The sequence below is a fragment of the Haliotis cracherodii genome, unplaced genomic scaffold, assembly GCF_022045235.1.
Source record: "Haliotis cracherodii isolate W230 unplaced genomic scaffold, xgHalCrac1.p SCAF_5, whole genome shotgun sequence".
NCBI classification, from domain to species: Eukaryota; Metazoa; Mollusca; class Gastropoda; order Lepetellida; family Haliotidae; genus Haliotis; species Haliotis cracherodii.
Window position 1 is genome coordinate 48743 of NW_027266308.1, and position 72089 is coordinate 120831.

Sequence of the window (72089 nt, forward strand, 5' to 3'; positions counted from 1 at the left end):
TTCACTATTTTCTCCAGGCCTTAGGGGCGATCGTAGAGTCAAAGCATGACTGGTCCGGATGGGCATGGATGTCAAAATTTCAAAAAAGGAGTAACATCTTGAAACTCGGCAGGCGGGTCGGCCAGGACCCTCCGACCACGTTGGCACTCAAACTTTGGATTTTTCACTATTTTCTCCAGGCCTTAGGGGCGATCGTAGAGTCAAAGCATGACTGGTCCGGATGGGCATGGATGTCAAAATTTCAAAAAAGGAGTAACATCTTGAAACTCGGCAGGCGGGTCGGCCAGGACCCTCCGACCACGTTGGCACTCAAACTTTGGATTTTTCACTATTTTCTCCAGGCCTTAGGGGCGATCGTAGAGCCAAAGCATGACTGGTCCGGATGGGCATGGATGTCAAAATTTCAAAAAAGGAGTAACATCTTGAAACTCGGCAGGCGGGTCGGCCAGGACCCTCCGACCACGTTGGCACTCAAACTTTGGATTTTTCACTATTTTCTCCAGGCCTTAGGGGCGATCGTAGAGTCAAAGCATGACTGGTCCGGATGGGCATGGATGTCAAAATTTCAAAAAAGGAGTAACATCTTGAAACTCGGCAGGCGGGTCGGCCAGGACCCTCCGACCACGTTGGCACTCAAACTTTGGATTTTTCACTATTTTCTCCAGGCCTTAGGGGCGATCGTAGAGTCAAAGCATGACTGGTCCGGATGGGCATGGATGTCAAAATTTCAAAAAAGGAGTAACATCTTGAAACTCGGCAGGCGGGTCGGCCAGGACCCTCCGACCACGTTGGCACTCAAACTTTGGATTTTTCACTCTTTTCTCCAGGCCTTAGGGGCGATCGTAGAGTCAAAGCATGACTGGTCCGGATGGGCATGGATGTCAAAATTTCAAAAAAGGAGTAACATCTTGAAACTCGGCAGGCGGGTCGGCCAGGACCCTCCGACCACGTTGGCACTCAAACTTTGGATTTTTCACTATTGTCTCCAGGCCTTAGGGGCGATCGTAGAGTCAGAGCATGACTGGTCAGAATGGGCATGGATGCTAAAATTTCAAATAAGGAGTAACGTCTTGAAACTAGTCAGGCGGGTCGGCTTGGACCCTCCGACCACGTTAATGCAATCATACTCAATCAGTGCTTGTAAGCGGGGTTCTCTCCAAGCCAAGGATTTTGAAGGCTGGCACTCAACAGGGGTTGGTGTTAGGTCCCTTTTTATTCATTGTATTTGTTAACGGCATTGCTGATGAATTAGATTGCATAACAAGACTCTTTGCTGACGATACAGCACTCGGCTTTTCTTCACCAGAGAATCAACTTGTTGAATCAACTCTAAATTTAAATCCGAGCAAGCTGTGTAACTTGGCAAAACGCTGATTTATTAAATGCATACCAGATAAAACAGAAGCCGTTATTTTTTCCTTAATAGATGAATAAGACCTTATTACACTGCACCTTGTACTTTGATGAATGTAAAGTTAAGAATGTTCAAAATCATAAAATTTTGTGTATAACGTTTGCATCAAATGGAAAATGGTCCTTTCACATAGATAACATAATTAAATCAACATCAAAAATGATAAATTCAATGAGAAAATTAAAATTCATAAGGAACAGAAATACATTAAATAAAGTATATACAATCTTCATAAGACCCCATTTCGAATATGAGTGTGAAGTGTGGGATGGGTGTAATATAGAATTATCAACTCAGTTAGGAAATCTCCAACTAGAAGATGCCAGAGTAGTTACTGGGCTATCAAAGTATACTTCGCACACACATCTGTATTATGAAACAGGATGGGAAACGTTAATAGAACGAAGGAGGAAACGTAAGCTATGTTTGTTCTACAAAATACAGAGTTATATTGCCCCAGCGTATCTTAAAGACATTGTATCAACCACTGTAGGTTCAAATGTACCATGTAATTTAAGAAATTCAGACAATATTGAGATTCCATATACTAGATTAAAACACTCAACGTGTCCTTTTTTTCCATCAACTGTAAGGTTATGGAACACTATTCCTGCAGTAAGTAGAAATGGTACACCTATATCCCAATTCAAGACATACATACAAAAAGAGCAAGTCATTGCACCTCCATATTTTCCTATGATGTTAGAAAGTTGAATAACTATCATACTCGATTAAGATACATGAAAAGCCAGTTAATTTATAGAATTATCATCATTTACACAAAGATAATTGTGGTCTGACCGTTGGAGCCAAACCTAAAGAAGAGCAAGTGTCAGTTGCAGGAGGCACTTGTGTGTTTGAGTCATCATTATGTACACATAGGTCATGATTGGAGATCAAATCCACAACTGTTTTATCTTTAGTATTAGTGCTTATTCCACCCGAAAGTTGGGTTTGACCATTGTGAGTCACCCATGATTACAAAGGGCTTAGGGAGTTAATCATATGCCTGGTATTTGAAGATTTGACTGTTGAAGAGCTGAAGCGGGGGGGGGGGGGGGGATATAAAGATATAAAATAAAGGAATATATAGTGCAAATGTAAAAGCAATGTGCAAAGTAAGTTTTACTTTATCGGCTTGGAGATTGGTGTTACGTAGATAGGAGCTGTGGATAACATTCTGCCTCACAACGATTGAAGATCGTTTCTTATGGACAGAATCCTGATGTCTAAAATATTGGACTTCCAGCTGCAATACATAATAATTAGTGTTTTGTCCTCTGCAATACCACTGTACAATGTCATTAAAATAATAACTATCTCCTCGATGGATTGATCAGGTATCTACCCCATACTTTCCCTGAAGGCGACAAGCTTTGGGGAATGCTCCAGAGGTCGTTCTGGTAATGGCTGCATATGTTTCATTAGGTTATGTGATTTGGACATGATATATTGGCATCAGCAAATCTAATGTTTCTTGTAAATTTAATATTATCTCCATTATTTGTTTCCAGACTCGACAGCCTTTAGGTTATGTTGAGTAACTTCCTTGGATAATCTAGAATGGTTGTTCTGTGGCGTTGATGTTTTACATTTATTTGACCAGGGCCGATGTTTCTGCTGGAGGTCCCCCAGTTTCATCATAAACTCAGTCGGATTTATCAATAAGGCTGACAACCACAACATATATATCCAATCTCAATGCAAGAGGATTACCAGTCTAGATTACCTACCGACACAGATTTCATTTGGTGTAAAGTGCATAATATCTGTGGGAATTATGTGAATGGACGATTGAAAATCAGTGACGACAGCAGGTCTTCATGAAAATGGTAAACATGTCCTACCCTATTGGTAGCATCCGCCATTCACACAATTTGCATAAACAACGTAAGTATCTATTGCCTGACGTCGCACAATAATACATCTGCCATGCGACGGGGGCCTAAAACAAACCAAATAATCAAGTGATCGGCGAACCAGAAAACCCAGTGACACGGTAGTACGTTTACTGATTTAGTTGAAATTAATAAAAACGATATATTAAATTTGAATTTCGTCTGCTGTGTTCAAGTGCAGAGATAGGCTCCTTATAAGAAAAGAAAAAATTAAACACCATATGCGTTTTGCATATGAATCGGGATTTCCATTCTGATTGGTATTTCAAAACAAGTTAATTTTTTAAATAATTATTTCATTTCTTTTGGGGGGTACACAAACAACAGGTACACGGAATATAGTTCACACACAATCTACATACAAGTTACAAAGCATATCTTTGGATAATAACAAACAAAACATTTCCAGTGTCAGGATGACAAGGAGTCGTTGTTGGAAACTTGCAGGTTCTAGGGTTTACAGGAATAGATGGTGACAGCGTGACCAAAATCTTATGAACTGTGTGTATTTACAATGTGAATATTAAATATTTCTGTCGATGCAGTATGAGTATATTATTTTATTTTCGATGTGTTGGAAATGTGGTAGGGAGTCGGAAATGTTTGATTTTAATATGTTTTGTTTTGTCACAGTTATAAAATGATTTAAAACGTCATTTCGTTTTTCTTGATATCCTAATAAAATTGTCAATTTTGGAGATTCTAGTTCTATTCCAGTTTTGTCTTTGATCCATTTTGCAAGGTTGTTCCAGATATGTTCTACAAGCTAAAACTCAAAGAACATGTGCATCACCAATTGTTTTTCTCGTTTACAAAAATTGCAATTAACGATTCTCTATATCCCATATTGTACAGCAACTAGTTTGTTGGTATAATTCTATGAATAATACTGTATTTGAATCATTTGTGTTTTGAAGACAAGTCATATCTGTGGGGGCATATATCATATTGTTGGGTACCTTATTTGATATATAATACAATATTCTCTACACACCTCCACACACCACCACCTCCACACAATGCACTGTCACGAACTGTCGTGGGTATAAAACTGTGGCCGATTCTTGGACCTACCACTCCTTGGTCAACAATACCACGTCTAGCTCAAATTCAGAGAAACCAGGCTATCGAACGTTTGGAAGCTGGAGAGTCTGTCCAAGATGTTGCCCGTCATTTCAACGTTAACATAACCACAATTTACCGTCTCCTGCATCGATACAATGCTACACAGACCACAGATGACCTTCCTCGGAGCGTTCGTCCTAGGGTCACCACACCTAGACAAGATCGGCAGATTACCCGTCAACACCAGCGACTTCCGTTCCTAACTGCAAGTGAAAGTGCTCGACAGACCACAGGAACACATAATCGACACATTAGCCTAAGATGTCGCCGACCAGTACTTCAGTTGGCACAGGGTCGTCGCAATTGGCGTCATCGTGAGTGGAGGCATATCATCTTCTCTGATGATTGTCGCTTGTGTGTCTCCCATGCAGACGGAAGAGTCAGAATTGGGCGGCCTCGAGGTGATCGTTTCGCTGACAGAAACGTTATGGAAAGGGATCCATGGGGTGGACCTAGCGTCATGATGGGCAGGGATTTGACTTAATGCGAGACATGGACCCATGTGCTTTCTGAATGTTGGTCAAGGTCGGGGACACGGCGTCACTGCTCAGCGGTATATCGACCACGTCCTCAGACCCCACGTTGTTCCATTTTTGCCCAACATCACCAACACATTTCCCAGCAGGACAACGCTCGTCCTCAAGTTGCCAGAGCTACCACGGTCTTTCTGCAACAACACAACATCCGTGTTCCACCGTGGCCAGCCCTCAGCCCCATCGAACACTTGTGGGATCAGGTTCAAAGGCGTCTGCACAATGTGCGCTCAATCCCTACAACTGCCGATGAACTACTCACAGCTGCTCTCGATGTGTGCAGGAGGATCCCTAGGGCCTTCACAAATCGTCTGATCCACTCAATGTACAAGAGATGTGTGGCAGTGATCAATGCTAATGGTAGCCACACAAGGTATTGACTGACATTTTGGGTATTTACCCGAAACTGTGTAAGCCCTTAACATTTGAAAAAAAAACAATTATGTCATTTGCCATTAAACTGTCTTCAGTCAAATTTTGTCAATCTTGCCCTATTAGTATTTCTTGTCTTTACTGTTGAAAATAAATAACATGTATACTGTATACTCGATATGCGTTCCCTTTGCGTTTGAGTATATATCTTTTTCCTCTTTGATAGAATTTCCTTTTTTCTACTAAGCTACCTCATGTATACACAATATCTTAACAGAATACATTGGTCCTATCATTTATAACCATTTCCGAAATGTAAAATCAATTTGTGTTGGAGTTCTATTAGTAATCAAAAGTATTGTAAGTTTAGAGTATGGATGTGAATGGAACAAACGTTATGTTTTAAAGAGGTTGCATACAAAAAACAAAAAAAATCAAGAAATGGGTATATTTGGTATTTTTTTGTAGGAAAATATGTTCTGAATCAAATAACGCAATAAAAAAACCAAGTCACCACTGCATTTTTTTAATAAGTGGCGCCATCTAGAGGCACCGGATGATAAAATCATTTTGCCAATAAAATGGTCATTTTAAAGTTTGATTATTAAATGAGTGTTTTTATATAGACATATTACGGTATTCCATCAATCAATCCATTATTTCGTACTCAAGAGGCCACAGGCCTTTAGTACATAATACAATTCAACATAATTATTCATTACAATAGAACATCAAATTGAAATAAATTATCTCCCACATATATAATGCTCATTTTATTCGGGTATAGATAGTATTTGATTAACAGTTAACAATTTCACTTCTATGGACAAAAGCATGGTAAATAAACATCGATAAATTCTTTACAACCTTTGTTCTCTCACATTTTAATAAACTTATCAATTTACATATGTTTGGTTCACTGTAATAGTATTTTGGTAAGTGTTTTATTCTTAGTTCTAAATATAATGGACATCTGATAAAGAAGTGATACTCGTCTTCTACTTCATTTAAGTTACACATGTTACGTTTTCTTTGTTCTCGTGGGGTATTTATATATCTGCCTGTTTCAATATGTAGATCATGCGACATGCAACGAAACCCTGCCAATGCTTTTCTATATTTTGGTATGGTAATATCAACGAGATAGCATTCTCTATAAATATAAGATTTAAGAAGTTTATGATAAAAGCGTTTATTTGATAATGCTAATGAAACATTCCATGATTGTAATTAAATATCTTTTAGTCTTTGTTTCGGTGACTGGATAAACAGTATTATTGACCCGTTGATCATACCAAACATTACCAAAACCAGATTCAAATAAGAGTTCTCTAACAAGGCCCAGTTTCTTTTACCATTTGAATCAAACAACAATAACATATCATACACTTTTTTGGAAATCTATACAAAGGCATATTTAAAATTCTGAACCAATATTTGGTATCTTTAATATATGCAAAAATATACAGTGGATAGCGACCACAATCACCATAAACCATAACCCCGGGTGTATTAACTTTTACACCTAAATATTTCTTACATGCATGCAAGTGAATCTTTTCTATAGCATCTACTTTTGAGAGTCCCTAAATCTCTGCACCATACAATAAAATTGGACTTATTTTTGCATCAAAAATTTAGAAAAGTGTATTATAATCAAAGTTTAGACTACATGCATTTCGTTGTATACCAATGAATACTTTTTGGGCTTGTAAGGATGCTTGGCTTACATGATATGTCCATGAAAGACGGTTAGTAAAATACACTCCTAAATATTTATAAAAACTTGTTATCTCCAATTGGTTACCTTTGTAGTACCATTTTTCATATTTTGATAAATTACCGCCGTTTTTAAATACAACAATTTTTGTTTTATTTCTATTTACATTCAATTTCCATTCATCACAATACTTTTCTAACTCATTAATTTGTGACTGTAGACCTTTAATAGTACTTGAAAATAGTGCAATATCGTCTGCAAGCAAAAGTAAAAACAATTGTATTTCTTCTGGGTGTAGTCGAATTCCATAGGAACAATTATTTTATATTTGCATTTCAAATTCATTAATGAAAAACGAAAACAGGAACGGGCTTAAGATACAACCCTGTCGTACTGCTAGATGACTTGAAAGTGTTGGGGAAATAACTTGGTTATTTGTAACACAGACTTTTATAATTTCATAAATGCTACATAACAATTTATTCATTTTAGAACGTAATCCATGAGTCTTAAAAAGATTCCAAAGTTTATTTCTTTGTACAGAGTCAAATGCTTTAGAAAAATCTACAAAAACTACATAAAACTTTCCACCCTTATTATTAAGGCATCTTTGTATTAAACAATGTAATATAAATATGTTATCCAGTACTGTACTATATCCTTCTCTGAATCCAGCTTGTGACTCATCAATTTTGTTCATTGTACTAGCCCAATACACTTATCTTTTTAAATAATAAAAGTGAATATCTTGCTAAAAATGCTCAAAAGAGTTATACCCCTATAATTATCAGTGTTGTTTATATCCCCGCTCTTATGGATAAGTACAATTATTCCCACCGACCATGAATTCGGAAAGGTTCCGTTTTCTAAAATGACATTAAATATTAGTTCAAGATATGGTACTAACAGGTCTGCTGAATGTTTGAAAAATTCAGGCATCAAATTATCAATGACAGATGATTTATTGCACTTAAGTTGTCGGATGCTTTCTAAAATGTCTTCTCTCGTAATTGGGGAATCAAGGATATCAGCTACAATTTCATCAGTTTCGTCGTTGTTATCTTCCTCATTTACATTATCATTACATTCTAAAAATGACGCTTTCTCATTCTGATGTGACATGTCATACATATTTTTGAAATGACAATACCAGTCATCAATACTTATGTTATTCGTGTTTTTTATTCATGCTTTATGATTCTGACCAAAACAGTTTTGAATTATTTATATTTTTCTCTAACCTTTGTTTCCTCTTCATTAAACATTTATTTTGTTTATATTTACAGATGGCAGTATATTTGTTTCTAGCGGCATGATATTCTTTTAGGTTACTTTCATTTTTGCAATTTCTAAATCTATTTAAATATTTACATCTTTCTTTTTTAGGCATTTCACACTCGTTATCAATCCATGGATTTCTTTTCATCCTTTCTCTAACTCGACTTACTTTTCGTTTCATATCATTAGCGGCTACACATATCTGCAATAGCATTAACACTTTTGTTTATATCAGAAAATACAAAATCGACACATTTATCCAGAAGCTTTTGGATATCGTCTGTAAGTAAATTCTATCTGAATGTGTTTAACATATTATCATCCCAAACAAACTTATAGTTATTATTTGCGCTTGCGCTATTATTAGGTGAAGTTCGGGTTCTATTATACCTCCTTAGCTTAATGCAAAGGGGTAAGTGGTCAGATTCGGTTCTAGACTGAATTTCAAAATCAACTATATAATCAAATATGCGAGGCGAAGCAATTACATAATCAATTACACTTGTACCGTTTGCTCCAGTGTATGTAAAGTCTCCAATATTTGTGTCTTTTCCACATCTTCCATTTAAAAAATGAATATCTAAGACTGAGCAAAGATCTAGTAGACTTTTACCGACGGTATTTATACACTTATCTAAAGAAAATCGCTCTTTGTTGAAAGAGTCAAACATAAAATCCCATGACGTATCTCCCTCGGTGTGTTCAATTATGTCGTCTGCATAGTCAGGTTTTATACCAGTTCTATAATTAAAATCACCAACAAGTAACTAATATTTACAATGATGTTTAGATAAAATATCACACAGTGTTTCACGTAACAAATCAATACCATTTTTACATTGTGTACAGACCTTGGCATACCAGGATGAGCCCTCTGGGTGTACATACACGCACGCGTAGAGTTTGTCAGAGTCTAAATCAAATATGTCTTTATCAAACAATATATAAATTGCATTGTCTAATACTTTTGTCTAAATGATATATTTACTCAAATCTCTTCTTACCAAAACTGCAATACCACCAGAGAGCATGCCAAACTTAGCAAGTTTATCAGCTGTCTTAGTAAATACATCAAAATCTCTAAATACATTGCATAATTCTATGTTATCTATCCAGGTTTCAGTTAAACCAATTATATCAAAAGATTTTATATGATCAAGAAAATCATTATCTGAAAGTTTCTCCGAAACACCAGCAATGTTCCAAAATATGCAACTGACAGTTATCCTCACTGACTGAATGTGCATCGTTATCTCGTAATTGACTAGGATTAGTCTTTCTATCACGGCCCTGGCCACACCGCTAGTATGACCCACGGCCCCTTTCTGATCCCCTAGATCCCCTAGATCCTCTTTGTCCACGAAGAGGTCGGGAACTAGATCTCAGTACCCTCTTTGGGTACTTATCGACAGCAAAAGAATCATTCTCACCGTCTTTTGGAACCTCTGTAAGTTAATTTACCGTTATAAATCTGGGTTCTCAGTTCTCAATTTATAAAGTTCATTACGTTGGAAATTCGTAAGATCATTAGCGATTCCATATCCCTTAAGTTTCAGCACTTCCCTTAACTTGACCGCGTGCCACTTATCCTCCCAATGATACATGCGTAATATGATGGATCGTGGTTTATTGGTAGATTTGGATGGCAGCCGATGTGCCCTCTTTATATCTCTGGCGACTAATGGGGGGAAATCCGTCGTCTCTCTAGCTGAGTTCAAAATCTCAAGGACCTTGTTCTTGCTCTGGGTATACGTCTCACCTTCTGTGTCGGGCACATTATACATAACTAGATTAATTCTCCTGCTGCGCCTCTCCTGATCTTCTATCTTGGCGTCCAAGTCATCCAACTAACTATCTACTCCATCTGATCTCTCGTGAATCTCATCTATCTCGAATCTGACCGAATCATGCATCTCTTTAACCTCTGTTACCTGTCTCTGCAACTCCGTAACATCTCCCCGGAGCGATGTGACCTCTGATTTAACTTAGAGCAGATCCTGTCAAACACTTTTCTCTAAATCATCAATGCGTTTGAGTATACTTTCCTTAAGATCCGACATGATGTCTTGATCTCTTGGCCCCGGATTCAGCTCAATATCTCCTGCGAGATATATAGCGTTAAATGCATGTTGAGTAGCAGGTATGTAATCAAAATAGTCCAGTTTTCGATATATAAACAAACCGGTCTTGCTGTGGTCAAATGTCTCAAACCTGACAGTGAGATCAAATAAGGGTAGATCAAAGTTTAAGGTGTTAGCATGCCTTGCTACAAGCATACTTGCAGTGTAGGTCCCAATCATGAGCACTGTGGTGATGGCGAGGTTGTAAGTTATGTCCATTGCCGCGTTCCATTTCGTGTCGGGTCGATAGGGGTGGATCTTCTCAATCTGACAGTGACCACTTGGTTGCTTAAATCGCCCTATTCTCGACCTCCAAACGTCAATTGGAATACCCATATTCAATCCACTTCCTTATAATACTTGATTATTTCTCAAATTGACTTAATTAACACAAATTGGTGAGAGAGAAATACGACTACAGCTTATCGTCAAGGGAGGTAATCTGGTCATTTCATATAACACAAAACAGAAAAACGAAAATTCAAGTCAAAACAGTTTTAATTTCACACATCATATGACTTTAAAAAAAGGATAATTCTCCTTTTTAAAACGATCAAGCCAGAATAGTTTTTGTAAAATTCTACAGTAAATACTTCAGGAGCAGCACTTTTTTCGTTAAAACGTCCTCATATTGTAACTCACCTTCAAGGACTAATTGTTGTGGTGTGCTTTTGCAATTATTCGATATGTCTTTGTAACTCGCTTTCGTTTCCTTTCAGAGCAGTATTTTATAGTTTTATCTGTTATCACCAACAGTAGTGTTTCGAAAAGAACTTGGTCATCTATATCTTAAATCTTGTTTCATTTTATTTTCTATGTTCTCAGTGAAATGGATGTCCTGCAGGCAATATATATTTGCTTAATTGTTTTCAAATTTTGTAAAACATCAATACGGTTTTTGTTGTTGTTCAGGCCTTGGCAGTTTGTGCTGATTATCTTTATCAGCCATTATCTGATCTTACATTAGTGTATCTGTGCATGTGAACTCGATAGGTGAGAGTATGTTGTGTACACGGTATACTCTGTGACAAGAAAGGAAGAAAAAAAGATTGGAAACAAAAAATACATTTACTCACAGGTTAATATAGTCAGCCATGATGCAGAGTTGGTTTCATTGGCATTTTTTCTAGAAATAAAGGAGACCAATGAGACCGTTTCATCTGTTTCATATTAACATTATGTATAAAGATTCAGAGTTATACGACACACCCCACAAGCCTGCATGACAAGTTGGATGACTTCAATTTTCCCAGAGTTAACTTTTGTTTTCCTTTTGTCGAGCAAACTCCCTGCAGCTTTAGCCTTTCGTGTCTCACAACTTTAGGGGACTACAATCGAGCATGCTCTTTAAACCCAGACGCTGTTTCATCAATGTTACAACTTACAACGACGCATGCATGTATTCAATGAAACGTCTCCAGAACCAACGTTCCGAAATCAAATTAGATATTAATTGAACATAATCACACAAGATTGCATCGTATGTTTAGCTCATCTGTCGGCGTCTTCTCCTCTGAAGCTGCAACTTCACATGCTTGTTCTCACCTTCGTGAGGTTCCAACCCGGTTCATAATATGACCCTATGGAAAGACTATGGCAGCTATATTGAAAACCATTTCTTATTATAAAGGAAATTTGGTAAATATTTATTTTGTTGTGGGGATTCCTGGTGGACTATGGGTTCCGATCAACCTCTGTTTATCGGAAGGGGTGACTGAATGGATAGGGTGGTCAGGTTCGGTGAGCTGGTATTCCGATTGTGTGGGTCGATGCTAATGATATCCATCACTGGACTCTCCGCGCAGGATTCGATTACTTACAGAGGGCTGTCTTTTGCTTGAGAATTGGTAAGCGTTGAGGAAAATAACAACCGAAACAAACCTGAACAAACATCAACACATATTTGTTTTCTGTTGTAGTTTGTTCAAGGTCTGAGTTGGTTGTTTACTAATTAGTTGGGATTGTGGTAAATCATTAGTTCCATTTATCATTATTTCCTTCAGAAGACTCGGAGCTATAGGCTTGATTAATTAGTCTCAAAACATCAATCAATCAATCCATCAATTGTGTTGGGTGTATGTGTTATTGTCTCCGGAAGTGGTCATAACTCCTGCAGTGGAAGGTAATGACAGTCTGGTCTGGTGAGGTTAAACGTAATCTTACAGTTTATTGTTTGTGATCCGAGTTTATTGTGACTTTTAAAAAAACAATCTAATTCCGCTACTTCACTGTATATCCACTGTATTACACAATACACTACATGCACCTTCTTGCTACTGGCTTCGACATATTGCCACACAACATTGATTCCCAAGCTTAACGCGAAGGTTAACCAGGAAATCGGTTTGTACAGAGATAAATTGTGAAAAGCAGTAAATAACGACAGCTCCATATAATTTTTGCCAATAACAGTGCTCAAATAAACTTGAAAACTAAGCTGCCTTATAGCAACACCAAGTCATTTTCAAGGTAAATAAATACAACAAAAAATAATGTAAATGCCATGGTAGTAAAGAAAAGTAATTTGAAAACTACCTCATCATAATGAATAAATAATATATATATATATACAGTAAATAAAGGCGACAAAATCCTTTCAATATAAACAAGAAACCTCTGCAAAAAACAGAGTTGATTGTAAAATTCCGACTATATTATGAGTACGTGTTCACGAATCACTATCCAATAATGATGATACCAGTTGTTCGTGAAAAGATGAGCGTATCTTGCTCCACCGGTAACACCTGTCACGTACACATGCATAGACAAGTCAAAATACAACAAAAGGGAATTGTCGTCACTGATCCGTCAAACATGGAAAAGACGTCCACATGTCTACCATCAAACGTTTTGAAAGCTTAACTGAGGCCTTGGATGTTGTAACCTTGGACGAACAAGGAGTAAGAGTATGAATCATATGACGCTCTTTGAAGGCTTGTTAGAACCTCAAAAATGACTATTGGAAAGTTGAAGTCATTCCTCACACAGTATTGTGGAGAGTGTTGCATAGATCTAAATATGAAACAGATGAAGCGGTCTCACTTGACTCTTTCATTTCTAGTTCAGATAGGTAAATAAATGGAAAGGAATAGGCTGTTTGATGGTTATTAAACGATATCGGATCATCAATATCCCTGAAGCTTAAGTTTAAGTTCTTGGACAAATTTCCTTGTTTTGACCAATCCGAGCAGACATTCTGATTCATATGCATAAAGAAACAGGTTAGCAAGAAGGAGAGTGCAATTGGTGCCCATGGGGATGTCTACTTCTGCCGAAATGTCTTACTCCAAAATTTTAGACAGACGTTATCAAGGAGGAAGTCCAGATATTATCTTTCAGTAAACGTCAGATTGCATTTGCTGTTATTTTTGACAAATTGACCTGAACCCCTGAAGATAGATATGTAACTATATCTATGGTACCCCACGCTTTGAAACAAGAGACCCATGGACGAAGGAATGAAGCTTTACCTTCAGTACGTCATGTGAATAAATGAATGTTCAAGAAAAATGAATGTTCAAGTCTGTTAATCTTCAAAGTCGATACCTCATAGTATGTCAATGCTCAAAAGACATACAGTGAACAATATTAACCAGTAAAGGGAAGACATCAAACAAATCTAACCAACGATACATTTCCTCACAGGCTCCATGATAGCTGAGAAATAATGTTCAGAAGGGCTCTTGATGCATACACCAGAAATACTCCCCCTTTTCTCCAAAATTCTCTTGAAAATACCTCCTATGTGTATGAGATGAGACAAGGTGTACGTTCTCCTTGGTATGCTGAGTCGGATAAAGTGCTGTTGCTGGGGATTCTCTCGTTTATTGGTATCATCGACTTACAAGACATCATGGAGATGTTTACATCGTATGCCACCTTCTACATACAGGGCACAGTGCAGGGCCCAAGCTGGATACTGCTCTGTGGGAATGTGGGGTAAACATTTGGCAGCGTTAATGTAGATGGCACTTCCTACTGGCTCTACTAATGTGACGCCGGCCTTCTTCAAGATGTCTCCAAACATGGTCAAGCTTTCAATTCTGTACTTCAGATACCTGTCATCTGTTCCTTCCCAGAGACCTCTAGCTACAGCTTCTATATCCCGGCTAGATATCCCACCATGGTTGGAATTGCCCTCAATGTAGATCATTCGTCGTTTGAATTTTCCGTATATATCAGAGAGTCGAGTAGCGAAAAAGCCACCAATGTTACACAATCCATCCTTTTTAGCAGACATGTACATTCCATCAAAGTAGGAGAACATTTCCAGAGCTATATCTTTAGCGGGAACATCTTGATACATCTTGTTTCGTGTTTTAATGAAATATGCATTTTCTGCAAAACGACATCCATCCATAAACAGAGGAATATCATGCACCTGGCAAATTTCAGAAACATGTTTGATGTTTTCCATAGATACTGGCTGTCCTGCTTGATTGTTGCTGGTCAGAGACAAGATGACAATAGCCTTGCCTGCATCCACCTCTCTGAGCTCTTCCTGTAACCGTGCACAGTCAAGATCTCCATTGAAGTATCCACCAACAACTTGTTTGCAAGGAACATCTACCACTATCGCTCCACTAAGTTCAGCATTTGTACGCCCTGTGATATACATTGTGTTACTGAATACAGTGAGACCTGGCCTAGCTAGACCTGAGAAGAGAATATGTTCTGCTGCTCTTAGTTTGAACTAAATCACATTTGGCACAATGTGGTGAAGATTAATTTAGTTGAAGCTATACATGTTTATTAGCAACAATATTCCTAGCGATGGGGGATTTTGATCTGACCATGCTTCTTAAGTTTATATTAGTTATCCATTTGACATCTTAACAAAACAGCAGACAGGGGGACATGTATAGCAGTATCTCCCAAAGTCTCATAACTGTGCTTATGTTAATAATGCAACTAAATCAGAATTGGTAGATAGTGTGTTTTTAAGTTCTTGTGCACCTATTTCAATAAAACGCTGACATCAGTTAAGTCAAATTATTACATTCATGTGTATGCTTCCGTCTGCATATATATTTGCATGCAAATAAGTGTTTGTGAGGTCCACTCAGAAAGACTATTAGATTACATACAAGAAACAGAAGGTTGTAATTATTACAACAGCTTGAAGCGCTTTAACATGAATATGTTATCTTTACCGTGAGAATTGACAGAGTATCATAACAACTGTTGCATAGATATATAGGGCGTTTGACGTTCTCCTTGTTTTATATTTGTCGTGGGAAGGCATTGCTTTCGCAACGAACTGATTAATCAGGTGGATTCATGGGTACATGTGCTTGCACTTGTCATCGTTGTTCTTATCTACAAGTACATGTAGCAAAAATATGAACTGTTCGATTGGCATTTTTAGAAATTCAGTCAAGACAAGATATTTTGTGGATGACAACTTCCTCATTCAATTATGATGGAACGTTTCGTGTCGGTATAGAACCTTGGACTCTTGCTTGACAACGGTATAAGGATCTCTACCAAAACTTAGCATCATAATAAAAAATTGCCATGTATAAAATATTTGGTCTTAACTGATAGGAAAATTACATTACCTAGTCGAAGTTTGAGAAACCATACCTTCTGTGGTGTTCTTGATATTGATAACTGAATAAATAGTATATCTAGATTAAGGAATGGAACCGTTACAGTCATATCATAGTCTGTTCCTGACACATGCTTTCCACTTATCACCACATCATGGATCTTATCTGAGTCACATGCTTTCCACTTATCACCACATCATGGATCTTATCTGAGTCAATAGCCGTCATATCCTTGTCTGATTCTGCCATACTTATGGTACCGATTCAATTCAAAATGTATATTTCAAAACAAAAAAAACCTCCCACGATGGAACGTGAAAATGTGCATATTTTCACAAGTATTTGAAATGATTATAACTTGGTAATAATAACAGAAGAGGAAATCATACAGTTCCGTTTACAATTCAATAAATTTAGTTACGTTCTCAACGACAGAATATTTATTAGAAAACAGCAAATTTAAAAATTTATAAAGATTTGGCCGTTTACAATGATAATCAGAAATATAAACACATCTAGTATTTTCGAAAGCTGAACATTTAAATAGATAATGAAAGTCGCCTTCCATCGCTACCGAGTTTTCTAAGTTCTCTACATGTGTTTTTCTAGTTTCTGCGAATAAAAGTTGGCTCCGAGACCTAAATGTCATAATTGTATCTGAAAAGTATTTCGGAATAAGAAAGTATTTTTCAAACGATTGGGCATATATTAACAATTTATAATAATTATCTGTAGAACATTTATATATTGTCTCTCTTCTGTTGTATGAAAAGATCTTTGAACGTTGCTACGACGATGGAGACCAGCCATTATTCAGATACAGAACTGGGGTAAGATTTAAGCTTAACACAGTTATTCAAAATATTCTTCATGTGACGTAACCAGTCGACATTGTTAAAGGCTGTAATAGTGTATTTAATTCCGTACGTTAAAGAACGCATGAAGGCAATTTAATTGGGTAAATAACTGTGTCTATATTACACCAGCATCTGATCATTTTTAGCTATTGTAAGATTAACAGGGAATCATCCTAATTCACAATAAACAATGAAGCTAGTTTCAGGAATTTTAAATGAAGCTTTTCATTTGAGAATGCAAACATACCTTTGTTAGGATTGGATAATAAATGTTTAATGGGTTAGAAAGTTAATACCAAAGTACACATAGTTATGTATTATATTTAGAAACAAATTGGAACGATATCTTTTGTGTATTTCCAGGTCCTCTACCAAATATTATAACCTAAGGTTTTTTTTATATATTTTCATTAAGCTTCCATAGATCGCAATCCTCTTTAAATATATTAAGGGATGTCTGGAGTTCTTTAGGGTTGTCTCCTTGGAGTATTGGATCATCAGCATATAGTTAATAAGCAATTTAATGCACATGTATACATACTCATCACCCACACAGTTGATATTGAAACCTTCACACATCCTGAACTGACAAGATTTACATCTAGGTTATTAACAGTTATAGAGTATAGTAATGGCGATAAATTCCCCCCAGCCGGACACCCAAATAACTAAAAAAGGTAATTAGATAATTAATTATCTACCATCACAGATGATTTGATATTACTGTATATCTTACTTACTAAGATAAAAATTTACAATCTGTATTATGAGATAAAATTTTATGCCAAAGGCCTACCCTCCAAACGCTGTCAAATGCTTAAGTCAATTCCATGAAGGCACACATTATTTTCTTTTAGAAGCCTTTAAGATTTATGCTGACATATTTTAAATGAAAATATTATCCACTGTTGAGACTTAATCCATAATCAGTATTGCTGGCATCATCGTGGTATGAGTCATTTATGTTTTTCTAAACGTAATGGAATACTTCCAAACTGGGGGTACTGTACGTGTTATCTTGTTGGGGTTGTTTTGAGTTTTCCACAATTCTTCCAGTGAATATTTATGTTGATTTCCTAACATATTACTAGTTTCATTTTTGCATTTTCTAATATGTTTCTGTAAACATTTTCTATATAGTTTTCCTTCATGAGGATAAAACGAACAATTTACTGGGTTTCTGTCTTTCTTGTAGCGCTGTTTCGATTTGCGATAATACCGTCTCGTGTCTCTGCATACTTCATGAAACCAAGGGTTATATGTTTTACAAGAAGCACGTGTTCTACCTTGATCCGTCATTTTCCAAACACCAAATGTTTTACCTGCTGCCTAATCTAGAACGCGCTAACCTATTGACCTAAATCATGACATCGGCATTATTATATAACGTCGAACCAGCGCTTTACCTCCACATATCAATATAATCATTGTCCTTGTTATTAAGCACTAAACTTGATTTATCCAACTGGTATATTGTTGGTTTTGATTGGTCATCAGTTGTTCATGCTTGTCAACTTTGTCCTGTTTTTTTTTGCACAATTTTCTAAGGCGAAAGCGACTGTACAGTGTACAACAGAATAAAGGAGTGAAAAATCAAGAATATCAAAGTCATTGTTTAAAGATATACATGGTGCAGAAGCAATAAAATAATCAAGAAGACTTTTATTATGACAAGTAGTTTTACCTATTTTGTAATCATTACAGATGCGGCCATTGCATATGAATAAATTAAGGTTTCTACACATTTCAATAAGATGTTTACCATTATTATTCGTTCTACCATTGTCCATACCATATCTCTCTTTTGATATGTTGTCTTTATCTAAAATTAATTCAGAGTCAAGTTCTTTTCTCATTTTTCTCATTTCAACCAAACTCATCCAAAATAAATTATCAACAAGAATGTAGTCATTCGCATTTGATGTCCTGGCATTAAAACCGCCGATCAACATGGGTTCGCCTTCTGTAACCATGACACTGGTTCGGTCGGGCCATTATTCATCTGCAGCCACCTCACTATAAAGCTAAATACTGTCAGGTAACAGGAATGCGACTGGCTCGTGTCCCTTCCATGATTACCTGTGACGAAATGTCATCGCGACGTAGCGAGTAGAAAAGAGTAGAGATTGCCAGTAGTAGGCTGGGAACTTTAGTCCATGCATCTCACCTCCTTTTTTTGGTTTGTATTCCAAGCCCTTGATGAAACACAGGCACAAGCGGCGTACTTGAAACATCCCATCAATAATTCTTGTGACGTCACTCTATTGTTCTGAACGTGCATCATTTCCAACGAATAATTTCAGCCAATTTGTATACACCTGATCAACATGAACTATTCCATTCGTTCAATACGTGCATTCCGTTTGGTACCCACAACATCCAAAGTTACAACCGCCTATTCATTTTGACTTTGGTGTAGTTGGCTTTTTGACGTTGGCTCCAGCGTTGAATTATTTATGTCAAAGAAAGAAAGTCCGCGTGTATTATATTTCCACCAACACACGCTTCTTCGTCCTTCATACCATAATTTAGCGTAACCACTGATTCCCCGTTAGTTTGTTCACTGTTGTATAATTCCAACCGACCAACCTACTGGCTGGGTATTGAAACCTCCCCAGTGATATCTCAGGTTGATGGAAGATGCGCGATGTCATGTGAGATGTTGTTTATTGTCTGTACAAGTATTCGCCAAGGAGAAACCAGGTCTTAGTACAAAGGGTAATACCTTGTGTTATAGCCAATCCCCACTCAATCCAAACTCTCTTGTTTTGTTGTGTCAAATATTCCAAACTAAACTATACTGGCTCTCATGAACATCAATATCTACTTACAATTATCATAAAGTGAATTATGATATGTAAAACACATATGCGCATTAAACAGTAGAATTTTTAATAATGCTCATAAACGTATACATACAAATTCGAATTGCACATCTGCCATAGTACAACACAATTACTGAAGGGCAAAAGAAAATCACGTACACAGTTCTGTATATCAACCCAAAGTTTAGGACATAGGTTTTGCATCAGAGATGACAGGAGTTCTGTTCTGGCAACATGTTAATATGGTAATGACCACTTGACTTTTGATGCAACGATAGCGATCCGACAGAAGCCACACTTCGCTCGAAGAGGACATGCAAAGTGTCCAAAGCGTGCGTTTCATTTCATCTTGTGTTTTGGATCCTGACATTGTGGATCGTCCTGGATCTGGTGAACAAAGCAAAAGGTGGGTAGGGCTCAATCATACCCCACGACCTCTACTACAACATATTTCTAAGTTCAAAACGTGAAAATAGCAACATGTTCTCAGAAAATCCATAACAAACATAACAAACCTTTGCACTGCACCTCTTCTTGTGGTATGGAAACTGTTCCCTAAATTTGAAATGAATCCATACAGTCTTTTTCAAGTTATATGCCGCACAAACGTCTCAATAAAAACATTTTAGGGTACAAAATAAAAATTAGATATATATTGTTTTCAAATCTATATATATAACCCCGCTCAAGTAAGTGGATTTCTGACGTCAACACAGACCACAAGAACCAGCGTCTGATAGGACCACACGCGTCGGTTACAAGCTGTACTCGGAGCGAGACGCTGTAATTCGTTTTAGGTTCAATCTTAATTAACAGTTTTGTAGAAGTAGTTGAAATTAATATCTAGTATCAGTACAAAACCCCTTGATTTATTCTACAGTAATGTCAATTATGTTATAGGAACACATGTCACTGTAGGCCCGTGAAGATACGGGTTAGAATAGATCTTTACCAACCCATGCTTGCCGTAAGAGGCGACTAACGGGAACGGGTGGGCAGGCTCGCTGATTTGGATGATGCATGTCATCGTATCCCAATTGCGTGGATCGTTGCTCGTGATGTTATTCACTAGATTGTCTGGCCCAGACTCGATTTTTTTTCAGACCGCCTGTCATGAAGCTGGAATGTGGCGTTAAACAACAAACAAAATCAAACATGTCACTGCTATGTTGTCTTACCTGTTTGATAGAATTATTAATTAATATATAATATCAAAATACCTCTTAAAATAGAGTGAATACACTAAACTAGCCTAAAGTCCAACTTGCTGAATATTATTGTAGCCTGCAAGGAATCATATGTCAACATCAATCTTAAGGATATGTGTGATTTAACACTCACCGTGTTCAAAGAATGTATCTGTTAATGGCCATTGCAGTTTGTGAAACATGTTGCAAATTCCCCTGAACTATATGTGCCACTATCCATATATTGATAAAACTTGAAATGTTTAATTAAATTTCCGTTGTGCAAGGTACTAATTAGGTTTAAATAATGAACTGAATCCAATCAGTCTCGAAAAGAAAAGAAACAAATATGTTTTAAAGAATTGATATTAATGTAAAAGCCTGGTTACATGTCTTTCCCAGTGGGCGAAGCCTCAGCGTGATATTGTCATTAGTAGAATGCACAAACTGAAAAAAAGGAAACAGAACTGGAATAAAGCCATTCTGTCCCACCCATCTGTCATTCAACGTCTGGTTGCCCTACATGAAAAGCCCTCGAACAATATAACCATTGTTTGTATGCTATTTACATTAATTGTTTGATCCAAGAATTTGGTATAAGTGACACATCAAATGATGCCACATATAAGGCCAATGTGTTAACGGAAAAAGAAATCTGACCAAACCGTGCATCAGTACTATCAACTTTTGGCTTGACTTTAAAACCTGAAGACATGTCAATTCCTTTTTTTGTACTGAATTCCAAAGCTCCGTATAGAGTGAGATATGTTGGTGGCAACTGGTCCTATGCACAACGCTCAGCGCACAGGTCACAGGTCACAGGTCACAAATCAGGTGAAGTTGATAAACGTCGGTCGCGGAGAGTCCTTGGATGGGTCACCAGCTTCTCTGGAGAGTTTCAAGGCCCTTACAGTTTCAACAGTTGACAAAAAGTCTTTTGAATTATTAATGCCTTTCTCAAAAAAGTATTGTTTCATTTGATAAAATTTAACTTTTCTACACGATACATGATATTGATCCTGGATTCGGTGAAACTTTCCAATAAAACTAATTCTTGTTTCCTTCTAAATATATTCACACATATACATTTTACTCTCTCCAAAAACTCACAGCAAATATCAATCCATTGATTATCCGACCCGTGAAGATCCGGGATAGAATAGGTCTTCAGCAACCTGTGCGGGATGGGGTGATTAGGCTCGCTGACTTGGTTGATGCATGTCATCGTATCCCAATTGCGTAGATCGATGTTCCTGGTGTTAATCACTGGATTTGATTGGTTCAGACTCGGTTATGCTCAGACCGCCGCCATTTAACTGGAATATTGCTGAGTGGGGAGTAAAACAACAAACGAAACAAGCAAACTGATCTGATATAGCCATACATAAGGTTTCTGTGATATATTTATCACTAGCATCGATGGTAATGAATGCTGTATCTACTGCCTTTTCCAGTACATAGGATGTATCATCTTATGACCAATTATATCAAAGTAATCAGCTGTGTCGCGGACCAAGCTTCATCAATAGATCACTTTCTTACTGATCAGTTGCATGAAGCGGGCGTGGATGCACTGTAGGAGGAAAATATGTGGACTACAAAACCAATACGTACATCAAATAACTCAGATGAACATACCATATACTCGACCACGCTAGCGTCTTGGTTCCTTATAAAAGAGAAATCCCCATCACGCGTATCTGACCCACATCTTTCGATCATGATGTGGATATTAAGAACACCGCAACTATCAGTCTATAACTTGAATCTTGAGAAAGTTTTCATTCTAAAACTATACATAAAACATCCCACATTTTGTTACCATTACCTTCCAAGCATTCAAGGATATCGTTTTCAACAAAATGAGGTAGCGTACCAGTTCTCGGGTTTAAATCACCTTCAATTATGATATACACTATAATACATTAAGATGACGTGGGCAACTGATCATCTTGTAATAGTGACATACCGCGTGTTCAGTGACGTTACTGGTCATTACCAGAATGAATATATACACCTGCATACAACAAGTCCTTCGTTTAAGCACATATATCCATATCTAGTAAAATAAATACATCACCATCACAAACTTTTGAACTTTTTATTTCACCTGAGAATCGTCCCCGGGTAGATAACCGCTCACCATTATTTTGTGTATGCTAAGAAACCCGAACGAACCACTCAGATCTGTCTCCTTCGACTATGTCAAATAAAATTAGAACTATTTCATGATCATCCAGCCAGGATTTAAGTACAGACACGTTTCAGAAAATAAATGGATGTCGCCAGTCATCGAGGAGGAAATTTAGGTGTTGCTGTATGAAGCACCCTATAATCACCGTCGCCTTGACTACCCCCCTATCAATCGTTTGTCTTCTCTCTGGAGCAGGAGCTTGACGTTAAGATGATGTTATGTCGTTGTGAAGCCACAATGACTTCATGCCATTGTGACCTCACGATGATATAACGGACATGTGACGTCACGATGATGTAATTCCATTGTTCCATGACGAAATGTTGACGTTATGATTTTACGATGATATATGACGTTGTGATACGACGATGATGTGCTGAGATTGTGACGTATTGAGGACATAATGACATTATCACGCTACGATGCCGTTATCTGAAATGAGGTTCCAGATTATTGTACTTATAAAGCGATGTGTGTGTGTGTGTGTGTGTGTGTGTGTGTGTGTGTGTGTGTGTGTGTGTGTGTGTGTGTGTGTGTGTGTGTGTGTGTGTGATGCCGATCTATGGTGCTAGCCTACTGAGATACTATGCCGCAGTTTAACAGACTCATTATACTGACTCTGAGCCGACCAGTCCTTGTCGTCTTAATGCCGGGCGCGCGTGCCGCCTCCGTGGTCTTGCGGTAGAGCGTCCGCCCGGGGAGCGGAAGGTCCGGGGTTCGATCCCCGCCCGCGTCATACCAAAAGTCGTTTCAAGATGGTACTTGTTGTTACCCTGTCTGGCGCTCGGTATTAAGGGGCTAAAACAAGGACTCGTCGGCTCGGAGTCAGTATACTGTGTCTGAGTGTATGGTATCTCAGTGAGCTGGCACTATAAATCGGCATCAGTCCGGACTAGTACAAGCAGCCACATACGCGCGCTCACACGTGCATGCACGTCGCTATATAAGCGCAATAGTCTTGGACGCGACGTTAAACCCAATTTCACCTCACCTCACCTAATGCCGAATGCCAGGCAGGGTTGCAACAAGTACCATCTTTTGGTAGGATGCGGTCGGGGTCGACTCCCCGACCCTCCGCTCCCAGGGCAGACACACCACCATTAGAACACGGAACGATGCCGTCATGATGTTTTGACGTTACGATGATGGAATGACATTGTGTCGTCTAGAGATTGTAAAGTCATTGTTGCCTAAAAATGTAAACATCAAATGTAGATATAAAACACATGACCTGTTGACCACAAATGCTAAAAGGATTTTAATATGATTATGAACGAGTTCTCCTTACACGTCCATGCCATGCTATCTTGTGACCGAGCAAATGTTAATACACCGCCATTGATAAACAACATGCCATGTCAGGGACGTTCATGACCACAATCCAATTACGTGTTTCACTTATGCAAAACACCCAAGGGTTCACGTACTTGATTAACATCCATATCATGTTGTTAAGTGAATCAGGTGGGTGAAAGTTCTTGAAGCACTTTAAATAGGAATGCGTATTTTTAAAGGACGCCCAGTTTTCAAGCGTATACCTCTGTATTTAAAGGACTCCAGTTTCTCAAGGGTATACGCATGTATATAAAGGACGCACATTTCTCAAGGCGATACATCTGTATATGAAGGACGCACATTTCTCAAGGGTATACGTGTGTATATAAAGGATGTATGTTTGTCAGGAGTATGCGTATGTATAAAAAACGACGTATATTTCTCAAGTGGTATATGTATTATGTACATAAAAGAAGTATATGTCTCAAGGCTATACATATCTATATAACTTACGTATGTTTCTCAAGAGTATACGTGTTTAAAAGACGTATATTTCTCAAGAGTATACATATATTTATTACAGACGAATATTTCTCAAGACATCACATTTCTATATAAAAGATGCATGTTTCTCAAGGCAAGGCATATGTCTCACATCGCAGACTGAGTCTGGGCCTTATGTCAACATCAGTTTCCCTTGTACTGCTTCTGTCCCTCTCGGAGGTCAGAGGTCACGGGCACCTATTGGTCCCCCCGGGTCGGTTGAGCATGTGGAGGGCGGGGTTCTCTGTTCCTGCAAACTACGGTGGTAATCAACTGTTCTGTGGAGGGTTTTCGGTAAGACGTTTACGTACTTAGGGGTGCAGGTTAGGGACAAACTCCAGAATGCCCATATGAAGGAAACACTTCTTGCATAGCACAAATGTGGACTTAAATAAATCTGAAGTTCAGAGCTGAACGCTTGCAATGGAGTTGTAAATATGTATGCTGTACACGTCTTTTCTTATTCTGTTGGTGTTGTTGATTGAACGAAACAATAAATTCATTGTATTGACACCCTCACACGAAGAATCATGTCTGACAATAGATCCCACAATCCTCGATCTTCCCTCAATCGCTTATATTTAGCAATTATAATCGAAGGGCGTGGTTTGATTAACGTGGAGGCTCTTCGTGATAGAAATCTATTGTGCACTTTTGCATACACGTATTTGTCTGATGATCCACTTTGAAGTATGTCAAGACTAATAATGAAAACAAGGTATTCCAAAGGCACGGTACGGAAATGTGTGTCAACCTAGCGAAGTGCCACATCAAATAGGCCCAGACTCAGTTTGTTCCAGGAGAGGCTATCTGAACCACCACTGCATCGAGTTATGATCATGAAAAGTGTGTTGAGAGGATCAGCAACCCTCCAGAGTCCTTCGCTTGGGTGAAGTTGGCTGGCCTGAAAAGTGAAACAGAAGGCCTTCTGTTTGCTGCCCAAGACCAGTCACCACCACCCCCCCCCCCCCCCCCCCCTATATATTCGAAGCCGTCAATGTGTGATCTTGCATCAAAATGTAAAGATGAAAAGTAGATTATGCAATGAATTTATTGAGACATTCAAACACATTGCCAGTGGATGCCTAGCCTGGCACAAACACAGTATCTTAAGTGATATGATGGCGTGGCTCGGTCCTTTTATTACCGTCTTCGCCATGCGTGTCCGACCCAGATTCAGTAGAGGTCGTCATGGAAAATTATATATATAAAATTGAAATAGGCCAGTATACAGCCTCAGACCTATCCAGGCCAACCAGCCTGATCTTGTCCTTTTTGATAAATCTAATTAAATCATTATATCATTGAATTCTCTGTCCCTTTTGACACTAATGTGATTGGCAAGATTCAGGGAAAACATAGCAAATATGCGGACCTCCCTTACGAGTTGTCACGCTTGCATCCCAAACAGGAAGTTCTCCGACTCCCCATTGTTCTCGGTGCCTTTGATACCTCCCAATCTGTTGACCGACTATGAGAGAGAACCAGGATTTTCTGCCTTTCTGATAATCTAGGTAAAGCAGAAGGCTGCACTGTTGGGGTGTCTTCATATTCACCGGAAAGTTCTTGGTGGATTCAACAAGACACGTTTCCTGGGAGAAGTCCCGTAGGCTGTCTGAGCTGCATATGGAGGGGGAACGGCCCTGAGCTGATGATGAGCCTAACCAGCCTGACTGTGCCAGGGTCACTCAAACTCTCTTGTCTGCATTTATACATTTTAATCTGTATAATTATAAAAACAACAAAACATATTTTTATATGTAAGGCCTGAGTTGCTGGATCCATAGCGAGCTTGGAATAACTATTATGCGGTATAGGGTACTGTTGTATTGTTGTAAGGTGCATTGAGTGCAGGTATCAGGCTGTATATTTCGCTGTCACCATTGCTGTAAATAACGTGTACCAGGGGTTACTTGCGGTTGTTAATTATTCGTGTGATCCATTTCAAGAACCAGTGGGAGACAAATGGCGGCAAGTGCGGGACCTGTGGCGACCCGTATCAGGGACCACTTTCAAATGATGTCGGGGAGTACGACACGGGGACAACTGGCGCCCAGTACACACAGGGACAGGACAATGATGTCACTATCCAGCTAACAGCCAATCATCTCGGGTACTCGATGAAGCTTTGCGCTGACGGAGACCTAAAGACAGACGCCCTTCAGACGTGTCTCGACAACACAGTTCTGAAGTTGATAACGCCCTCTTGCGTCAAAGAGAAGAACGAAATAGGGTCAGAGGTGAAGGCTTTAAGTTCAAAGCAAAGCTTCCTGTAGGTGTTTCTTGTTCTCACTGTGTGCTGCAGTGGGTCTACCGAGCAGGTATGTGTACGCTTTTACATTGATTTGCTTAACATAAAATTTTGTGAGGTTCAAAGCTTCTACATTTCCAAGCAGCCAGCTAAAAAGGCAATTCATAACGTCAACGCCAGAGTATAATCAATCTCGAATATATGCCGAGACAAATTCAAATAGTAATCGAAATTGTTTATGTCACAAGGCATCATGAACAACCACAGCCTGTGTGCACAATCGTGGATCCGCATCGATGTCCCCATAGTATCAAAAAATGAAATTCTTCTTATCCCCTGCATACTTAATCAAGACACAACACCATTAACATGGGAATACGCTGAGTGATACACGGCCGATTTATTTGCGTATAGAATAAGACAAAGATATTCATTTATACACATTTGTGTATTTATTGTCAGCAATCTGCTATGAATATTTACATTTTGCTGAAGCCCGACACGTAAAGCCAGATATAAAAACTTTTATAAGAAAACATCTGGAACCGTGTTCCTTCAACGGATGCAGCAGCAAATACTGGGGGTATACAGTATACTCATGACATGTATATGCAAATCCAAACAGAAATACTAACAATTCATGAACATATGTTACAAATGAATTTCATAATTTATTACATACAGTGCAACTCGCATAGTATATGCAGTATTATCAAAAGCAACACTGTATTATAAAGGCCTTCCGGCCAAGCAATATCATTGCATCCAACACTGCACACTTTCACAATAAAGCAGCGCTGTATTATAAAGGCCCGCCTGCCAAGCAATATCATCGCATCCAACACTGTACACTTTCACAATAAAACAACGCTGTATTATAAAGGCCCGCCTGCCAAGCAATATCATTGCATCCAACACTGCACACTTTCACAATAAAACAACGCTGTATTATAAAGGCCAGCCTGCCAAGCAATATCATTGCATCCAACACTGCACACTTTCACAATAAAACAGCGCTGTATTATAAAGGCCCGCCTGCCAAGCAACATCACTGCATCCAACTATGGACTTTCTCAATGAAGCAACGCGGTATTGTAAAGACTCACCAGCCAAGCAATGGCATCACTTACAACAGTACACATTACCCTCAAATGTGCATTCCATTTCTTCGACTATCTGCAACACATGAAATCATTACATCATAAAATGAAGAACAATTTCAATATACATGTTCATCAAATAAATATAAGAAACAAGTGTGAGGCCGTGCATGCACAGTGAGCGAGAGAGAACAATTCAAAAGTGTACTACCCCTTATATACTCCCTTAATCACGCCACCTAGGGGCACATAATCACCTTGATTGACATACTGCTAGGAGAAAATAATTTCTATCTTATTCATTCTTCAAACGAGAGAAATATTATTTCTCCTTATCCCCTACATACTTAATCAAGACACAACACCACTAACATGGGAATACGCTGTGTTATACACGGCCGAGATGTACAAAGAAAGTTATAGGCCTAAGGAAAGTGACACTTTTATTCTGTTATCAATGCTATCTTTCATGTAACCATAATTAGCGTTTTCGCGTCTCCAACGACCATGACGTCGTTTGAACATACGATCTGGTATACCATTATTTGTAGCTGTAGTAGCACCACCACTGCGTAAGCTATGCAGACCATACTTCTTGATGTTGTCAACAAAGGGAGTTAAAGCATCAATAAATAGTTACCTTAACCTGGTATAAGACAGTGCAGCATTGTCCTTTTTAAGAACATACATAGCCTGAACGACATTTGCTTACATTCCTGAATATGTACTGATCACAATCTGGATGAATAGATGCAGTTTGTAAATATCTCTCCACACAGGCTACTGGACACAGCTTGGAATCTGTCCTACTAATAACAAGCCATGCGCCGTCCCTGTATATATCCGTCTTTGACATTTCAATAAAAACGACAATGTGTGACTTATAAAATAAAATATCAGATCGAGATATATGAATTAATTCTGCAGATCTTAAAAATCCGGCGAAAGTTATCAAATACACAGATACTATTCGCAGATCCATTAAAGATGCATTGATCATTTTTTAATCATACAACCGTTCAAGTATATCAACTGTGATTGGCTCCTTTTTAACCACTGGCTTAGACAGTTTGCGCCTTGCTCCTTCCAAAACATTCTTGACAAGGCTATTTTCAGTGGGACTCTCTAGTCCAATGCTACAATGAGCATGCCTTAAACTATAAAATGCCGTTATCACTGGTGATAATGTGTCATGATCATTCTGTTGCACAATAGACAACAGATAAATACCACAATGCAAATGTGAAACGGGCAACTGATCACACATATTATTAGCGTATGCCCACCTTTTCCAAGCAGCAAATCCATTGATATATTTTTTTATAAGTAGAATCTGCCTTGGACCGTGCCACCAAACCTGGTAGCTGTCCAGCTAACTGGTGCACATTCAAAGGGAGTTCATCAAGTTCATAACTATAGGCCTTCAGAAGGCTATCTGTAAATACACAACAAAATATTACCTAAAATCCACATAAAGTGCAATCATATAGAAATGCAAATCGTGTTCACCGAACAAACCACCTTTGTTTCTGCTTGCAACAAAAGCTTCTTTGGCCCTAGGCAAATATATTTGATCTTTGATTTGCAAAATACGCTCAGAATTCACATATAACAGTGGCCAAAAGCTGAATGACACTCTGGGACGACCAACATTCCAACTGCATGACACTCTGCCACGTGTTGGATTACTCGCGGTATCAAACAAATAGGGGGAACAACCCAACTAATTGTACCTCTCCAGTAAACAGTGTAACAGTCCACTGCCTGGCATCCAGGATTACCGAAACGAGAGTTAAATTGGACAACTTTTGTGTTATCATATGAAGCTAGCCTATCAACTTGATGAGGTCCCCATTTCTCATCTATTTCCGGAAAAATATTTTTGGAAATACCCCGATCATTGTAATCAATTATCTTGCTAAGATAGTCAGCTTGCATGTTCTCATGGCGAGGAATCCACTGGAGATGGAGCTCAACACTGTACTGTAAACATAGATCAAAGTTCTCTTTATATCAAACCCAGCTGTCTGCGCTCCAATATCTGTAGATACAGATAGAATGCCGTCGTCTAGGAACGTAACTATCTTATGGCCATCAAACCTCCACTTTTTGACTAGCTGTCTCATGACTTTTGTAAATGCATATAAGCAGACGTCAAACCAAAAGGCAAAACCAAGAATTTGTAGCAGCATATTTTACCTGCTTCGTTAAACCATGACCATCTTCGACACAATGTGTACACTCAAAGCCATGTGTGAGACAATGTTACATATGTACTCTCAAAACCACGTGTGACACAATGTTACACGGGGACACTCACAACCATCTGTGACACAATGTTACACGGGGACACTCACAACCATCTGCGACACAATGTTATACATAGACACTGACAGCCATCTGTGACACAATGTTATACACGGGGCACTCCACAATCACCTGAGACCCAATGTTACGTGGGGACACTCACAACAATCTGGTCTCTCTGATGCTGGAGTTATTTACCTTGCGTTCTTCCTTCAGCGCATGATTGGTGTCAACGTAAAACGTTGTTTTAAACACCATACACCGGTCATTAACACAATAGTTTTAATTAAAGGTCGCGATACTTTGCGTCCTTCCATCAATGCGTGCATGGGTACCAGCTTGAACTCAACCATTCTGTGGCGGTCATCGACACACTATTTGTAATTAAAGGTCGTGATTTCGCTAGACAGAATTTACATACTGTCAGGCTAGGTATGTGCTTGTCTCCTTTTGAGTCAGACTATTATTGTAATGTGACCAATATTATCACTTTCATTTCAAGAGGGAAACAGGATTAATCAACTTACTGTCCTCCACCACGTCACCTCACTCACTTTTACGAGGTGAGGTTTGTAAACAGTGAACATCTTAATTCACATTGTTAGATTGAAAAGTAACTATTGAAGACTGATATGAAGTGCAGTCAGATGTAGGGATATTGTGACAAACAGAATGTCGGGGCAGTCAGATGTAAGGATATTGTGACAGACAGAGTCACAGGGCAGTCAGATGTAGGGATATTGTGAATGACAGAAGGTCGGGGCATTCAGATGTAGGGGTATTGTGACAAACAGAATCTTGGGGCAGTCAGATGTAGGGGTATTGTGACGAACAGAATGTCGGGGCAGTCAGATGTAGGGGTATTGTGACGAACTGAATCTCGGGGCAGTCAAATGTAGGGATATTGTGACTGACAGAAGGTCGGGGCAGACAGATTTAGGGGTATTGTGACGAACAGAATATCGGGGCAGTCAGATGTAGGGGTATTGTGACTGACAGAATCACGGGGCAGTCAGATGTAGGGATATTGTGACTGACAGAATCCTGGGGCAGTCAGATGTAGGGGTATTGTGACGAACAGAATCTTGGTGCAGTCAGATGTAAAGATATTGTGACAGACAGAGTCACGGGGCAGTCAGATGTAGGGATATTCTGACTTCTATTGATGTCACGTAAAGTGAAAGAGGGATCGGGAAAGTGTGAATATACATGGAAGGATTTTGCTTGTTATTTAGATTTAGACTTTAGACTGTACTCAAATACAAATAAACAGTGGCAGCCGAACACATTGTGTTTCATTTTCCACGTTTTTCATGACATAAAAGTATTCACACACTCACGTGATCATGATATTTAAATGTTTATCATGATGTGTTATATATTTGTTTTCAAGGCGTTATATAACAGTGTTCACTGTATGGATAAAGCATTGTGTTTCTGAATTACAGATGTCATTCATGGGGCCATTCCGCATAAAGATGGTGGAACCCCTCACATTCCTGACAAGGGAAGAACGGATAAAAATACTGGAAGATAGCAGTTCGAATCCATTCAAACTGGATAGTCGTCACGTGACTTTTGATTTTGCAACTGATTCAGGTACCGGGGCCATGAGTCAACATCAGTGGGCAGCGATAATGCAAGCAGATGAGGGCTACTTGTCATCACGCAGCTTCAAGAAGTTAGAGGATTGCGTGAAATCTCTGACGGGGTTTTAATACATGCTACCTGCTCACCAAGGAAGGGCTGTAGAACGTCTCTTGTTTTCGATTCTGTCGAAGCCCGGAAGGACCATTTTCAGTAACACTTTATACGGCACAACACGTGGAAATGTTGATATTAATGGTTTACAGGTTGTTGATCTTCCATGCAATGGAAGTCCAGAAAATTCCTTCAATGCGAATATTGACTGTGGGAGGCTCAAGGTGGAACTGGAGACAATGGGACCAGAAGGTGCAATCGTTGTGTTGGTCGTTGCCAGCACGGGCCAATCAGGACAGCCAGTCTCAATGTCCAATATCCATGACCTGTCACAGATTTGTCACAGCTTTGATATTCCCTTGATAATGGACGGATGTCGGTTCGCAGAGAATGCCTACTTCATCAAGACACGCGACAAGGAATATAGCCTCATGTCCTGTAAAGACATCGCCCTGAAGATGTTCTCCTACTTCGACCATGTCTATGTCTCAGCCAAGAAAGACGGGCTGTGTAACACAGGGGCGTTTCTGGCCACAAACCAGCAGGATGTTTACGACAAAGCATCGATCAGGATGTTCTGTACAGAAGGGTTCAAAACGTATGGAGGACTGACGGGTAGGGATATGGAGGCCATGACAGTTGGGCTATAGGAGAACATTGATGATAAGTTTCTTCAGTATCAAGTTGACAGCACGTACATGTTCGGAGACATCCTGAAGAAGGCTGGCGCTCATGTCATCGACCCCATAGGATGTGGACTATACATTAATGGAGCAAAATGCTGCCTTCCACATATTCACACTTGCCAGTATCCACCCTTTGCTCTTCACTGCGCTTTGTATATTGAAGGTGGCATCCGTTGTGCTCAGATCGATGATATTTTGAAACTTGATGAGAGCAATGAGAGAGAGAATCCGAAACCGCAACACATTCTTCGGATCCAGATACCAAGGCGTGTCTACACTCTTAGCCACATGCTTCATGTTAGGGACATATTTAACAGGATCATGGAAAGACGTGAATCTATCTCTGGCATGCGTGTGATAGATTTAACTTCTTCTCATTATACTGCAATCCTGGAACCTGTTAAAGGGAAGATATTCGATGAGTAAAACTTGGTTTGGACCGTATTCGGGGGCCTTCAGTCACTGGGAAGACGTTCAACTTGAATGCTTGAAGCTATTATTCGGAAAAAGATTGTGAAGCTATTTCTTCGTCTTAGTTTGTTGTTTAACGTCGCACTCAGCAATATTCCAGAGATGTGACGGCGGCCTGTAAATAATCCAGTCTGGACCAGACAACCCAGTGATTGATATCATGAGCATGAGGGAGGTGACACATTTTTCAAATTATGTGATCAACTATATCATGAGCATGTGTTTATGAATCACTATCAAATAGTGATGATACCAGGTGTTGGCGAACAGTTGAGCGTATCCTACACCAACGGTGGCACTCATCACAAACACATGCAAAAGGTATCTCAACTGTTCACCTGACAAAAATATGGGAACATACAGTACAAATCAAAACAAGGAAATTGTAAACACCAAAGGCTGGAGCTGCTGGAATATTGCTCGACATGAAGGGAAAGTTGACTATTGGATAGTTGAAATCATCCCTTTTGTCATACATTCTTGTGGAGAGCGTTTTGTCACTCTGAATCTTTATGCATAGATCTAGATATGAAGCAGCGGTCTCACCGATCTCCTTTATTTCTAGTTCAGGTGGGTAAACCAGTGGAAGGGAATTGGCTTTTTGATTGTTATTGAACGATATCAGATCATCGATTTTCCTGAAGATTAAGTTAAATTAGGTTAATTGGTGCACGGTGTATCAAAAGATGTTGTGGGTGAATGGTTGCTGTCTGTTGTCAAAAACTACCATGATTATATTTCAATATGATAAATAAAAGATATATACATTTATTATATTGGTATTTTTTAAATTTAAAAAAAATGGAAAATGACATCTTTGACAGGCACAGAAGACCCTGTGAAAACTAATGGGCAAAAGAAACGACACCAAATAAATAATGGCCGTCAGTTGTCAACAAATGTGCCAAACAGCATTTGGCATGTTGCAAATGGGAGCGACGCAGGAGCACGTTGCCAGGATCAAGGGCTGCTTCAAGTACACCATCGCCAGACTCGCCACTACCTAAGGTGTGTCTGACTGATGGGTCTCCAAGTAGTGGGTATCTATCGAATGGGAGTCTAACTAGTGGATGTGTGACTGATGGGTGTCTGACTAGTGGGTGACTAACTAGCGGGTGCCTGACTAATGGATGTCTAACTAGTAGGTGTCTCACTTATGGATCTCTAACTGATAGGTATAACTTTTCTGAATGTAAACCTACATTTGTAAACCTACTCACAACCATCTGTGACACAATGTTACACAGGGACAGTCATAACCATCTGTAACACAATGTTACACGGGGACGCTCACAACTATCTGTGACACAATGTTACACAGGGACACTAACAACCATCTGTGACATAATGTTACAAGGTAACACTCATAACAATCTGTAACACAATGTTACACGGGAACGCTCACAACCATCTGTGACACAATGTTCAAGATTACACTCACAACCATCTGTGACACAATTTTACACAGGGACGCTCACAACCATATGTGACACAAAGTTACACAGGGACACTCACTGCCATCTGTGACACAATGTTACACCGGGACGCTCCCAACCATCTGTGACACAATGTTACACGGGGACACTCACAACCATCTGTGATACAATGTTACACCAGGACGCTCCCAACCATCTGTGACACAGTTACACAAGGACGCCCACAACCATCTGTGACACAAAGCTACACGAGAACATACACAACCAACTTCGACACAATGTTGCACGGGGACACTTACAACCATTTCTGACAGAAGGTTACACAGGGACACGCACAACCATCTGTGACACAATGTTACATGGGGGCGCTCACAACCATCTGTGATGCAAAGTTGCACGGGAACATTCACAACCATCTGTGACACAATGCCACATGTGTCCAGTCATAACCAACTGTGACACAACGTTACACAGGGTCAATTACAACTATTTCTGACACAATGTTACACAGGGACACTCACAACCATCTGTGACACAAAGTTACAAGGTAACACTCACAACCATCGGTGACACAATGTTCAAGATAACACTCACAACCATCTGTGACAAAATGTTATACAAGAACACTCACAACCATCTGTGACACAATGTTTCAAGGTAACACTCAAAACCATGTATGAGACAATGTTACACGGGGACACTTACAACCATCTGTGACACAATGTTACACGCGGACACTCACATGCATCTGTGACACAATGTTAGACGGGGACACTCACAACAATCAGTGAAACAATGTTATACACGGGGCACTCCACAACCACCTGAGACCCAATGTTAAGTGGGGACACTCACAACAATCTTGTCTCTCTGATACTTGGGTTATTAAACTTGCGTTCTTCCCTGCATGGGTTTCAACATAAAAAGTTGTTTTACACTCCATATTTGACGGTCATTAACACAATTGTTTCAATTAAAAGTCATGATACTTTGCGTTCTTCCATCAATGCGTGCATGGGTATCAGCAAAACGCGTTGCTTGAACTCAACCATTCTGTGAAGGTCATCGACACACTATTTGTAATTAAAGGTCGTGATTTCGCAAGACAGAACTTGCATACTGTCCGGATAGGTATGTACTTGTCTCCTTGTGAGTCAGACTATCATTGTAATGTGACCAATATTATCACTTTTATTTCAAGAGGGAAACAGGTGACTTGGATTAATCAACTTACTGTCCTCCACCACGTCACTACACTCACTGAGATAAAAGTTTTACGAGGTGAGGTTTGTAAACAGTGAACATCGTAATTCACATTGTTAAACTGAAAAGTAACTATTGAAGACTGATATGAGGGGCAGTAGGGATATTGTGACTGACAGAATGTCGGGGCAGTCAGATGTAGGTACACTGTGAGTGACAGAATGTCGGGGCAGTCAGATGTAGGTACACTGTGACTTGCAGAATGTCGGGGCAGTCAGATGTAGGGATATTGTGATGAACATAATTTTGGGGCAGTCAGAAGTAGGGATATTGTGACTGACAGAATTACGGGGCAGTCAGTTGTAGGGACACTTTGACTGACAGAATGTCGGAGCAGTCAGACATAGGGACATTGTGACTGACGGAATGTCGGGGCAGTCAGACATAGGGACATTGTGACTGACGGAATGTCGGGGTAGTCAGATGTAGGGACACTGTGAGTGACAGAATGTCGGAGCAGTCAGATGTGGTGACACTGTGACTGACAGAATGTTGGCGTAGTCAGATGTAGGGACACTGTGAGTGACAGAATGTCGGAGCAGTCAGACATAGGGACACTGTGACTGACGGAATGTCGGGGCAGTCAGACATAGGGACATTGTGACTGACGGAATGTCGGGGTAGTCAGATGTAGGGACACTGTGAGTGACAGAATGTCGGAGCAGTCAGATGTGGTGACACTGTGACTGACAGAATGTTGGCGTAGTCAGATGTAGGGACACTGTGAGTGACAGAATGTCAGGGCAGTCAGATGTAGGGACACTGTGACTTGCAGAATGTCGGGGCAGTCATATGTAGGGACACTGTGACGAACAGAATGTCGGGGCAGTCATATGTAGGGACACAGTGACTGACAGAATGTCGGGGCAGTCATATGTACGGATATTGTGATGAACAGCTGTAGGGATATTGTGACTGACAGAATTACGAGGCCGTCAGATGTAGGGACAGTGTGACTGACAGAATGTCGGGGCAGTCAGATGTGGGGGCAGTGTGACTGACAGAATGTTGGGGCAGTCAGATGAAGGGACACAGTGACTGACAGAATGTCGGGGCAGTCATATGTAGGGACACTGTGACGAACAGAATGTCGGGGCAGTCATATGTAGGGACACAGTGACTGACAGAATGTCGGGGCAGTCATATGTACGGATATTGTGATGAACAGAATGTCGGGGCAGTCAGCTGTAGGGATACTTTGACGAACAGAATGTCGGGGCAGTCAGATGTGGGGACACTGTGACTGACAGAATGTCGGGGCAGTCAGATGTTGGGACACTGTGACTGAAAGAATGTCGGGAGGGTCAGATATAGGGACACTATGAAGAACTAGAACAATCACATACCAAGCTAACACAACTAGAACCACCACAAGCACAACTCCAACAAGAACAACTGCACGAAGAACCAGAACAACCACAAGTATAACAAGAAGGGCAAGAACATCTACAAAAACAGCTACAAGAACAAGAACAAGAACACCCACAACACTTTTGGCTTAACCAGCCGCTACAATTACAAAGGAGACCTAATCACACCAACATGGCCACTGTATTCGCCCTGCAGACACTGCCTGAATTTCATGGCAAGGGACAAGATTGTGCCACAACCTGGCTCAACAACTTCGATCAGTGGGCCCTGATAAATGATATGGATGGTGGCCAGAAAAGGCAACAGACCTAGAACATCACTACCAAGAACAAGCACAAAACGAACAACACAGATCCCGACCACAACAAGACACAAACCAACAATCAGAAAAAGCAAGAAACCAGCCAAGGACCCAACCAAACAGATCAAGGACAACAACGGTCAGGTGAAAAAGATCAATTTCAATCATCTGACTATTTTGAAGTCGATAAGATCTTGTCATCGAAATGGGTGAATGGTACAAGAATGTACCATGTGAAATGGAAAGAGGATGGGACCACCTCATTGGAACCAGATTCGCATGTTGGTGAGTATGCCAAACGACAATTCCACAGCTCAAAGACCATGTCAGGTAAAAGGGGAAACGACCACGGAAATCATACTTTACAAAGAAATAGATCACAGAGATATAGTATTCCACACCTGGTATACTATTTTAATTTTTTTCGTATGAGCACATACATCATAGTGCCATTTCATCCCTCTCTTCCCCCTTTTGTCCAGGGAAATTATTGTAGTGCTGTCTTGCTATAAAAGTGCTAGAAGGTATTGTTGGCCGCTTAACCTCACCCCTACCCATGAGACAGCTACATCATTTTTTTTCTCTTTGGCACTTCCAGGACCACTGTGGATCTACTTCTTGCTACTGTTGAGTATGCTTCTCCTATTTGCGGTTTCCTCAACTCCAGATATCGTCCAGAGACTGAACTATGGTATCGTCTTCAAACCAGTCCTTACTCATCCATATGTTACATTGTGTTACAATGGCTTCATACGTTTGAACTGCCCCTCCCAGAATATGTTCACATGCCAATGCGTCCAAAATGAAATTCCGAATCACATAAATGTACCGCATTGAACAGTGTTAACACGATTGTACACTCAATTCAAACCGATGTCATGACAACACTCAATGAAACAGTCAAACTTGTGCATACATTGGTTCCACACACAACCTTTCCATCACCTAGCAAAACTAAACGTGCTATATTTTCTTTTATAGGTGATCTGTCTTGATCGCTTTCAAGCCACACTTGACGATGTAAAAGTTTTAGCTGAACACATCAATGCCCTTACAAAGGATCGTTCTCGTATCACCAATGCTTTAAGTCAACATTCAGAACATCTTTCATCGTTTATGGCATCAGTTGATAACAGGTTCCAAAATATTATTCGTGGTATGGAACAAAACCACGACGAATTATCTAATATCACATATTCGGTAAATGCAGCTCTTTCGATCCTTCAAGCTGAAAACGTATTCATGTCTTCTCTGCTTACCAAACACATGATGCAATCATCACATTTAAAACAACAACTCTACCAGCTTAGTTCAGGTGTACAAGATCTAGCAAAAGGAAAACTTTCTCCACTCCTTGTACAACGTTAACCACAGGACATGAGACACAGTATTCGGCAAATAACTGCCATTATACATGACAAATACAAAACACTGATGCACCAAAACACAAACTACTATTATTCACAGGCTGACTTCATCTTTTCTCGACACCACAAGAACTTATATATTTATATTCCCCATCTCAGCTATGAAATTACCAATTACCAATTATTTCTCTTCCTGTTCCCATTAACTCCACTTCAGCTCATGCTACCCAACTTTTAGATTTACCCAAATGTTTAGCTATTTCTTCAGAGGGTCAATATCATGTTCCCTTAACATACAAACATCTTTCCCAGTGTCAAGGATTCAAACAATTACAATGTCCTTTCAATCTCGCCTTGATACCTAACACCCAGTCGTCCTGTGTTATGTCCTTGTTTCATAACAGGGTAAAATATGTTAAACAGTTTTGCAACTTCCGTTTTCTCATCACTACCAGTCTAATTTTATTCAAATATCCCCTTCCAAAGTACTAGTTTATCATGTTCCTCTAATTTCATTGGACTGCGAGTCAGGTTTAAACATGGTAAAAGGTTGTAATTTCTGCATATTGTCCATTCCATGTCGATGTGCGCTATCTACCCAATCACAATTTATTCCTGCAAGTCTTAATTCATGCAGTAACGCAAGTGACACTGTTACTCCTTCTCATCCAGTCAATTTGGCCTTGCTACAACATTTCTTTGAGGACAATACATTAGAATCACTTACAGGAACCACCACCTACCTATCTCCTTTCAAAGTTGAAATTCCAGACTTTCACATTTATTCACACAATTTTTCGAACATCATAGCTAATGACCATAATAGTCACCTCAATCTCAGACGTGTGGCTGAGAGCGCTAAAAAGGACCAACCCATTCTCCAAACACTTACTGAACCCTTATTGGATGGTCAAATAAACGTACAAACGTCATGGTTAGATTGTAAATCTATGATTTCCTATGCTTCCTTATTCATGGTATGTGTATTATCCATTATCAGTTTTTGGATGTTTTGAAGATTGCGCGCTCTTACAGCAATGATAATACTGTTTACACAAACTCCATCTGCCAAAGCCTTGGGAGATCCGACCGTTCTATCCTTTAAATATTCATTTGAGACCACGCCCCCTCCCCCCTCACCAGTCTACATTGGTGTAGACTATGCCTTCCCCTTACCATCATTGTTGGTTGGTTTCTTACACTTGTACTTCTTCTGTTCATTTCGAAATTGATTAAGAAGCGTTCCCACACCACTGAGCTACATTTGGATATCACCACAGGTTCTGCGTGTGTTATTATCCCTATAATCAAACTGTCCCTCTGTCCGTCATATTGGCATCTGACACACCCTATTACCATCGATAATTTATCCCTTACTGGAACGTTTTGGCCGACCCTTTCTCTTAACAGGCCAGGATTCAAAATTGAAAACAAATTTTCGGGTAAAAGCATATTAATAAATTCTACTCCAAAATGTACCATTACTTTCTGGTAAAACATTGAAGACAGTCTTGAAGCAACCCTTTCAAGCCAACATTCTAGTTGTACATCAAAGATTCTTCACCGTGCTGGATTATCAGTGACAAAATGTATCCAGACATGTGAATACTGAACCCATTACAGTACTAATCACCACGCCTTTATATATGTATGTTTGTACATATTCCATATGTCTTAAATTCAATATGTCATTTGTTTAACATGTTATTTAGTTCAGCTTTTGAGGCCAAAAGCTAAAACACACATGAGGGAAAATATACCAGTATAAAATACACTCAATATTGTTCCAATATGTTATGTAAATATTAGCGTTTTCTGATATAATTATCAACTAAATATAAATGGAATTAAAATATTCATAAAGGTTTCATTACCTACAACATATCAACAAGCAATTAAATCTTGTAGACGTTCACGTGTCACACTGAACACTGACAGCTACATAGCAGGCTAAAGTGATGTGAGATGGACATATCCATCAAACCCATCGCGCTGAGTGAATTCTATTGTCCAGAGGTCGAAGTTAATATTATGTAATAATGCAGCATCATTACCTCGTGACGTATCATCGGTCAAGAATTAGATAAAAACAATGCACAATTCATTGACTCGGGAATCACTCAAAGTCAAAATATACGAGGCGATTACTATAAAAGTCAAGCATCTTCACTGGTCAGTACACAACACCACTGACAGTAAACTGCTTGACTGTAATCGTTCCTCTTCTTCTTACTAAGGTAAGAAGCGTTTTATTATTTGATACATTTGGTCCAATGTTATATATATGTGTGTGATATATTCTAGATAGTCTGTGTTTCTATAGATGGTTAACTCTAACAAACTAATGTAAGATTGTGGAGACATATTTGGACTGCGCATGTGCACGAGTCCCTTGTATGTTTAAATAATGAAGCGTTCATTGTTCCTATGTACGTATGAAAGATCATACACAATAACATGTGTGTTTTAGATATTTGTTTACCAGAACTTGTATGTATTGTGAATAGATGTTTACTATACTTTGTATGTTTTATGAAATATGTTTAGCACCACATGTGTCCGTTAAGGAACAGTAATTCCCTATTAATTGAATATGATTTTCCATTATCAATATCCGAATATACACGGTATCAGAATACAATATGTATCAATTAAGTGTCATGAAAGTCATGTCATTAATCGGGCGGTATGTTAAACGATAAAGACAGTATGCATATCTAATGTTCGGCCGTTACAGAAACTGTCCCAAACTAAAACACGATTTACTATCGTATCGGGGAAAAAATCTGGGATTTTGAGACACCACAAAACATAAAAAGCTAAGGAATGAAACTTAAATTTAAAAAAAAAAAAAAACGCCATAAACTTACCTTCCTGTTTTATCGATTGGTCATCGGAGACGAGAAATCTACTGTTCCGGTTTCTGAGTTATCCGACCTTCTCCGTGCATTCTAGGCCGAGAAGCGGCGGCACATGAGGAGTGACGGGGCACAGAAATGAAGCTAGTATCAGGTCAAACAGTAGGTCCATCTCAGGTGACAAGAAACACCGGCTAAGCAAAGTATTACAGCACACGCGACAAATTCCAAACTCCAAATATAACACACCCTGACGTTGAAATTAACACAAAGCACACACATTTCAGAGCACTCGGTTCAATCCCCACCAGTCCATTCCGCATCGTCCGAATTGGTTTGCGATTATCCAAACACCAGCAACAAAATTTATAAATCAGTGATATTCCCAATTTGCTAGTGCCATGAGAAGGTTCAAGCGTCGGGGTGTTTTCAAAAACTGCTCCATAAACGTCATTTTCAAAAGCAGTTTAAATTTCATCCTCATGCTCCCGTTCGACTCGAAATGTACCTCTTTAAAAACTTATGTGACGTCATATATAAATCCACGCTTGAAGGTTGACCTCGCCTTGGTGCATCGAGGTCATGTTATGTTTTTTGTTCACCTTCCCGAAACCTATTTTTAAGATCTGATTTATCCAGAATATTGTTTGTAAATTTGTTCAGAGAAAGAAAATATATTGATATATTTCTAGATTATGTTGTATATATTCAAAGAACTATTTTTCTTTGGGTAACTGAGTATGAGTGGGGAAACGTATGTGACCGAGAGCCGGCAAATACCGACAAAATAACATTGTTGCAATGTTCTTCGGCGAAACCAGAGTACTTCAAATTCAAGTACACATTGTTACGATATTAACCCTTTACGATAAAGCCCTTTCTGGACCAGCTCTTTCAAAAGCCCTTTCGACCTGTACACATCCGGGGTAGAATAGGTCTTCAGCAATCCATGACTAACGGGATCGGGTGGTCAGACTCGCTGACTAGGTTGATGCATGTCATCGATCCCAATTGCGTGGATCGATGCTCATGTTGTCATCCTCAGGATTGTCTGGTCCAGATTCGATTACTTACAGACCGCCGTCATATAGCTGGAATATTGCTGAGTGCGGCGCATTGTCGCGCTTTGATAAAATATAAGAGATTATTCAAAGCGCGACGATGCGACAAATGGTCAAAATGTCACGTTGTCGACAATGCGACAATGCATGACACAAGCGTAATATATGTGCAATATGTGACCCACGCGTGAATTACGTTCCAGGCAGTAGTGTAGGTAGCGTTCTTGGCATCCCGAAGGACCGCCAGGTCTGAGGACTGCGATCTAATCCAAATGTTACAGAATCCCGTCTGGAGCATAGTGAGGGAGAGGTTGGCTGTATCAATTTCAGAGCGAGACGAGATCGCTTCCAGGCCTTCTACGACCTGATTTGCATCGTATCAACCTGCCCTGTCTGGACGTGATACCTATCTGAAAGCACCAACTACAAGCCAGCTCTCAACACTGGACATTCGTGAGTACATTGACATTTATTAAAGAACCTGTTTTTTTTATGGCAGCTGCCACATGTTTGTAAGCTCCCATTAATTGACAGCTCTACAAAACACATTTATGATTGAGTGCACGGCAACTCCACTGTTAACTCAGGGTTATAGTGGGCTATTCCCGATGAGGAAGATCGTTCTAAATATTCATGGATTAATACACTTTATGCCTTGCTGTGTATACATAAGAAAACATGCTACAATCTTGTAAAAAAACATAAAAATATATAAGTTGAAATACATACATTGCACATGAAGCACAAGAGGAGTCTGGCTTCCTGATGTCGCCCGAGATGGGAGACATATGGTGGCTAGTCCATGAATATGGTGGCTTCCTAGAATAGCACGGAGACTCCAAGGTTTTAAGTTTGAGTGACAGAAGCAGCTCATGACGTGATGTATTATACTGTTCTTGCCCCAGCAATACTGACAACGCTTACCTTTATTTTTACACATTTATAAAAAAAATTGAAATAAGATTACACGTGTAAACTGTGTGAAGATGATCCAAGCAGAGACAGACTTGATGAAGATCAAAAGAGATGTTTAGAAACAGGTTGTTAAGTATTGGAGAAAACACGCTCACGAGGTTTTGGTAGACAGAGCATGCCCCCGCGGTTTTTCCCGACCCCCAGGGCATGCTCTTAATACCGAAACCGAGGGAAAGTGTTTTTCCATACTTATAAACCGAAAAAAGAAACTTAAAACAACATTTATCAACATTTTTATGTTTCGAACATACTTTCCGTGAACCTTAGGAAACGCGCGTAAAATACCTGTTGCTGGCGTACGGATCTTGAAAAGGACATTCTGAAAAACAGTGAGGCTTATCAACACCTCTGTAGCCTTGCGAGTTGCGAGTTGCGAGTTGCGAGTTCGATCCTCGGGAATGTAAAGAAAACATTTGTCATTTGTTTTTACATTTCATTACATGTTGCGATCTGAACGGAAGTTATATTAATAAAATACCCAGGACATTTTATAAAATCCCTGGGATATTATATAGAATCTCAGGGACATTACAACATCCCTGTTTATCAGATTTAACCCGACTGGAAAGTAAAACCTCACAATATGGGAATAAACATTACATGTGATGACAAATGCACATAGACTGTGATGGCATTTCACCACTCTGAGTAGAGCGCTCTAAAGCTGTTCCCTTACAGATGTGGGTCTTGTCCTCTAAAGCACCAACCTCACAGTCTCATAAGTCACTGTCCAAATAGTAGGTGACGGACTGGTGGGTGTTTAACTAGTGGGTGTCTCACTGATAAATGTCTAACTAGTAGGTAACTTACCAGTGAGTGTCTTATAAATCGGTGTCAGACTAATTGATGTCTAACAAGTGGGTATCTGACTAGTTAGTGTCTAACTAGTGGGTGTCTGGATGATGGGTGACTAACTGATGGGTGTCTAACTAGTGGGTGTCTGAATGAGTGTTGTCTGAAGGATGGGTGTCAAACTAATATGTTTCTGACTAGTGATTGTCTGACTACTGGTTGTCTGACTAGTTTGTGTCTTACTGATGGGTGTTTAACCAGTAGGTGTCTAACTAGTGAGTGTCTAACTAGTGTGTGTCTGACTTATGGTTGTCTATCTAGTGGGTTTCTAAATAGTGTGTGGCTGACTTATAGGTGTCTCACTGATGGGTGTCTGACTGATGAGTGTCTAACCAGTTGCTTTCTGACTGATGGGTGACTAACTTGTGGTTGTCTGACTGATTGGTGTCTCACTGATGGATGTCTAACTTTTCAAAGGGACATAACCATGTTGAAGATGAATTCCATGTTCTTATGATTTGTGACCAGTATTCAAGAGCATGAAGAAACTCTTTTACCCCTCCCTCTATGGAGAGTTTTATAAGACTTATGTCAGCGGAAAACGAACAAATTATAAAAGGCTTAGGTAAATCTCTCTCCCAAGTCATGAACATCGAACGGAAACACAGTGTTGAACGGTGACTCATTATTAAATCTACTCAGCATGCAAATATATATACATGTACAGTATATTTCCATTGTATTATGGGCCGGTGGCCTGAAGTACCGAATACATTTGTCTGTCTGTTGTCTAATTGGTGTCTGACAGATGGGTGTCCAAGAAATTGGTGTCTGACTTGTGGGTGTATAACTCGTGGGTGTATCACTAGAGGGTGTCTTACTAGTTTGTGTTCTGCACGAACGAATTTTCTGGGTTAACCTTCACGTTTCAATTTTGGAAAAACTATCTGGAACACATGTTATGAGAGAACAAATATCTGTAATATATTTTGCATTTGAACATCTATTACTACATATAATACAATTCAAAACGGAAATTCTAACAATCATATGTGACACATTGTTACAGAGTGACCATAACCATCTGTTACACAAAATGTTAACGGTGACAATCATAACCATCTGTTACACAATGTTACATGATGAAACTCCCAAACACCCGTGACACAATGTTATGCACGAGGACATTCACATCCATCTGTGACACAATGTTACATGGGGACGCGCACAACCATCTGTGACACAGTGTTACACAGGGACACTGACAAATATCTGTGATGCAATGTTACACAGGGACACTCACATCCATATGTGACACAATGTTACACAGGGACACTCACATCCATATGTGACACAATGTTACACGGGGACACTCACATCCATATGTGACACAATGTTACACGGGTACACTCACATCCATCTGTGACACTATGTTACAGGGGGACACTGACATCCATATGTGACACATTGTTACACGGGGGACACTCGCACCCATCTGAGACACAATGTTACACGGGGACACTCACATCCATATGTGACACCATGTTACACGGGGACACTCACATCCATATGTGACACAATGTTACACAGGGACACTCACATCCATATGTGACACAATTTTACACGGGGACACTTACAACCATGTGTGACACACTGTTACACAGCTACACTCACATCCATATGTGACACAATGTTACACGGGGCACTCCACAGCCACCTGAGACTCAATGTTACGTGGGGACATTCTTAACAATCTGGTCACTCTGATGCTGGAGTTATTTACCTTGTGTTCTTCCTTCAGTGCAAGCATGGGTATCAACATAAAACGCTTCTATACACACGATACTTGACGGTCATTAACACAATAGTTTTAATTAAAAGTCATGATACTTTGTGTTCTTCCATCAATGCGTGGAGGGGTATCAGCAAAACGCGTTGCTTGAACTCAACCATTCTGTAAAGGTCATCGACACACTATTTGTAATAAAAGGACGTGATTTTGCAAGACAGAACTGACATACTGTCCGGATAGGTATGTACTTGTCTCCTTGTGAGTCAGACTATCATTGTAATGTGACCAATATTATCTCATTTATTTCCAGAGGGAAACAGGTGACTTGGATTAATCAACTTAATGTCTTCCCTCACGTCACTACACTCACTTAGATTACAGTTTTAAGAGGTGAGATTTGTAAACAGTGAACATCATAATTCACATTGTTAAACTGAAAAGTAACTATTGAAGAATGATATGAGGGGTAGTCAGATGTAGGGATATTGTGACAGATAGAGTCACGGGGCGGTCAGATGTAGGGATATTGTGACAGATAGAGTCATGGGGCAGTCAGATGTAGAGATATTGTGACTCACAGAATCTCGAGGCAATCAGATGTTGGGATATTGTGACGAACATAATGTCGGGGCAGTCAGATGTAGGGGTATATAAAAGTATTCACACACTCACGTGATCATGACATTTAAATGTTTATCATGATGTGTTATAAATTTAGATTTGTTTTCAAGGCGTTATATGACAGTGTTCACTGTATGGATAAAGCATTGTGTTTCTGAATTACAGATGTCATTCATGGAACCATTCCGCATTAAGATGGTGGAACCCCTCACATTCCTGACAAGGGAAGAACGGATAAAAATACTGGAAGATAGCAGTTCGAATCCATTCAAACTGGATAGTCATCACGTGACTTTTGATTTTGCAACTGATTCAGGTACCGGGGCCATGAGTCAACATCAGTGGGCAGCGATGATGCAAGCAGATGAGGGCTACTTCTCATCACGCAGCTTCAAGAAGTTAGAGGACTGCGTGAAATCTCTGACGGGATTTCAATACATGCTACCCGCTCACCAAGGAAGGGCTGTAGAACGTCTATTATTTTCCATTCTGTCTAAGCCCGGAATGACCATTTTCAGTAACACTTTATTCTCCACAACACGTGGAAATGCTGATATCAATGGTCTGCAGGTTGTTGATCTTCCATGCAATGGAAGTCCAGAAAATTCCTTCAGTGCGAACATTGACTGTGTGAGGCTCAAGGAGGAACTGGAGACAATGGGACCAGAAGGTGCAATGGTTGTTTTGGCTGTTGCCAGCACAGGCCAAGCAGGACAGCCAGTCTCAATGTCCAATATCCAAGACCTATCAAACATTTGTCACAGCTTTGATATTCCCTTGATAATGGACGGATGTCGGTTCGCAGAGAATGCCTACTTCATCAAGACACGCGACAAGGAATATAGCCTCATGTCCTGTAAAGATATCGCCCTGAAGATGTTCTCCTACTTCGACCATGTTTATGTCTCAGCCAAGAAAGACGGGTTGTGTAACACAGGGGCGTTTCTGGCCACAAACCAGCAGAATGTTTATGACAAAGCATCCGTCAGGATGTTCTATACCGAAGGGTTTAAGACGTATGGAGGACTGACGGGTAGGGATATGGAGGCCATGACAGTTGGTCTATTGGAGAACATTGATGATAAGTTTCTTCAGTATCGAGTTGACAGCACGTACATGTTCGGAGACATCCTGAAGAAGGCTGGCGTTCATGTCATCGACCCCATAGGATGTGGACTATACATCAATGGAGCAAAATGCCTTCCACATATTCCCACTTGCCAGTATCCAGCCTTTGCTCTTCACTGCGCTTTGTATATTGAAGGTGGCATCCGTTGTGCTCAGATCGATGATATTTTGAAACTTGATGAGAGCAATGAGAGAGAGAATCCGAAACCGCAACACATTCTTCGAATCCAGATACCAAGGCGTGTCTACACTCTTAGCCACATGATTCATGTTGGGGACATATTTAAGAGGATCATGGAAAGACGTGAATCTATCTCTGGCATGCGTGTGATAGATTTAACTTCTTCTGATTTTACTGCAATCCTGGAACCTGTTAAAGGGAAGATATTCGATGATTAAAACTTGGTTTGGACCGTATTCTAGCGCCTGCAGTTACGGCGAAGACGCTCAACTTAAATGCTTGAAACTGGTAACACACCTCGCATGTTAACATATCAGCTGTTATTCGGAAAAAAAGATTGTTGTGCTATTCTTCTTAGTTGTTTAACGCCGTACTCAGCAATATCCCAGCTATGTGATGACGGTATGTAAATAATCGAGTCTGGACCGAAAAATCCAGTGATTGATATCATGACCATCGATCTACGAACTCCCGCTACGTGCGCTGACCAGGACGGTCCAAACCTAAACTGGTATGTGCGATAGTAGCGGTGCACGTTACGATCAAGCCTATAGACGGTTAACCAGTATTGCTTTCGCCTCTATCGGCAACGGTCACGTTGGTGTATGGACAGTACATATTTTCACCTGAATATTCTATCTATTATCATGTCTGAAAATACATTTTCCTTGCTTCAGTGATTCAGGGATGACCACGATTGCTTATATTGTATAGTTAATCACTAGATAGTCGTTCGAAGCGTGGCTAGGAGATCAGCTTGATCGTTCATCCCACATCGCTTTGTTGACGTTTTGCAGTCGGTACTGAAAGTGTTGCCCTTGATGTTTGAAGAATACACTTTTAAAGATTAAGTAGATTTTCATAGTATACGTACCCATATCTAAGTTGTAGTACCGCCGATCAGGCTATGTCATAGGCACACATTTCCGAACAGCGGTAAGGCGATACGGTACGCGAAATGTAAACGTCTTATGCAACGGAAATTTCGTCAGTAAATGTTGTGAATTTTGACAGCAACACATGTAAGCGTGTATCAAGTATATAACTGAGAGAAGTAAGAAATATTTTCATGAAATTGTAAAAGAAACAGGCACAAACAAATTATGTCATCAACAAGATGTCATAATGCAATTTTGAAAATATAAGATATGAAAATCACTGAAATCTATTTTGTTATTTCAGTGTTAATTGGTGCACGGTTTTGTCAAAAGCTTTTGTTGTTTTATCCTACCATGATTATATTTCATTATGATAAATAAAAGATATATATATGATATTGATGTTTTCATTTTAAAAATTAGAAAATGATATGTTGGGTATTTTGCATTATCGCGCTTTTACAAAACGAAGCAAGTTTTCGTTTGTCACTTTTGTATCGAATGTATGATTTCATTTGATTGGCTGAATGTGAACTGGCTCTTTATCCTATGAATAATATTTTTAATGTATGGTGTTTTAATACTTGCTTTTGAATATGATTAATGTGTGTCTGTGTGCGTGTGTCCGTGCGTACCGGATCGCTTTTGTACTTGCTTATAAATAGGATCAATATTTGTGTTTGTGAGTGTGTATGTGTATGTGTGTGTGTGTGTGTGTGTGTGTGCGCGTGTGCGTGCGTGCGTGCGTGCGTTCGTGCGTGTGTGTGTGTGTGAGACTGTGTGTGTGTGTGACTCTCTGTGTGTGTGTGTGTGTGTGTGTGTGTGTGTGTGTGTGTGTGTGTGTGTGTGTGTGTGTGTGTGTGTGTGTGTGTGTGTGTGTGTGTGTGTGTGTGTGTGTGTGTGTTCAGCAGCTCATCTTTTTTCTAACGACCGATCATACCATTCATATTTCATGATCCCCTACTTGTTTTGGAGAGTATATATATCATACATAGATCATGTTAATAAAAAATGACAACGCTAGATTAACGTCTCGATTATCCGAAGAAAAATATTCCACTAGGACTAAAACGTATGGGGTGGATTACTGAAAATTGGTGATTACACCAGATATTCGCGAAAAGTGTATGTTTGTCCTGCCTGTAACACAAGCAGTATTGAAGAGGAGTATAATTCACAATTTTGATCCGTTCTTGTCACCAAACCATACGTATGTTTTACATCCAGTTATATGTAAAAACACGCAGCAACACATCAGCTCTTTCAAAAGCCTTTTCTAGACCCGTGAACATCCGAGGTAGAATAGGTCTTCAGCAATCCATGACTAACGGGATCGGGTGGTCAGACTCGCTGACTAGGTTGATGCATGTCATCGATCCCAACTGCGCGAATCAATGCTCATGTTGTCAATCTCTGGATTGTCTGGTCTAGACTCGATTACTTACAGACCGCCGTCATATAGCTGGAATATTGCTGAATGCGGCGCATTGTCACGCTTTGATAAAATATAAGTGATTATTCAAAGCGCGACGATGCGACAAATGGGCAACATGTCGCATTGTCGTATTCTTGCATTGTCGGGCTTTGGTTAATTTTGACACTTTCTGCTTGTTTTTCGAAGGGCGACAATGCGACAATGCGACAATGCATGGCACACGCGTGTGCAATATGTAACCCACGCGTGAATTACGTTCCAGGCAGTAGTGTAGGTAGAGCTCATGGCATCCCGAAGGACCACCAGGTCCGAGGACTGCAATTTAATCCAAATGTTACAGCAGTCCCGTCTGGAGCATAGTGATGGAGAGATGTCTCACTGATGGTTGTCTGACTAGTGGGTGTCTGAGTAGTTGGTGTCTCACTAATGGGTGTCTAACTAGTGGTTGCCTGAGCAGTAGGTGGCTAACTAGTGGGTGTCTAACTTGTTTGTTTCTGGCTGATGGGTATCTTACTAGTGTGTGTCTGACTAGTGAGTGTCTAACTATAGGGTGTGTGACTGATAGGTGTAGGAGTAGTGGATGTCTGACTTATGGGTGTCTAACAAGTGGTTGTCTGACTAGTGGGTGTCTAACTAGTGTGTGTCTGACAAGTGGATGTCTGACTAGTGGCTGTCTGACTCATGGTGACTAATTTGTGGGTGTCTGACTGATGGGTGTCTAATAAATGGATGTCTTACTGATGGGTGTCTAATAAATGGATGTCTGACTGATGGGTGTTTAACTAGTGGTTGTCTGACTAGTGGGTGCCTAACTAGTGGTTGTCTGAATAGTGGGTGTCTAACTAGTGGGTGTTTGACTGATGGGTGTCCATCATTTTAGTGTCTGACTGATGGGTGTCCAACAAGTTGGTGTTTCAATGATGGTTGTCTAACAAGTGGGTGTCTAACTAGTGGGTATCTGATTAGTGGTTGTCTGACTAGTGGTTGTCTGATTGATGGGAGTCTGACTAGTGGGTGTCTGACTGATGGGTGTCTAACTAGTGGGTGTCTGAGTAGTTGGTGTCTCACTAATGGGTGTCTAACTAGTGGGTGTCTTACTTGTTGGTTTCTGCCTGATGGGTATCTAACTAGTGGGTGTCTTACTAGTGAGTGTCTAACTATAGGGTGTGTGACTGATAGGTGTAGGAGTAGTGGTTGTCTGACTAGTGGGTGTCTAACTAGTGGGTGTCTGACTAGTGGGTGTCTAACTAGTGGGTGTCTGACTAGTGAGTGTCTAACTATAGGGTGTGTGACTGATAGGTGTAGGAGTAGTGGGTGTCTGACTTATGGGTGTCTAACAAGTGGTTGTCTGACTAGTGGGTGTCTAACTAGTGTGTGTCTGACTAGTGGTTGTCTGACTCATGGTGACTTGTTTGTGGGTGTCTGAGTAGTTGGCGTCTCAGTGATGGGTGTCTAACTAGTGGTTGCCTGACAAGGGGGTGTCTAGCTTGTGGGTGTCTGACTGATGGGTGTCTAAGTAGTGTGTCTGACTGATGGTTGTCTGACTAGTGGGTGTCTGATTGAGGGTGTCTGACTCATGGTGACTTACTTGTGGGTGTCTGACTGATGTTGTCTAACTAGTGGTTGTCTGAGTAGTTGGTGTCTCACTAATGGGTGTCTAACTAGTGGTTGCCTGAGCAGTAGGTGGCTAACTAGTGGGTGTCTTACATGTTGGTTTCTGGCTGATGGGTATCTAACTAGTGGGTGTCTGACTAGTGAGTGTCTTACTATAGGGTGTGTGACTTATGGGTGTCTAACAAGTGGTTGTCTGACTCATGGTGACTAATTTGTGGGTGTCTGACTGATGGGTGTCTGAGTAGTGGGCGTCTGACAAGGGGGTGTCTAGCTTGTGGGTGTCTGACTGATGGGTGTCTGAGTAGTGTGTGTCTCACTGATGGTGTCTAACTAGTGGTTGTCTGTTTAGCGGGTGTCTAATTTGTGGATGTCTAGCTAGTGTGTCTGATTGAGGGTGTCTGACTCATGGTGACTAACTTGTGGGTGTCTGACTGATTGGGGTCTGAGTAGTGGGTGTCTCACTGATGGGTGTCTAACTAGTGGCTGTCTGACTAGTGGGTGTCTCACTAATGGGTGTCTAACTAGTGGTTGTCTGACTAGTGGGTGTTTGACTCATGGTGACTAACTTGTGGATATCTAACTGATGGGTGTCTGAATAGTGGGTGTCTGACTGATGGGTGTTTAACTAGTGGTTGTCTGACTAGTGCGTGTCTGACTGATGGATGACCATCTAGTGTGTGACTGACTGATGGGTCTCTAACTAGTGGGTGTCTGACTGATTGGTGACTAACAAGTGGATGTCTGACTGATGGGTGTCTGACTAGTGGGTGTCTAACTGATGGGTGTCTAACTTGTGGGTGTCTGACTAGTGGGGGTCTGACTTATGGTTGTCTATCTAGTGGGTGTCTGCCTAGTGGACTTCTCAGTAGTATGTGTCTGGCTGATGGGTGTGTGAATAGTGGGTATCTGACTAGTGGGTGTCTGACTGATGGGTGTCTAACTAGTGGGTATCTGAATAGATGGTGTCTAAATAGTGGTTGTCTGATTGATGGGTGTCTTAATAATTGGTGTCTGACAGATGGGTGTCCAAGAAATTGGTGTCTGACTTGTGGGTGTCTAACTCGTGGGTGTATGACTAGAGGGTGTCAAACTAGTTTGTTTTCTGCACGAACGAATTTTCTGGTTGAACCTTCACGTTTCAAATTTGGAAATCACACCTTAACGCTGTGGCCGTCCGGTCGACAATCAGTGATTTCAACATACTGCTACACACTCAACTATCTGGAACACATGTTATGTGAGACCAAATATCTGTAATATATACCGAGTCAAATTAAAAATTTCACATTTTTAAAAGTAATCCCATATATGATATACAACGGACAAATATATCAGAGAAGGTAATTTTTAATCATTAATGTCCAAAGAAGGATATTAATTAACGGTGGTAACCATAATTTGTTCCAAGCACCTCCGGTATTCGGTAATAACATCAACAGTTTAAATCATGAGTCCCAAGCACGAGAATCTGATGGCACACAAGTTCAGTAGCGTGTATGGCCACCATGTGCGTTGACAACTGCCACACAACGCCTCCGCATGGACCTTGTGATGCTTGTGAACACATGATTGGGAAGACGACGCCATTGTTGCTGCAAAATGATGCCAAGATCTTGCAAATTCTGTGGTTGGTTCCGGAGAGTGCGGAGACTTCTGCCAAGAGCATCCCAGACGTGTTCGAAGGGCTTGAGGTCGGGAAACCTTGACGGCCAGTCCATGACGTTGACTCCCGCATTCTGAAGGAAATTCCTTGTCAAAATTGCTGTGTGGCAGAAGTTCTGGTGCCAGTACCTGGTCGCGGTAAGCAGCAGCTTTGAGGTTGCCACGGATGACAAGAAGCCTGGAACCTGCATTGCCACAGAAAGCACCCCACACCATGACACTTCCGCCTCGAAATCTGTCAACTTCCTGTACACAACACTGGGCGTAACGTTCGTGACGGCGCATCCATACCCTCGCCCTACCATCAGCAAATCGCAGATAAAATCGGGATTCATCACTGAAGACGACATGATTCCAATTCCTCTGAGTCCATCGTAAGTGTCGCTGTGCCCACAATTGACGTTGACGTCTGTGTAATTGAGTCAGAATATAGCCGTCGTACTTGAAGGTGAGCAGTTCTCAGACGGTTTCGAACAGTTTGCGCACTCAGTCTACCCCTAAACAGTTCATTTCTGGTTGATGTAGCCGTCAAAAATCGGTTACGGAGGTGACGTAAGACAATCTGACGATCCTCTGCATGTGACGTCACACGTGGTCGACCTGGCCGAGGGCGATCAGCGGTGGTACCCGTTTGCTGTAGACGCGTCTGTAAATCATAAACAGTCCGTCGACTTCAACCCATCGTCCTTGCGACTTCAGCTACGGACGTTCCCGTCCGCAACATGCCGATGACACATTCACGTTGCACATTTGAAAGGCGTGGCATGACAAATGGCCGTAAAGACTTTTGTTTTCTTGTGTTTTTCTTTTTTGGTTAATGACTGCTAACAAGTCTTGCTGAAAACACGTGCGGTATTATGGCCACATGACCAGTTGCAGGTGAAAAACCACTTTTGTCACTTTAGTGCTGTGCACATGATTTTGATCGATTCACCTGCACAGAAACAGGTGTTATCTGAAGACAATACGTGGCAATTACTGTTTAAATAAACAATAAGGGCCCACAATGATAACTGGTGAAAATGTTAAAATTTTAGGATTTTGAAGTTTTAATTTGGTTCAGTATATGTTGCATATGAACACCTATTACTGTATATAATACAATTAGAAACGGAAACTCTCACGATCATACGTGACACATTGTTACATGGTGACAATCATAACCATCTGTGACACAATGTTACATGGGGACACTCATAACCATCTGTGACACAATGCTACATGGGGACACTCATAACCATCTGTGATATAATGTTACACAAGGACACTCACATCCATATGTGACACAATGTTACACAGGGACACTCACATCCATATGTGACACAATGTTACACGGGGACACTCACATCCATATGTGACACAATGTTACATGGGGCACTCCACAACCACCTGAGACCCAATGAGTGGGGACACTCACAACAATCTGGTCCCTCTGATGCTGGAGTTATTTACCTTGCGTTCTTCCTTCACGGATAAAAATACTGAAGGACAGCAGTTCGAATCCATTCAAACTGGATAGTCATCACGTGACTTTTGATTTTGCAACTGATTCAGGTACCGGGGCCATGTTTCAACATCAGTGGGCAGCGATGATGCAAGCAGATGAGGGATACTTGTCATCACGCAGCTTCAAGAAGTCAGAGGACTGCGTGAAATCTCTGAAGGGATTTCAATACATGCCCGGAAGCCCGGAATGACCATTTTCAGTAACAGAAGGGTTCAAGACGTATGGAGGACTGACGGGTAGGGATATGGAGGCCATGACAGTTGGTCTATTGGAGAACATTGATGATAAGTTTCTTCAGTATCGAGTTGACAGCACGTACATGTTCGGAGACATTCTGAAGAAGGCTGGCGTTCATGTCATCGACCCCATAGGATGTGGACTATACATCAATGGAGCAAAATGCCTTCCACATATTCCCACTTGCCAGTATCCAGCCTTTGCTCTTCACTGCGCTTTGTATATCGAAGGTGGCATCCGTTGTGCTCAGATCGATGATATTTTGAAACTTGATGAGAGCAATGAGAGAGAGAATCCGAAACCGCAACACATTCTTCGGATCCAGATACCAAGGCGTGTCTACACTCTTAGCCACATGCTTCATGTTGGGGACATATTTAAGAAGATCATGGAAAGACGTGAATCTATCTCTGGCATGTGTGTGATAGATTTAACTTCTTCTGATTTTACTGCAATCCTGGAACCTGTTAAAGGGAAGATATTCGATGATTAAGACTTGGTGTGATCCGTATTCTGGTGCCTTCAGTCACTGTGAAGACGTTCAACTTGAATACTTGAATCTGGTAACCAAAGATTGATTTTATCATATTAGCTATTATTTGGAAAAAGATTGTGATGCTGTTTCTTCATCTTAGTTTGTTGTTTAACGTATCACTCAGCAATATTTCAGCTATGTGACGGCGGCCTGTAAATAATCGAGTCTGGACCAGACAATCCAGGGAATGATATCATGAGCATAGATCTACGCAATGACCGATTTTTTTTCAATTCATCTTCCTTTTACTAACCTGCTAGGTGCGCTGACCCAGACGGTCCAACCTTAATCTTACAACGCATGTGACATGCACGATACTAGCGGTACATGCTACTATCACGCCCATAGACAGTTAACCAGTGCAGTCGTCACCCCTATAACAGTATGGACCGTATCTCCTGTTGCCTAAACGATCATTTACCTGTTGTCACGTTCGGAAATATATGTTTCTAGATTGAATGATACATCAGGGATGACCACGACTGCATATATTGTATAGTTAACCACTAGATGGTCATTCGAAGCGAGGTGGTGAGATCAGCTGATCGTTCATTCCAGGTCGCTTTGTTGACGTTCTGCAATCGGTACTGAAAGTGTTGCCCTTGATGTTTAAATATCACACTTTTAAGCATAAAGTAGAATTTCATGGAATACGTATCCAAATCTATGTTGTAGTATCGACGATCAGGCTATATTATAGGCATGCATTTCAATACAACGGTTAGTCGATGTGATACGCGAAATATGAAGGTTTTAGGCAACGGAAATTTGCCAGTAAATGTTGTGAAATTAGACAACAACACATGTAACTGTTTATCAGGTATATGACTGAGGGAAGTGACAAATGTTTTCATGAAATTGTAATAGAAACAGGCACTATCAAATAGTAATGATACCAGGGGTTGGCGAAAAGTTGAGTCTGTCCTGTCCCACAGGTGGCACAAACACACGCAAAAGCAAGTCAATTGGTCACCTGAACAAACACGGGAATATATGGTACAAATCAAAATAGGGAAATTGCATCGGACATCATTTTTTTCACTGGTGCGTCAAATTTGGGAATGCCTCCCACATGTCTACCATAAAACGTTTTGAAAGCTTTACTGAGGCCTTGAATGTTTTAACCTTGATCAAACAACTTCCGAGCAAGAGCCACATGACACTCTTTGATTGTATCTGAAAAGTTGTGAAATTTTAACACTAAAGGCTGGAGCTGCTAGAATAGTGCTCGACATGAAGGGAAAGTTGACTACTGGAAGTTGAAGTCATCCCTCTTGTCATACATTCTTGTGGAGAGTGTTTTGTCACTCTGCATCTTTATGCATAGAACTAGATATGAAACAGCTGTCTCACTGGTCTCCTCTATTTCTAGTTCAGGTGGGTAGGGAATTGATTATTTGATTGTTATTGAACGATATCAGACCATCGATTTTCCTGAAGCTAAAGTTAAATTTCTTGCCCAAATTACCTTGTTTTTGACTTGGCCAATCCGAACAGAAATTCCGATACATATGCATAAAGAAATAGATCCGCAAGAAGGTGAACACAATTGATGCCCATAGGGATGCCTACTTCATGCCTTAATGTCTTACCCCCAAATTCTACGTAGATGTTATCAATGAGGAAGTCCAGCATTTCATATATTGTTTTCTCAGCAAATTTCAGATTGCATTTGCTTTCATTTTTCACAAATTGTCCTGAACCTCTGAATATTGATACGTAACTGTATCTGTGTTCACCATGCTTTGTATCAAAAGCCCCATGGATCAAGGAATTAAGTTTCTCCTTAAGTTTGTCATGTGGGATAGTGGTGTACAAAGTTGAAAAACCAAATGTTATTACAGAATGGAACTTGGTTCTTTTCTGAGATTGCAAAAAGTCAAGCATCCACATGGTATTAATTCCACTTGTCTCAAATACTTTATGTGAATATAAAGAAAGTCTTTCTTTGGTTCTATTAAGGCTTATGGTGAGTCTTTGAGACAGGGGTTTGGTCGTAAATTTACTGAACCGAGCAATATATCTCTCTTTGTACGGATTTTTATGGAGCTTTGGAATTCAGTACAAAAGTGAAATGGACATGTCTTCAGGTTTTAGAGTCAAGTACAAATGAAAAATACTGAAATCTATATTGTTATTTAAGTGTTAATTGGTGCATGGTGTATCAAAAGAGTTTGTGGATGAATGGTTGCTGTCTGTTGTCAAATACTACCATTATTATTTTTCAATATGATCAATAAAAGATCACTTCACTCGATGAGATAAAAGTGGTATTTGAGAAAACACATTAAATATCCTCTCTCTCTCTCTCTCTCTCTCTCTCTCTCTCTCTCTCTCCAGATGAAGAGCTAACTGTCACGTCATCATCCGCAAACAGCCTTGGACATCCAGTCAGCAGAAGGACTTGACGACTCTGCCTGTATGGTCTCCGCGCCTATCGACCTTTCAAGAGCCTGACGTAAACGTTTCTTCACCGACGTGACAGACTGAGATGGGCCAGGACTGTAAAACAGTGGCAGAGAAATTGGCAAAGTGCGCTCTTCAGCGACGAGAGTAGGTGACAGCTCTTCAAGTCTTGTGGGCGGGTTTGAATCTATCGACGACGTTGTTGCGTCCGAGAAGTGGCGCCTTATGAAGGTGGTAGTGTCATGGTCTGGGGTAGCATCTGCGGAGACCAGAAGACAGATCTGGTCATCATCGACGGAAATCACACTCCACGGAAGCTGTTTCTGCATGACAACGCCACCTCTCACACAGCTCACCCATTGGCGACTTTCTGAACGCCAACAAAGTGACAGTATTACAGTGGCCAGCCAGATCACCGGACCTGTGGCCCATACAGCACCTCTGGGACCAACATGGAGGCAGGATTCGGAAACGTCAACAGCCGCCATTGACGTGGGATGCCTTGGTCATTGCCCAACAGGAAGAATGCCGTAGGAGACTCGTATACTCAGTTCGACGTCTTGCTAGGGCCTGCATCGTTGCTGGAGAGGGTCACATCCGATACCGAGCCATGTATGTAGCACGGGACTTTACAAGAGATTGACGTCGATTCTGCCGGTGTGATCGAATACTGGACGGTGCACCCAGCATGATAAACGTGCCTGCAGAACTTTAAGTACGTGTTTTTTTATCTTGTCACTTTCAAATACTGTATTTGAATAATTGTTTTTTTTTGTTTTTTTTTAAAAAAAAACCATCAACTGTTACCCAACTTTGCGTCTGATTGTTTTAGATCAGAAATTGTTTGGTGGCGTTTCTTTTGCCCGTTAGTTTATATTAGTTTCAAAGTTTCAGTCAATATACATATTGCCTGATTATAGACATTGATTGTAACATATATAAGTATAATCTGGTATTTGTAAAATCAATTAATAAAAGCATTTAGACATATCTACATGGAATGATTGCGGGGTTCAATTTGCATATATATGCAGCTCATCTTAACGAATTCCTCACTTGTGGATCCTCCTTGTATAGCATCGCAAGTCCAAAGTTTTGGATTTGAGTGAAGAACATCCCTTGAAGTGATGTATTCTACTTTCCTTACCCCAGCCATATTAATAATGCTTACCTTCATTACACTAATCTGTGTACAATTTGAGATAAGATTAACATGTAAACTGTGAAAATATAATCTAGGCACAGACAAACCTGAAGATCAAAAGTTGTTGCTTAAAACAGATTACAACATTACATTGAAACATTTCACATTTCTGCTTTTAAGCTGTGATCACAGTCCATCACAGAATAGAGCGCTCTAATTATGACTGTTCTATTACAGCTGTGGGTATTTTCCCAAGGCTAACAGAGAAGTGACTGTCCAACTAGTAGGTGTCTGACTGGTAGGTTTCTGACTAATGGGTGTCTGACTAGTGGATGTCTAACTAATGGGTGTCCAACTAGTGGGTGTCTGACTAATGAGTGTCCATGTAGTGGGTGTCTGACTAATGGGTGTCCAACTAGTGGTTGTCTGACTAATGGGTTTCCAATAAGTGGATGTCTGACTGGTGGGTGTCTGACTAGTGGGTGTCCAACTAGTGGGTGTCTTGACTAATGGGTGTCCATGTAGTGGGTGTCTGACTAATTGGTGTCCATCTAGTGGATGTCTGACTAATGGGTGTCCATCTAGTGGGTGTCTGACGAAAGAGTGTCAATCTAGTTGGTGTCTGACTGGTGGGTGCTCAACTAGTGGGTGTCTGACTAATGGGTGTCCATCTAGTGGATGTCTGACTGGTGGGTGTCCATCTAGTTTGTGTCTGACTAATGAGTGTCCATCTAGTGGGTGTCTGACTCGTGGGTGCTCAACTAGTAGGTGTCCAAATATTGGGTGTGTGACTAATGGGTGTCCATCTAGTGGATGTCTGACTAATGGCTGTCCATCTAGTGGGTGTCTGACTAATGAGTGTGCATCTAGTGGGTGTCTGACAAAAGGGTGTCCAACTAGTGGGTGTCTAACTGATGGGTGTCCAACTAGTGGTTGTCTGACTAATGGCTTTCCAACTGGTGGGTGTCCCACTAGTGGTTGTCTGACTGGTGAATGTCCAATTAGTTGGTGTCTCACTGGTGGGTGTCTGACTAACGGGAGTCTGAATGGTTGGTGTCTGACTAACGGATGTCTAACTAGTGGGTGTCTAACTTTTGGGTGTCCATCTAGTGGGTGTCTGACTAATGGGTGTCCATCTTGTGGGTGTCAGACTAATGGGTGTCAATCTAGTGTGTGTCTGACTAATGGGTGTCCATCTAGTGTGTGTCTGACTAATGAGTGTCCAATAAGTGTGTGTCTGACTAGTGGGTGCTCAACTAGTAGGTGTCCAACTATTGGGTGTGTGACTAATAGGTGTCCAACTAGAGGTTGTCTGACTAATAAGTTTCCAACTGGTGGGTGTCCATGTAGTGGGTGTCTGACTGGTTGGTGTCTGACTAATGGGTGTCCAACACGTGGGTGTCTGATTAATTGGTGTCCAACTAGTGGTTGTCTGACTAATGAGTGTCCATCTAGTGGGTGTCTGACAAAAGGGTGTCCAACTATTGGGTGTCTAACTGATGGGTGTCCAACTAGTGGTTGTCTGACTAATGGGTTTCCAACTGGTTGGTGTCCCACTAGTGGTTGTCTGACTGGTGAGTGTCCAATTAGTTGGTGTCTGACTGGTGGGTGTCTGACTAACGGGTGTCTGACTGGTGGGTGTCCAACTAGTGGGTGTTTGACTAATGGGTGTCCATGTAGTTGGTGTCTGACTAATTGGTGTCCATCTAGTTGATGTCTGACTAATGGGTGTCCATCTAGTGGGTGTCTGACGAATGAGTGTCGATCTAGTGGGTGTCTGAGGGGTGGGTTCTCAACTAGTGGGTGTCTGACTAATGGGTGTCCATCTAGTGGATGTCTGACTGGTGGGTGTCCATCTAGTTGGTGTCTGACTAATGAGTGTCCATCTAGTGGGTGTCTGACTGTTGGGTGCTCAACTAGTGGATGTCTGACTGGTGGGTGTCCATCTAGTGGGTGTCTGACTAATGAGTGTCCATCTAGTGGGTGTCTGACTGTTGGGTGTCCAACTATTGGGTGTGTGACTAATGGGTGTCCATCTAGTGGGTGTCTGACTAATGGGTGTCCATTTAGTGGCTGTCTAACTGGTGGGTGTCCATCTAGTGGGTGTCTGACTAATGGGTGTCAGACTAATGGGTGTCCATCTAGTGTGTGTCTGACTAATGGGTGTCCATCTAGTGTGTGTCTGACTGATGGGTGTCCAACTAGAGGTTGTCTGACTAATAGGTTTCCAACTGGTGGGTGTCTGACTGGTGGATGTCCAATTAGTGGGTGTCTGACTGGGGGTGTTTTACTAATGGGTGTCCAACTAGTGGATGTCTTACTGATTGGTGTCCAACTAGTTGTTGTCTGACTAATAGGTTTCCAATTGGTGGGTGTCCAACTGGTCGGTGTCTGACTAATGGGTGTCTGACTAGTTGGTGTCCATCTATTGGATGTTTGACTAATGAGTGTCCAACTTATGTTTGTGTGACGTGTGGGTGTCCATCTAGTGGGTGTCTGACTGATGAGTGCTCAACTAGTGGCTGTCTAAATGGTGGGTGTTGATCTAGTGGGTGTCCATCTAGTGGGTGTGTTTGACTAGTTGGTGTCTAACTAGTGTGTGTCTGACATGTGGGTTTCCGTCTAGTGGGTGTCCAACTAGTGGGTGTCTAACTGATGGGTGTCCAACTAGTGGGTGTCTGACGTGTGGGTGTCCATGTAGTGGGTGTCTGACTGGTGGGTGTCCAACTAGTGGGTGTCTAACTAGTGGGTGTCCAACTAGTTGGTGTGTGACGTTTGAGTGTCCAACTAGTTGGTATCTGACTGGTTGGTGTCCAAGTAGTGGGTGTGTGACGTTTCGGGGTCCAACTAGTGGGTGTCTGACTGGTTGGTTCTCACTAGTGAATGTCTAACTCATGGGTGTCCAACTAGTGGGTGTCTGACTAATGGGTGTGCAACTGGTGAGTGTCTGAGTGGTGGGGGACGGACTTGTGGGTGTCCATCTAGTGGTTGTGTTTCACTAGTGGGTGTCCGTCAAGTGGGTGTCTGACTGGTGGGTGTCGAGCTGTAGTGGGTGTCTGGCTGGTATGTGTCCCTCTGTAGTGGGTGCCGAACTGATGGGTGTCCAACTAGACGGTGTCTTACTGACGGGTGTCCAACTTGTGGGTGTCTGAATGGTGGGTGGCTGACTAGTGGGTGTCCATCTATTGGATGTCTGACTAATGGGTGTCCAACTGATGTTTGTGTGAAGTGTGGGTGTCCAACTAGTGGGTGTCTGACAAATGGGTGTCCAACTGGTGAGTGTCTGAGTGGTGGGTGTCCATCTAGTGGGTGTGTGACGTGTGGGTGTCTGACTGGTTATTGTCCAACTAGTGGGTGTGTGACGTGTGGGTGTCAAACTAGTGGGTGTCTGAATGGTGGGTGTCCAACTTGTTGGTGTCTAACTGATTAATGTCCAACTAGTGGGTGTGTGACGTGTGGGTGTCTTACTGATTATTGTCCAACTAGTGGGTGTGTGACGTGTGGGTGTCCAACTAGTGGGTGTCTGACTGGTTATTGTCCAACTAGTGGGAGTGTGACGTGTGGGTGTCCAACCAGTTGGTGTCTGACTGGTTGGTGCTCAACTAGTGGGTGTCTGACTGGTGGGTGTCCAACTAGTGGGTGTCTGACTTGTGGGTGGCAAACTAGTGGGAGTGTCTGAATGGTGGATGTCCAACTAGTGGGTGTGTGACGTGTGGGTGTCCAACCAGTTGGTCTCTGACTGGTTGGTGCTCAACTAGTGGGTGTCTGACTGGTGGGTAAACAACTAGTGGGTGTCTGACTGGTGGGTGTCCAACTATTGGGTGTCTGACTGGTGGGTGCCAAACTAGTGAGTGTCTGAATGGTGGATGTCCAACTAGTGGGTGTGTGACGTGTGGGTGTCCAACCAGTGGGTGTCTGACTGGTGGGTGCCAAACTAGTAGGTGTCTGACTGGTGGGTCTCCAACTAGTTTGTGTGTTACGTGTGAGTTCAACTAGTGGGTGCCTGACTACTGGTGGGTTCTCAACTAGTGGGTATCTGACTTATTGGTGTCCAACTAGTGGGTGTCTAACTGATGGGTGTCCAACTAGAGGGTGTGTGACGTGTGGGTGTCCAACTAGTGGGTGTCTGACTGGTTGGTGTCCAACTAGTGGGTGTGTGAAGTGTGGAAGTCCAACTAGTGGGTGTCTGACAGGTGGGTGGTCCACTAGTAGGTGTCTGACGTGTGGGTGTCCATTTATTGGGCATGTGACGTGTGGGTGTCCAACTAGTGGGTGTCTAACTGATGGGTGTCCAACTAATGGGTGTCCAACTAGTGGATTTGTGACGTGTGGGTGTCCAACTAGTGGGTGTCTTACTGGTGTGTATTCAACTAGTAGGTGTCTGACTGGTGGGTGCTCAACTAGTGGGTGTCTGACTAGTGGGTGCTCAACTAGTGGGTGTCTGACTGGTGGGTGTCCAACTAGTGGGTGTCTGACTGGTGGGTTTCCAACTAGTTGGTGTCTGACTGGTGGGTGTCCAACTAGTTGGTGTGTGGCGTTCGGATGTCCAACTAGTTGGTGTCTGACAGGTGGGTGTCCGTCTTATGGGTGTCTGACTGGTGGGTGCTCAACTTGTTGGTGGTGTCTGACTGATTGGTGTCCATCCAATAGGTGTCTGGCTGATGGGTGCTAAATAGTGTGTGTCTGACTGTTTGGTGTCTAACCAGTGGGTTTCTGACTGGTGGGTGCTCAACTAGTGGATGTCTAACTCTTGGGTGTCCAACTAGTGGGTGTCTGACTAATATGTGTCCAAATAATGGGTGTCTAACTGATGGGTGTCCAATTAGTGGGTGTCTGACTGGTTGGTGTCCAACTGGTGGGTGTGTGACGTCTGGGTGTCCAACTAATGGGTGTCTGACTGGTGGGTGCTCAACTACTGGGTGTCTGACTGGTGGGTGTCCAACTAGTTGGTGTCTGACTGGTCGGTGCTCAACCAGTGGGTGTCTGACAAGTTTGTTTCCAACTAGTGGATGTCTGACTGGTTGGTGTCCAACTAGTGGGTGTGTGACGTGTGGGTGTCCAACTAGTGGTCAACTAGTGGGTGTCTGACTGGCGGGTGCTCAACTAGTTGGTGTCTGATTGGTTGGTGTCTGACTGGTGGGTGCTCAACTAGTGGGTGTCTAATTGGTGGGTGTCTGACTGGTGGGTGTCCAACTAGTGTGTGTCCAACTGGTGGGTGCCGAACTAGTGGTTGTCTGACTGGTTGATGTCCAACTAGTGGGTGTGTGACGTGTTGGTGTCCAACTCGTGGGAGTCTGACTGGTAGGTGTCCATCTAATGGGTGTCTGACTGATGGGTGCTCAACTAGTGGGTGTCTAACTGATGGGTGCTCAACTAGTGGGTGTCTGACTGGTGGGTGCTTTATTAGTTGGTGTCTGACTGTTTGGTGTCCATCTAATGGGTGTCTGACTGATGGGTGCTCAACTAGTGGGTGTCTGACTAGTGAGTGCTCAATTCGTGGATATCTGACTGGTGGGTGTCCAACTAGTGGGTGTGTGACGTGTCGGTGTCCAACTCGTGGGTGTCTGACTGGTGGGTGTCCATCTAATGGGTGTCTGGCTGATTGGTGTGAAACCAGTGGTTGTCTGACTGATGGTTGCTCAACTAGTGGGTATCTGACTGGTTGGTGGTCAACTTGTGGGTGTCTGAGTGGTGGCTGCTCAACTAGTGGGTGTCTGACTGTTTGGTGTCCAACCAGTGGGTGTCTGACTGATGGGTGCTCAACTAGTGGGCGTCTGACTAGTCGGTGTTCAACTAGTGGATGTCTGACTAGTGGGTGCCCAACTAGTGGGTGTCTGACTAGTTGGTGTCCAACCAGTGGGTGTCTGACTGATGGGTGCTCAACTAGTGGATGTCTGACTGATGGGTGTTTCATTTCTTAAATCTCACCTGAACACTATGGCCGGTCTTATGACAAGCAGTGTATTCAACATAATTCTACACGGGAACACACTCAACTAACTGGAACATAAATTAACACACATAACTATCAAAATGTTACATATCAAAACCTATTACCATATAATACACGGAGACTCTCACAACCATCTGTGACCCGATGCTGCATGGGGACTCTCACAACCATCTGTGACGCGATGCTACACGGGGACTCTCACAACCATCTTTAACGCAATGTCACATTAGGACTCTCACAACTACCTTTGACACAAACTTACACAGGTGCGTTCACGACTATCTGAGCATTCTAATGCCGGAGTTTTTTTTCTGCGTGCATTGATATCAGCAGAAAGCGTTGCTTGAACACGACCATACTAATTTTAATTGAAGGTCGGGATTTCGCAAGACAGAACTGTCACACTGTCAGTCGAGGAATGTGCTTGTCTGCTGTTGCATCTGACTAGTATAGAAATGTGACCTATATCATCACTTTTATATTTCAAGAGGGAAACAGGATTAATCAAGTTACTGTTCTGCACCACGTCACGTCACTCACGAAGTGAGGTGAGTTGCACGAGGTGAGGTTTGTAAACACTGAACATATTAATTCACATTGTTGAAGTAACCATTGAAGGTGAGGTGAAATGGGGTTTAAGGCCGCGTCCAAGATATTGCAGTTGTGTAGCTTGTACTTTTATCATGATGCACTTTAACATGAATACCCCACTCAGACATAGCCCCATAATGCCGAGCGCCAGACAGAGTAACAACACGTAACGTTTTTAGGTATTACGCGACCGGGGATCGAAGCCCGGACTTTCCGCTCTTCGGGCGGACGCTCTCCCACTAGGCCACGGAGGCGGTCTAACCATTGATTTTGATTTAAACATGTTTTTTTACGGAAATTCAAATGGATTAGGGATAAGTGACACACTTTCGAGGCCATCTTTTATATACATTTCATTACATTGTGATATGCGTATAATGATAGTGCATAATAAATGTACAGTGCATAGGAAATATATACAAACTATGAGAAAATGTAATAACACACATATTGAAGAATGCTATGAGGTGACAGACGATGTCGTTCAATGTATTGAAATGTTAATGTCAAAAGATGCAGTTTTATCAAATAGTGAGTACATTTCTCGACAGGATAAAGCGAACGGAAAACAAGATACAAATGCTACTGTTGGGCAACATTATGGTGTATTTCTACCTTTGGGCGACATTACCATATACTACAAGCATACATAACAACACTGTTATTTTACAGTTATAAACAATCAAAGTTGATACATAACTATAAACAAATGACCAAAACCTTGTAAATATAAGCAAAGGTAAAGCGTACAGTGTACATGTTTATATTAGATCATTAGGCAACTGTCGCCCATTGGTTGCTGTGTAACATTATATATACATGTATGTATGTAAATATATATGAGTGTGTATTTCAATGGGGTTTTATATATATATATATATATGTCGCCTAAAGGTTGCTTATCTAATATATTATATATATGTCGCCCAAAGGTTGCTTATCTAATATATTGAATATATGTCGCCCAAAGGTTGCCTATCTAATATATTATATATGTCGCCCAAAGGTTGCTTATCTAACATGTAATATATATTACAGTATTATATACATATGTCACCCAACTTGTATATATCATATAAGTGTGTGTCTTCCAATGGTTGCTCATTAAATGTCACCCTTTGGTTGTTTATGTGTTTCAAGATTATGGCCTGGCCAGTAAAATATATTCCATATCTATGTCCTTGAAATGAGATCTATTGTTACTTCATTCTTGAAACTCAGAAAGCTGCCGATGAGCTAGACTAATTCTTAGTCACTGAAAATATATGATTTTTTAACAAATAACTCTGTTTAATTGAAAAGGAGCCCCAGTGAAATGGGAGATTCCATAACCTGAGAAAAATCAAGACTTGCTTCATTTAGGGCTTTTGCATTACAGAAAGGGCTGGGCAGAAGGGCAAATAATATGGTTCAGGGACTGTGAGACATGCTACTGACGTGCAACATCACAGTAGAACAAGTCATAGTTCTACTGTGGCAGTGTTTAATTGTCACAAAAATATGCAGCCAGATCAAATGGTCAGAATTAACAGTCTGTACTTGTATTATGATATGTAGTATTTCCATAAATACATTGTTGAAACTCCCATTTATCATATGGCATGACTGAACAACATGTCTCCAAACATCATGTTAGGTGGCCCAAAAGGCAAATGTGCTAAAGATTGACTATGAGTATTGTTGACTTTATTTCAAGCTTCTGTTAATGGTATATCAAGCAGTGCATGGAACTGCTCCCAAATATCTTAAATCACACAAGGCAGCATGTGGACCCTGCAAGAATGCTTTGGCAAAATCACAATCCCGGCTGCGGGTTCCATACATACAATTAAGAAATGATTTGAACTTTGTGTGAGTTCATTGGAGTATGAACCTTGCTAGAGAGGGGGCCAAACTGTATGAACGTCGGAGCTTGCAGAGTTCCCCAAAAGGAGAGGTGACATGTATGTTCAACTTGCTTAATAGAAAACTCAATGGTGCTTTGTTTTCAAGCAACATATTTAAATAATATCATCATTGGGAGAGTGAGTGAGCGTGGGTATTGTTTACGCCGATTTTCGCAATATTCCAGCAATATCAGGCCGGGGACACCAGAAATGGACTTCACACATTGTACCCAGTGTGGAATGGGGAATCGAACTGGATCTTTGGTGTAACAAGCGAACACTTTAACCATTAGGCTACCCAAATTCCGGTTAAATGATATTACTTCAAGTTTCGTTTCATACTGCTCAGCTTAAAAACAAAGTCTGGCGTCTCTTGCTACATAACTATATATACAAGAGTCATCAGAAGATGATAAACCCCCCAAATTCGAAAGAACAATTTATCTGACTGTTACTTTAAGTCCAACTTGATGAGAGAATTTCTATCTAACCCGTCCGTCCATATACATGAGTAGTGAGCTATCAAAACAATACCATGGTATTGGTATTCGGAACTCTGTATTTCTATGTCAGGTACACTAAAATATCAACAAAATCAAAGTTTTTAGACAAATATAAATGCCCAAAATCTGCAAATACCATGGTTTCTTTTCTTTGAATGTGAAATAGAACACATAGCACCCTTCCTGTGTTCTAGTAACTCCTTTGCCCTTTCCTCTACCAATAGATTCCCTCAATATTCCAAAAGGTTGTCTTCTCAAATGTCTTTTTGTGAAAACACCAAAGCCAAAGGGTTAAAATGCAATTTACATTATATCAGAACAGGTAGGTGTAGTGTTAGAAAATGAAGGGGTTTGCAAGTTTAAACAGTTCACAATCAGGGCTCGATTTAACATGATGTAGGTTACACACAAACAAATGTTTTCCCATAGACTTCAATAGTAACATTATATATATATTTTTTTAATAACTAAGCATTCAGCAGCCATTTAAAAAATGCATATGTGTGCACTGTTTGGCCTGAAAGCAGCAATTGTTAACTCTATGATTGTGTCCATATCCCGGCTTGGTCCGTTTGATCTTGATGATGGTCCGGTTTTTATGAGCGGAAGCCCTTCCGGTTATGTAAATGTAAGAAAGCAACGGCGGGAATAAGGTCATCGAGACCAAACACGGGCGTAAGAGAGCTTTAAAAGTACAGATTGACAGCAATAAAAACAAATAGAATTGACAGCTCCTTTTCCGAGTTCAGGAAACTTAACACACTACCCCCAGTTCCGAACCAAATGACACTTGCTTGAAAATATCTGTGGTCACATTCAGCATAAGTCATCATGTTAAAAAAGACAGTACTAAATATAGAAAAACATTGTCAGTTTTAATTACTGGATGGAAGTACGTTACAAAAAATTATTTATTTTCAACAGTAGAGACAAGAAATACTAATAGAGCAAGATTGACAAAAATTTGATTGAAGACAGTTTAATGGATTAAAAGGCAGATGACATAATTGTTTTTTCAAATGTTAAGGGCTTACACAGTTTCGGGTCAATACCCAAAATGACGGTCAATTCCTGATGTGACCACCATCAGCATTGATCACTGCCACACATCTCCTGTACATTGAGTGGATCAGACGATTTGTGAAGGCACTAGGGATCCACCTGCACACATCGAAAGCAGCTGTGCGTAGTTCATCGGCAGTTTTAGGGACTGGGCGCACATTGTGCAGACGCCTTTGAACCTCATCCCACAAGTGTTCGATGGGGTTCAGATCAGGGCTGAGGGCTGGCCACGGTAGAACACGGATGTTGTGTTGTTGCAGAAATGCCATGGTAGCTCTGGCAACATGGGAACAAGCTTTGTCCTGCTGGAAAATGTGTTGTTGATGTTGTGCAAAAATGGAACAACGTAGGGTCTGATCACTTGGTCAATATACCGCTGAGCAGTGACGCCTGGTCCCCGACCTTGACCAACATTCAGAAAGCACGCTAGGTCCACCCCAAGGATCCACCCCAAGGATCCCTTTCCACAACGTTTCCGTCAGCGAAACGATCACCTCGACGCCGCCAAATTCTGACTCTTCCGTCCCCATGGGAGACACAATAGGGACTTTCATCAGAGAAGATGACATGCCTCCACTCACAATGACGCCTAATTGTGATGACCCTGTGCCCACTGAAGTCATGCTGATCGGCGACATCTGAGGTTGTTGGAACGGAGACATCGGATCACAGTGTCCCAGCTAATGTGTTGATTATGTGTTTCTATGGTCTGTCGAGCACTTTCACTTGCAGTTAGGAACGGATGTCGCTGGTGTTGACGGGTAATCTGCCGACCTTGTCCAGGTGTGGTAACCCTAGGACGAACGCTCCGAGGAAGGTCATCTGTGGTCTGTGTAGCATTGTATCGATGCAGAGACGGTAAATTGTGGTTATGTTAACGTTGAAATGACGGGCAACATCTTGGACAAGATGACTCTCCAGCTTCCAAACGTCCGATAGCCTGGTTTGTCTGAATTTGAGTTAGGCGTGGCATTGTTGACCAAGGAGTGGTAGGTACAAGAATCGGCCACAGTTTTATAGCCACTACAGTTCGTGACAGTTCGTGCATTTTTACTCGGGGCTTCCAAAATGCAACAAAACTATTGATAACACTATCAGGCTTCACTACATGCTAAAACTCGTATCAATTTATCGTTCCGTGTTTGTTACCTATTTGCTTAAAATCACTTGCGTTTCTTTTGAGTGTGAGTATATATAGATTCAGTAGCATATGTAATGGGGGTTCTGGACCACTTCAACTGGAGCCAGATTTATATACCTATACTACCACTACAGGGGGAATTTTTTATGTGTAAATAATGATGCGATTCAACGATCATCATGAGATTAAACTAAATTGACTCTAGCTCACCACCACCTGGAGTCAATCAATGCTTCTATGATATAAATTTTTATAGGTAATGGGGGTTCTGTCGCAACTCGACTGGAGCCAGATTTATATACCTATACTGCTACTACAGGGGTTTTTTTTAGGTGTAAATGATGTTTCGATTCAACGATCATCATGGGATTAATTAAAAGAAACATCAATATTACTTAATAATGAATAAAATTTACTATTGCCCACGAGGATATTGGAAAGGTATAGGAGCAATAAAAAAATTAGCCACCGCGGCTAAGGTATCTAAAGATGCCCGCATATGATAGCGCAGTGTGGTTCTTTAGGTAAAAGATTATTAATAGATTGCTTGCACGAATCTTCCATTCTGTATATTAAGTTGCGCATCCATAATCACATACAAAGATATGTTTAATTTACCAGCTGATTCCTGGAGGTTCGTTATCTGTATAGTGACACCCTAGCTAGCATTTTCTATTCTCCTCCCACTGCCGTGTAGTTGGTCATCGTCCGTTTTTCGCATGTCCAGCCATAGCGCGTACTTCGTGGTGAGGTATTCACCCATCGATACACCCCCGAGAGACAGATCTTTCACGACCGCGTTAACTTCTGGGCTTCCTTTATAGAAGGAAGTTTTTTAATCTCATCCCACTGTTGATACGCTAGCATTCCTTGACTAAAAAAGTTGATTAGGAACACCCTCGATAGTCAATTCTACTTTTGTAATCTTGGGATAGTAGAACTTCTCGATATTTCTTTTAAATGCATCAGAGGGGTCCTCG

The 72089-nt window shown here is 40.9% G+C and overlaps 3 pseudogenes; 2 read left to right on the forward strand and 1 right to left on the reverse strand.

The window, feature by feature from the left end:
* Positions 1-14079: 14079 nt before the first annotated feature.
* LOC139442199 (tryptophanase-like) lies at positions 14080-16261 on the reverse strand (annotated as a pseudogene).
* A 15647-nt stretch (positions 16262-31908) lies between these two features.
* Positions 31909-33364, forward strand: LOC139442535 (tryptophanase-like; annotated as a pseudogene).
* A 13950-nt stretch (positions 33365-47314) lies between these two features.
* On the forward strand, positions 47315-48773 carry LOC139442584 (tryptophanase-like; annotated as a pseudogene).
* The last annotated feature ends 23316 nt before the right edge of the window (positions 48774-72089 follow it).